Source organism: Triticum aestivum, chromosome 5B (assembly GCF_018294505.1).
Source record: "Triticum aestivum cultivar Chinese Spring chromosome 5B, IWGSC CS RefSeq v2.1, whole genome shotgun sequence".
Classification (NCBI taxonomy): Eukaryota; Viridiplantae; Streptophyta; class Magnoliopsida; order Poales; family Poaceae; genus Triticum; species Triticum aestivum.
Window position 1 is genome coordinate 453,708,545 of NC_057807.1, and position 66,206 is coordinate 453,774,750.

At 45.2% G+C, this 66,206-nt stretch overlaps 2 protein-coding genes and 1 pseudogene across 2 annotated transcripts; 1 reads left to right on the plus strand and 2 right to left on the minus strand.

Annotated features, from left to right (window-relative positions):
* Positions 1-47,415: 47,415 nt before the first annotated feature.
* Positions 47,416-57,705, plus strand: LOC123112418 (peroxisomal (S)-2-hydroxy-acid oxidase GLO4-like; annotated as a pseudogene).
* Positions 57,706-59,288: 1,583 nt separating this feature from the next.
* Positions 59,289-62,426, minus strand: LOC100873112 (uncharacterized; the record flags this gene model as incomplete). Its single annotated transcript, XM_044533400.1, is given in 3 exon segments — positions 59,289-60,468; positions 61,265-61,616; positions 61,779-62,426. Coding segments are annotated over 3 exon segments (1,725 nt in total). The 3' UTR covers positions 59,289-59,466.
* Positions 62,427-63,499: 1,073 nt separating this feature from the next.
* LOC123112419 (uncharacterized) lies at positions 63,500-65,197 on the minus strand. Its single transcript, XM_044533401.1, has one exon. It carries the CDS (start codon positions 64,921-64,923, stop codon positions 63,847-63,849), a length of 1,077 nt encoding a protein of 358 aa, XP_044389336.1. The 5' UTR covers positions 64,924-65,197; the 3' UTR covers positions 63,500-63,846.
* Between the last annotated feature and the right edge of the window lie 1,009 nt (positions 65,198-66,206).

Consider the following 66,206-nt stretch of genomic DNA (forward strand, 5'->3'; position numbering starts at 1 on the left):
CGGCGCGGGGAGCGCGGGCAGGGCCGGACCCGGGGCGCCGCTGGGCGGTCCGCCAGAGGTGGGGGCAGGGACGAACCGCGCCGCAGAAGACTCCGAAGGTGATGGTACCTGCTGAAACGGGAACACGAGCTCATCAAAGTACACATGCCGCAAAGTGAAGACGCGGTGGGTGACTGGATCATAGCACCGGTAACCTTTGGTGTTGGGAGGATAGCCAAGAAAGATGCAAGGGAGGGACCGGGGCGTGAGTTTATGGGCAGCAGTGGACGCGGTGCTAGGGTAATAGAGACACCCAAAAATGTGAAGACCATCATAAGACGGAACCGCACCAAAGAGGAGCTGGTGAGGGGTGTAGTTCCAGCGGGAACGACAGGGGCGAATGTTAATCAGTAGGCTAGCGGTCGCGAGTGCATCCGGCCAGAACCGAGGAGGCACGTAGGAGTGGAAGAGCAACGTGCGGACACAGTCATTCAGCGTGCGAAGAACGCGCTCGGCGTGACCATTCTGCTGAGACGTGTAGGGGCAGGTGAGGCGAAAGATGGTGCCATGGGACGCAAGTAAATTGCGGACGGTGACGTTGTCAAACTCCTTGCCACTGTCAGTTTGCAAGGCGAGAATGGGACGACCGAACTGTGTGGTGACATATGAATAAAAAGTGGTGAGTGTGGCAAGAGCGTCGGACTTGCGACGGAGAGGGAAGGTCCACACATAATGAGTAAAGTCATCCAATATCACCAGATAGTATAAATGGCCCGTGTTGCTAGCAACCGGGGACATCCAAACGTCACTATGCAATAACTGAAACGGAAAGGTGGAAACGTTTATAGACTCGCTAAAGGGAAGACGAACGTGCTTGCCAAGACGGCAAGCCTCACAAGTGTGGTCATCGACCTTATTACATGAGAAGGAAAAACTTTGAAGAATCTGACGCATAACGATGGAGTTGGGATGACCAAGACGGGCATGCCAAAGATCGACACTGGCGGCAAAGGCGGTGGGGCGACGGGTGGTGGTGGCGCCGGAGGGATGCACTGGGTAAAGCTCGTCCGGGCTATCACATCGGTGGAGCACCATCCGTGTACGGGCGTCCTTCATAGAAAAACCGATATCGTCAAATTCAACAGTTATAGGATTCTCACGAGCAAGGCGACGAACGGAAACGAGATTAGTGACTAAGTTAGGAGACGCAAGAACATTAGACATATGCACAGGAGTGGAATTAGAAGGAAACGACATATGACCAACGTGAGTAATGGGTAGAGAGGAACCGTTACCAACGGTGATACGGGTGGGAGTATGAACGGGAGTGGCAGACGTAAGGTTACCGGGATGAGCAGTCATGTGAGTAGTGGCGCCCGAGTCCATGTACCAGTCACCACCGCCACCATAGGAGCTCGGTGACGGGGCAGAGTGCAGGGCGGCGAGCAAGGCCGGGTCCCACGGCGGTGGCACCTGAGAAGGGTAGGACCCTCTGTAGGCCAGCGCGGGAGCAACCCCGAAGGCCGGAGCGGTGGCGGCGCCGTAGGTGGGCGCGGCCCCATAAGCTGGTGCGGACCCGTAGGCGGGTGCTGGTGGGAGGGCGGCACCATAGCCGCTGTAAGGAGCGGCGTTGGGCGCGGCGAAGAGGGCCTGGTGACCCGCCGGACGGGGCCCAAGGATGCCCGGAGCCAGAGCCCAAGGGATCGGCATGGAGTACGTGTGGACGACGCCTGTCCATGGGTTGGTGTTGTACGTCCATGGAGGAGTCACCTGCTGCTACTGCTGACGCCCGCCCCCCCCCGGTGCCTGTTGCTGCTTGCGGCCGCCCCCGCGGTGGTTGCCGCGGCGCCCGCCACCCTGCTGCTGGGGGGCAGCGGGAGGGGAGGGAGGCGCGGGCGGGATGGGGAAGTACCCCGGAGGCACGGGGGGCGGCTGCTGCTGGCATGGCGCGGGTGGGGCGGCCGGTGGAGGGGCGCCGCGTGAGGTGCCAGCGGCGAGGGCGTGGTGCTGCACGCGCTTCTTGACTCCCTTCATCCGACGCTCCTCCAACCTCAAGTATACCACAAACTTGGGGAAGGAGGGCTCCGGCATCAAGGTGAGGTTGGAGGCGGCGTTGCCGAAGTCCTTGTTGAGGCCGGCGGTGAGCATGCTAAGGAGGAGGTCGTCGTCCACCTTGGCTCCAATGTCACGGAGCTCGTCCGCCAACGTCTTCAGGCGGCGGCAGTAGTCATCAATGGACTGTTCATCCTGGTGACATTCAAAAAATTCCTGCTGCAAAAAAACGCGGCGCTGAAGCTTGTTGTCGGTGAAGAGGCCGTTCAGCTTGACCCACAGGGCGCGGGCGTCGTCGCCGGCGCTCACGACCGTGTGGAACAAGTCATTGGAGATGGTGGTGAAGAACCACCGGATGATCGTGGCGTCGATCGCGGTCCACTCGGCATCATTCACCATGGCGCGGGAGTCCACTGTGCCATCCATGTGGTCCACGAGATTGTTCTCGCGGAAGAGCAGCGTGAAGTACGTCTTCCACGCAAAGTACGTGGAGCTGGAGGCGTCGAGGATGACGGGTACGCGTGCATGGACGTTGATGTCGCAGATCTCGGCGGGGTCGACGACGAAGGGGTTGGAGTAGGTGGAGGCGTTGGACGACATGGCGGCGAGGTGGTGGGGAGGCGGCGGCGGCATGGCTGCAGAGGAGCAGTGCGGCGGCGGGAGGCAGGCGACGCGGCATGGGGGAGGCACGCGGAGGAGGAAGGGCGCGCGAGGAGGAGAGGCGGGGGCGGCGGCTTGGGGCGGCGGCGGTGGGAGATCGCGGCGGCGGCGGCCCGAGGCGGCGGCTAGGGTTAGCGGAAGCGGGGAGATCGACTTGCGATAGATACCATATAGAAGTGCATGCTCTAGCCAATGCAACCAAAAGACCGATCTGATGGAAGAGACTATGCAGCACATTATAGGTCAACACCTTGGTTCTCAAAAACTGAGGGAAATACTTATGCTACTTTCCTGCATCACCCTTTCCTCTTCAAGGGAAAACCAACGCAGTGCTCAAGAGGTAGGAAGAAGGATTTCTGGCGCCGTTGCCGGGGAGGTCTTCGCACAAGTCAAGATATACCAAGTACCCATCACACACTCTTCTCCCTCGCATTACATTATTTGTCATTTTCCTCTCATTTTCCTCTCCCCCACTTCACCCTTGTCGTTTTATTTGCCCTCTCTTTCCTGTTCGCCTCTTTTTCACTTGCTTCTTGTTTGCCTGTTTGCCCTGATGGCCTTGCCTAAAAATGTTGATCCTCACCTTAGAAGGTTGGAAGAAATCGAAAATAACGTTAGAAGCTTTATGACTTTACAATTTGAGCATAATAATTTCTTTAGAAACGAGCTTAAAGAACAAAAAAGCTTTTTGGAATACATGAATAAAGAACTTGATGATATGTCTAAGGAATTTTATGCTTTGAACTCTCAGTTTGCTCGTCTTAAAAAATCAATAGCCCAAATTTCTGATAAGCAGGCCACCTTAGTTAATAAGATGGCCGCCAAACCAGAAGGGTTAGAGGGAAATGAAGATCTAAAAGTGATTGATGTGTCTCCTATTAAACCTTTTTTTGCAATATGAATATTGGTAATGATGGGAGTGGAGATGAGTCAACTTTAGTTAAAAGGCATCCCAATGATTCGGAGTTTTTAGATCTTGATACAAAATTTGGTAAACGTGGGATTGGAGAGGTCAAAAGTTTACATAGCAATGAACCCACTATTTGGGATCTCAAGGAATTTAATTATGATAATTGTTCTTTAATTGATTGTATTTCCTTGTTGCAATCCATGCTAAATTCTCCTCATGCTTATAGTCAAAATAAAGCTTTTACCAAACATATCGTTGATGCTTTAATGCAATCTTATGAAGAATAACTTGAATTGGAAGTTTCTATCCCTAGAAAAGTTTTTGATGAGTGGGAACCTACTACTAAAATTAGAATTAAATATCATGAATGCCATGCTTTGTGTGATTTGGGTGCTAGTGTTTCCACGATTCCAAAAACTTTGTGTGATGTGTTAGGTTCCCGTGAATTTGATGATTGTTTTTTAAATTGGCATCTTGCGGATTCCACTATTAAGAAACCTATGGGAAGGATTAGTTATGTTCTTATTTTTGCAAATGGGAATTATGTGCCCGTAGATTTCATTGTTCTTGATATAGATTGCAATCCTACATGTCCTATTATTTTTGGTAGACCTTTCCTTAGAACAATTGGTGCAATTATTGATATGAAAGAAGGAAACATTAGATTCCAATTTCCATTAAGGAGGGTATGGAACACTTTCATAGGAAGAAAATTAAATTGCCATATGAATCTATTATGAGAGCCAATTATGGATTGCATACCAAAGATGGCAATACTAATATCTATTCACGTTTTTATGCCTAGCTAAGGGCGTTAAACAATAGCGCTTGTTGGAGGCAACCCAATTTTATTTTTGTTCTTTACTTTTTGCTCCTGTTTAGTATTAAATAATTCATCTAGCCTCTGTTTAGATGTGGTTTTATGTTTTAATTAGTGTTTGTGCCAAGTAGAACCTATAGGATCATCTCTGGTGATACTTAATTTGATCTTGCTGAAAAACAGAAACTTTTGCGTGCACGAGAATAATTTTAATAAATCACAGAAACGTTCTTTTTAGTGGATTATTTTTGCAGAATATTAACAGACAAATGTCCTAGGACTTCCTATTTTGGTAGGATTTTTAGAGTTCCAGAAGTATTTGAAAGTTACAGATTTCTATAGACTGTTCTGTTTTTGACAGATTCTGTTTTTTGTGTGTTGTTTGCTTATTTTGATGAATCTATGGCTAGTATCGGGGGGTATGAACCATAGAGAAGTTGGAATACAGTAGGTTTAACACCAATATAAACAAATAATGAGTTCATTACAGTACCTTAAAGTGGTGGTTTGCTTTCTTGTACTAACAGAGCTCGTGAGATTTTTCTGTTGAGTTTTGTGTTGTGAAGTTTTCAAGTTTTAAAGATTTGATGGATTATGGAATAAGGAGTGGAAAGAGCCTGAGCTTGGGGATGACGAAGGAACCCCAAGGTAAAATTCAAGGACAACCAAAATCCTAAGCTTTGGGATGCCTCGGAAGGCATCCCCTCTTTCGTCTTCGTCTATCGGTAACTTTACTTGGAGCTATATTTTTATTCACCACATGATATGTGTTTTGCTTGGAGCGTCTTGTATGATATGAGTATTTGCTTTTTAGTTTAACACAATCATCCTTGATGTACACACCTTTTGGGAGAGACACACACAAATCGGAATTTATTAGAATACTCTATGTGCTTCACTTATATCTTTTGAGTTAGACAATTTCGCTCTAGTGCTTCACTTATATCTTTTTAGAGCACGGCGGTGGTTTTATTTTGTAGAAATTATTGATCTCTCATGCTTCACTTATATTATTTTGAGAGTCTTTTAGAATAGCATGGTATTTCCCTTGGTTATAAAATTGGTCCTAATATGATGGGCATCCAAGTTGGGTATAATAAAAACTATCATAGAAAGTGCATGAAACACTATGATCAATTTGATACTTGATAATTGTTTTGAGATATAAATGTGGTAATGTTAGAGTCTTGCTTGTTGGGTAATTATGAAATTAAGAAATACTTGTTTTAAAGTTAGCAAGTCCTATAGCATGCACGTATGGTAAACGTTGTGTGACAAATTTGTTGCATGTGGTGTTCTTTTGATTGCCTTCCTTATGTGTGGAGGTCGGGATCGCACGATGGTTAACTCCTACCAACCCTTTTCCTAGGAGCATGCGTAGTAGTACTTTGCTTCGAGGGCTAATAAACTTTTGCAATAAGTATATGAGTTCTTTATGACTAATGTGAGTCCATGGATCATACACACTCTCACCCTTCCACCATTTCTGGCCTCTCTAGTACCGCGCAACTTACGCCGGTACCATACACCCACCATTTACCTTCCTCAAAACAGCCACCATACCTACCTATTATGGCATTTCCATAGCCATTCCGAGATATATTGCCATGCAACTTCCCACTGTTCCATTTATTATGACACGCTCCATCATTGTCATATTGCTTTTGTATGATCATGTAGTTGACATCGTATTTTTTTTGACCTGAAACTGTAGGGTATAGACCCCACAGTAATTTTATTGCTCTACAAGAAAAGGTTACAAATGTACACAATTTACAATTGACATCGTATTTGTGGCAAAGCCACTATTATAATTCTTTCATACATGTCACTCTTGATTCATTGCATATCCCAGTACACCGCCAGAGGCATTCACATAGAGTCATATTTTGTTCTAAGTATTGAGTTGTAATTCTTGAGTTCTAAATCAATAAAAGTGTGATGATCTTCATTATTAGAGCATTGTCCCAAGTGAGGAAAGGATGATGGAGACTATGATTCCCCCACAAGTCGGGATGAGACTCCGGACTTTATGAAAAATAAAAGAGGCAAAAGAAGCCCAAATAAAAAAAAGAGGCCAAAAGAAGCCCACCAAAATAAAAAATGAGACATAAAGAGAGAAGGGACAATGTTACTATCCTTTTTCCACACTTGTGTTTCAAAGTAGCACCATGATCTTCATGATAGAGAGCCTCTTATGTTGTCACTTTCATAGACTAGTGGGAATTTTTCATTATAGAACTTGGCTTGTGTATTCCAATGATGGGATTCCTCAAAATTCCCTAGGTCTTGGTGAGCAAGCGAGTTGGATGCACACCCACTTAGTTTCTTTTGTTGAGCTTTCATACATTTATAGCTCTAGTGCATCTATTCCATGGAAATCCCTACTCACTCACATTGATATCTATTAATGGCCATCTCCATAGCCCGTTGATACGCCTAGTCAATGTGAGACTTTCTCCTTTTTTTGTCTTCTCCACAACCACCATCCTATTCCACCCATAGTGCTATATCCATGGCTTACGCTCATGTATTGCGTGAGAGTTGAAAAAGCTGAAGCGCGTTAAAAAGTATGAATCAATTGCTTGGTTGAAACTGGGGTTATGCATGATGGGAGTATTTTGTGTGACGAAAATGAAGCATAGCCTAACTATATGATTTTGTAGGGATAAGCTTTCTTTGGCTATGTTATTTTGATAAGACATGATTACTTGTTAGTATGCTTGAAGTATTACTATTTTTATATTAATATGAACTTTTATTATGAATCATTTGGATCTGAACATTCATGCCACAATAAAGAAAATTACATTGAGAATTATGTTAGGTAGCATTCCACATCAAAAATTATGTTTTTATCATTTACCTACTCGAGGACGAGCAGGAATTAAGCTTGGGGATGCTTGATACGTCTCCAATGTATCTATAATTTTTGATTGTTCCATGCTATTATATTACCCATTTTGGATGTTTATGGGCTCATTTATACACTTTTATATTATTTTTGGGACTAACCTATTAACCGGAGGCCGAGCCCAAATTGCTATTTTTTTTCCTATTTCAGTGTTTCGCAGAAAAGGAATATCAAACAGAGTCCAAACGGAAGAAACCTTCGGGAGAGTTATTTTTTGGAACAAACGCAATCCAGGAGACTTGGAGTGGACGTCAAGAAGCAAACAAGGCGGCCACAAGGCAGGGAGGCGCGCCCTAGGGGGGTGGGCGCCCCCACCCTTGTGGGCCCCTCGTGGCTCCCCTGACCGACTTCCTTCGCCTATATATACTTGCATACCCTGAAAACATCTAGGAGCACCACAAAACCCTATTTCCACCGCCGCAACCTTCTCTACCCGTGAGATCCCATCTTGGAGCCTTTTCTGGCACTCCGTCGGAGGGGGAATTGATAACAGAGGGATTCTACATCAACACCATAGCCTCTCAGATGAGTTGTGAGTAGTTTACCATAGACCTTCAGGTCCATAGTTATTAGCTATATGACTTATTCTCTCTTTGAATCTCAATACAAAGTTCTCCTTGATCTTCTTGGAGATCTATTTGATGTAACTCTTTTTGCGGTGTGTTTGTCGAGATCCGATGAATTGTGGGTTTATGATCAAGTTTATCTATGAGAAATATCCGAATCTCCTCTGAATTCTTTTATGTATGATTGGTTATCTTTGCAAGTCTCTTCGAATTATCAGTTTGGTTTGGCCTACTAGATTGATCTTTCGTGCAATGGGAGAACTGCTTAGCTTTGGGTTCAATATTGCGGTGTCCTTTCCCAGTGACAACAGGGGCAGCAAGGCACATATTGTATTGTTTCCATCGAGGATAAAAAGATGGGGTTTATATCATATTGCTTGAGTTTATCCCTCTACATCATGTCATCTTGCCTAATGCGTTACTCTGTTCTTATGAACTTAATACTCTAGATGCATGCTGGATAGCAGTCGATGTGTGGAGAAATAGTAGTAGATGCAGGCAGGAGTCGGTCTACTTGTCGCGGACGTGATGCCTATATACATGAACATGCCTAGATATTCTCATAACTATGCACTTTTCTATCAATTGCTCGACAGTAATTTGTTCACCCACCGTAATACTTATGCTATCTTGAGAGAAGCCACTAGTGAAACCTATGCCCCCCGGGTCTATTTTCCATTATATAAGTTTATGATCTATTTTATTTTGCAATCTTTACTTTTCAATCTATATCATAAAAATACCAAAAATATTTATCTTATTATTATCTCTATCAGATCTCACTTTCGCAAGTGGTCGTGAAGGGATTGACAACCCCTTTATCGCGTTGGTTGCGAGGTTCTTGTTTGCTTGTGTAGGTACGAGGGACTTGCGTGTAGCCTCCTACTAGATTGATACCTTGGTTCTCAAAAACCGAGGGAAATACTTACGCTACTTTGCTGCATCACCCTTTCCTCTTCAAGGGAAAACCAGCGTAGTGCTCAAGAGGTAGAATCAACCTAATTGCGTGGATTCTTATAGGTTTTGACTCGGTGATCAATCTAATTGCTTGGAGTCTTTGAAAGCAGCACAATGCTAGGGTGTTCCATAATCTAGCGCAACACTCATTCATTGCATTTGTGGCGCAAATATTAAAGGAATTGCGTAATTGGAAGGGTGCGGGTCAGGTGTCTTAGCTCTTTGGTGAGAGTAGTCTTATTATTTTCGGTGTGGTGTGCACCTATGACAATGTTCATAGTGCGGATAGGTTCTCTTGTAATTCATAACTTCTATATGGTATGTACTTTATATACTCTCGAAAATAATGATTTTGTGAGCACTTCACAACATGATCTACGTGCTCAAGCAACATAGTACAAATCTGGCGCAAGAACGTCAGAGTTCGAGTTAAACGATTGGATCCGTCGAGACACGCACTTACACAAAGCAAAGTAGGTGGGCCAATTCTTATGACTAGAAACCGCATGAAACTTATGCACGCAATTATGATGCCTACAACACACTTGTTCATTGGTTGGTTGTTGCAGAAACGAGAGGATGATGAGCACAAGTCAAAGAGTGTTGAGTATCATGGTTATTTAGGAAAGTAGGACATCGTAGGATTTATTCTACCTTGCCTTGTACTCCAAGATGGTCATGTACTCCTATATATATGGCCACGAGGCTCAAGCAATACAACAAAAATTCCACCATATCCCCTCTATTCCTTCTACATTGTATCAGCCTAACTTCGATCCAAACCCTAGCCCCCGCTTCCGCACTGCGCCGCCCCCGGGGCGGTCGATCTCCATGATCGCCACCTGGGACGCGCAACCTATACCTAGCATTCGTCCATGGATTGCGTTGATCATCTGCCTAGAGAGTCTTTTCCTGATCCTTTGATCAGGGTTTTATTTTCTCGCGTCGATCGTTTGAACATCGCCTCTTTTTTGGTTTTTGAAAGTGCAACTATCCCTAGGTGGTTTTGGTAATTCAAAACAACATATAGCTCATTGAGCTAATACTATTCCAAGATAAATATTTCAGGAAAGCTCAATGAATGGCATGGCATGGATGATGAAAGTGGATCCTCAAAATATTAAGGATAAAAGGATTGGCTCAAGCTCAAAAGCTCAAGACTCTACATTTTATATTTTAGTGATCCAAGATCACATTGAGTCTATAGGAAAAGCCAATACTATCAACGAGGGATGAGCTGTTGCTTGATGAGTTTCTTGCTTCAAGTGCTTAGTGATATGCTCCAAAAACCCTCAACTACTTTCTCATATCCACATATGACCTAAACCTAAAGTCAAACTCGGCCCCACCGATTCTTTCTATCCGGCGCCACCGAGTTCAAATGTCATAGATACTGCCACAAACCCTACGTAAATCAGTCTCACCGATAGGGATCTCGGTCTTACCGAGATGGGATTGTAATCTCTCTGTTTCCCTTTGTAACATTTCGGTCTAACCGAAGTAAGCGATCGGTCCCACCGAGATTGCAATGTAAACTCTCTATTTCCCTTTCGTAACATTTCGGTCTCACCGAGAAGAGCGAATTGGTCCCACCGAGTTTACCTGACCAACTCTCTGGTTAGCTAATTACCAAAATCGGTCTCACTGAGTTTTTGCAATCGGTCTCACCGAGATTACGTTATGCCCTAACCCTAACCATATCAGTCCTACCGAGTTGCATGTCGGTCCCACCAAAATCACTAACGGTCACTAGGTTTACTGAATCGGTCCGACCGAGTTTGTTGATTCGGTCCCACCAAGATTGGTAAATTGTGTGTAATGGTTAGATTTTGTGTGGAGGCTATATATACCCCTCCACCTCCTCTTCATTCGTAGAGAGAGCCATCAGAACAAACCTACACTTCCAACTTACCATTTCTGAGAGAGAACTACCTACTCATGGGTTGAGGCCAAGATATTCCATTCCTACCATATGAATCTTGATCTCTAGCCTTCCCCAAGTTGCTTTCCACTCAAATCTTCTTTCCACCAGATCCAAATCCTATGAGAGAGAGTTGAGTGTTGGGGAGACTATCATTTGAAGCACAAGAGCACGGAGTTCATCATCAACACACCATTTGTTACTTCTTGGAGAGTGGTGTCTCCTAGATTGGCTAGGTGTCACTTGGGAGCCTCCGACAAGATTGTGGAGTTGAACCAAGGAGTTTGTAAGGGCAAGGAGATCGCCTACTTCGTGAAGATCTACCGCTAGTGAGGCAAGTCCTTCGTGGGCGATGGCCATGGTGGGATAGACAAGGTTGCTTCTTCGTGGACCCTTCATGGGTGGAGCCCTCCGTGGACTCGCGCAACCGTTACCCTTCGTGGGTTGAAGTCTCCATCAACGTGGATGTACGATAGCACCACCTATCGGAACCACGGCTCAAAAATCACCGTGTCTCCAAATTGCGTTTGAAATCTCCAAACCCTTCCCTTTACATTCTTGCAAGTTGCATGCTTTAATTTCTGCTGCTCATATACTCTTTGCATGCTTGCTTGAATTGTGTGGAGATTGCTTGACTTGTGCTAAGATAGCTAAAATCTGCCAAAGACTAAAATTGGGAAAAGGTTAAGTTTTAATTGGTCAAGTAGTCTAATCACCCCCCTCTAGACATACTTCAAGGTCCTACAAGTGGTATCAGAGCTTTAGTCTCCATTTGCTTTGATTTCCATAACTTTTGGTGGTCATAGCCTTGGTTTCACAACCTAGGAGAGTATGGTGTCTAGCGAGGGAAATTGTCACCGTAGAGGTCCTTACTTTGATGGTACCAATTTTGCTAGTTGGAAGCATAAGATGAAAATGCATATTCTCGGACATAACCCCGCCGTTTGGGCTATTGTGTGTATTGGCTTGCAAGGTAAATTCTTTGATGGGAGGGAACCAAACCGTGAAGCTAGTGCGGATGAATTGAAGATGCTGCAATACCACGCTCAAGCTTGTGATATCCTCTTCAACGGATTGTGCCCCGAAGAATTCAACAAAATCAGCCGTCTTGAGAATGCAAAGGAAATTTGGGACACTTTGATTGATATGCACGAAGGTACCGACTCCGTCAAGGAATCCAAATTGGATGTGCTCCAAAGTCAACTTGACAAGTTCAAAATGAAGGATGGTGAAGGTGTCGCTGAAATGTACTCTAGGTTGGCTCTTATTACAAATGAGATTGCGGGCTTAGGAAGTGAAGAGATGACCGACAAGTTTATCATCAAGAAAATCCTAAGAGCATTGGATGGAAAATATGATACCGTGTGCACATTGATCCAAATGATGCCCAACTACAAGAATCTCAAGCCAACAGAAGTCATTGGAAGAATTGTTGCTCATGAGATGTCACTCAAGGATAAGGAGGAACTTCACAGCAAGTCAAGTGGTGCTTACAAAGCCTCATGTGAAGCCCCTACATCATCAAGTGAGAAACAAACCTTCAATGAAGAATTGAGCTTAATGGTGAAGAACTTCAACAAATTCTACAAGAGTAAAAGCAAAGAAAGAAGCTCCAAGTCAAGGTCCTACAATGACAAAAGATCTTCCAGTCGAGAGCGCAATTGCTACAATTGTGGGAGACCCGGACACTATTCCAATGAGTGTACGTGCACCCTACAAAAGAAGAGAAGATTCTCCTAAGAGAATAAGTAGAAGAGAAGAATCACCGCCAAGAGAGAGAAGGAGTAGAGATGATCATTATGAACGAAGAACATCCCGGAGAAGCAAGGATTCAGAACGGAAGGACAAATCATCAAAGAGCTACACAAAACAAAGACATCAAGCTCATGTTGGTGAATGGGTATCTGGTTCCGACTCTGAACATCACTCCGAGAGAAGTTATCACTCCGACTCCGAACATACTCAAGATGAAGGTGTTGCCGGTCTAGCACTTGTGACAACCAACTCCTATGACATATTTGATTCACCAAATGAAGGAATTGGAAGTTGCTTCATGGCTAAAGGCCCTAAGGTAACTCACCCCGAGTATGTTGATTTCAATAGTGATGAAGATGACTTGTTAGATGATGATGATTTACTTATTGAGAACTCTAGTGATGAATACTATGATGAAACATCAACTAATCATGCTAAACGAGATAAAACGAATGACAATGATAAGGAGAAGATTGATCTTCTAACTAAAGAACTAAACACTCTTAAGTTAGCTCATGAAACTATCTTAGGGGATCATCGAGAACTTTTGAGGACTCATGAGAAGTTACGCTTTGAAAAGCTCAATCTTGAGCAAGAGCATGAGTTCTTAAAAGCAATCAATGATGATCTTCGCAAGAAAAGTTCTTCTTACATTGCCAAGCGTTTACTCTTATCTACTTACATGCCTCAAGTCAAGTCTAGTAACAAGATCAAGAAGGATTCTTCCTCTAGTAGTAACAATAATCATGCTAAATCCAATATTGTTGCTTCTAGTAGTTCTCTTGATTCCACTAATGATTCTCTTAGCCAAGTTACACTTGAGCAAGAAAATAGCTTATTGAAGGGATTATAGAGAAAGGTGTTTACAAGAGCCTTGCCGGGAGTAAGCAATTCGAGGAAATTGTACGCAAGCAAGGAAGGCACCAGAAGAATCAAGGTGTTGGTTTTGAACGAAAGTTCAATGCCAATGGAGTTGAGTGGGAAGAAGATCAATACCCCAAGACGAAGTTTGTTCCTCAACAAGAGAAGTATGATCCTACTTCTTTCAAGGGGACACAAGCTCAAGATGATCTTCCACCACAAGACCACAAGCACAAAGGCAAGGACAAGCTTCAAGAGGAGATTGATGCATTTGAAGAAGCTCCTAAGGCCTTGGTCAAGTGGGTTCCCAAGACTACGTCAAGTTCTACTTCATCAAGCACGACTACAACTCCAAGGATTCCCATCAAGATGATGTGGATTCCTAAGAAGAAGAACTGGAGAGTTCTTGAGGGTGACTCCGCCAACATTCTTCACTCATATCATTATGGCAAGGACAAGTGCAATCAACTTCCACATCTTGCACTAGTTCAAGGAGTCACAAACCCTCATGTTGGTAAGGCAAGGGACAAGGTAACCTAATGCTTTCATGGACATCATCTTGTGTGTGCGTCACTCTATGTGAAAGAACATGCGGTGCCCCCATGTTTGGTTTTGGCAATTAATGACAATCTCTATGGACTAATGGTTGCCTTGAGTTATATTTGAAGGGTTTGTCCATAGGCTTTTCTTGGAGTCCATTTGTTGGTTTCAAGGAGAGAGTGTGATGACCACGGTGCTATTAAGGAATTATCCAAAGACCGGTCATGTGAGTGTTGAGCTTATTGCAAGCATGTCTTGAAGAATAAGATTGTGTGATCATTCATGTCCACCTTCAAGACATCATCCAAATGAAGAGAGTTGGAAAGATTCAACACACAAAGCGCACAAGATGTACCGAGGGATCAAGTGATCCCATGGTATGGTAAGCATTGTCCATTGCACTTTGTGTACTAACCCATGGTCTATGTGAGAGTTCTATGTGGGGTTAGGTATGTATCCATGGGCTTGCATCAAGAGGAAGATATCATACAACCCATGGAAAGGCTGACATCGAGTGGTGATCGTCATCAAGATTGCCGTGTGCAAGTTCAAGTGGAGCATCACGAAGAGATCAAGTGCTTGAATCTTTCCATCCATTGTGGTGTCAATGGACTTGTGAAGATGAGCCGAAGAGTGGCTCACCCATAGTGGACTATGGGGGAGCAATCATCTACTCTTCATCGAGCCAACGCAATCAAGAAAGGTGGTCCATCTTGAGGGAGTCAAGATCGTCATCATCTAGCTCAAGTGGACCATGTGCAAGGCAAAGGTTTGCCCTTGATAGGTTTTCTATTTTACCGGTCTCATGGTGGTAGTAGGGAGAACGGGTTATATGATCGTTTGTCGTACTATCAAGGGGGGCTCTCAAGTTGGTAGCTTGATTGTATCATTAGTAGAGAGCTCAAACCCTTGCATCCTTGCATCATGTTTCTTGGTTCTTGTTTGGTTCTCTTTGTGAGTCTTAGAGCTTATGGTCATCTTGATGACAAGCTTGAGTTCATCGAAAACGGAGTTCACACGCGTCTTCTATGATGTTTTCGGTGTTGGAGGTTTTACCGGTCTTTTCCGAGGATGGGTTCTCACCATTTTCCTTTGGGACTTTTCTCATTTGCTTCTTATTGGTATTTCTTTCAAGATTGTGTTAGCCCTTGTCGCTAGCTTTCCAACAAACTTGGTTTCGTTGAATTCGGAGTCCGTTTGCAAAAGTTGTGGTTGTTTTGGTAAAGACTGCAGCGGTACTACCGCGACTGGAGCGGATGTAATTTTTTACTACCGCTCCAGAGCAGTACTACCGCGGCTCCTGAGCGGTAGTACCACTCCAGAGCATTACTACCGTGGCTCCTAAGCGGTAGTACCGCTCCGGACCAAAATCTCGTGTTTTGCTCAGCGGAAGTAGGCACATAAGTTCTTTTTAGTACCGCTCGCAAGCAGTAGTACCGCTACCATTTGCGGTAGTACCGTGAGGTCGAGCGGTACTACCGCGCCGAAGGTTCTTTTCGCCTTTTTGCCTCCTCGCTGTTGTGTTTCGAAGGGGTACTACCGCCCTAGCGGTAGTACCGCTCCTTGGAGCGGTAGTACCGCTCTGTGCGGGCTGTGAGCATAACGGTTGGATTCGGGAGCTCCTATAAAAGGGGGTCTTCTTCCCCATTCAACCTTATCCTTTGAGCTCGTGTTCTTCCCCCATTGTTGACCTTCTTCGAGCTTGCTAACTCTCAATCCCTCCATGGATTCTTGCTAGCTTTTGAGGGAAAAGAGAGAGGAGATCTAGATCCACGTTTCCACCAATCACTTTCTCCTCTAAGTGAGGGGAACCCCTTGGATCTAGGTTTTGGAGTTCTTCGTGTTCTTCTTTCGTTCTTCCTCTCATTTTCCTTGCTTTGGTGGGATTTGGGAGAGAAGGACTTGGGCACTCCGTGTGCCCTTGCCATTGCATTTGGTGCATCGGTTTGAGTTCTCCACGGTGATACGTGGAAGTGAAGTTTGAGAAGCTTATTACTCTTGGTTGTTTGGGCACCCTAGAGCTTGTTCCTCTTGGGTGCCTTGGTGCCCTAGACGGTTGGTGGTGTTCGGAGCTCAATCATTGTGGTGTAAAGCTCCGGGCAAGCGTCGGGGTCTCCAATTAGGTTGTGGAGATCGCCCCGAGCAATTTGACGGGTACCGGTGACCACCCCCAAGGGTTGCCAAAGTGTACAGGTTCGGTGACCGCCCCCAAGGGTCGCCATTTGTACGGGTTCGGTGACCGCCCTCAAGGGTCCCTTAGTGGAATCACGACATCTTGCATTGTGCGAGGGCGTGAGGAGATTACGGTGGCCCTAGTGGCTTCTTGGGGAGCATTGTGCCTCCACACTGCTCCAAACGGAGATTAGCATCCGCAAGGGTGTGAACTTCGGGATACATCGTCGTCTCCGCGTGCCTCGGTTATCTCTTACCCCGAGCCCCTTTACTTATGCACTTTACTTTGTGATAGCCATATTGTTCTTTGTCATATATCTTGCTATCACATAGTTGCTTATCTTGCTTAGCATAAGTTGTTGGTGCACATAGGTGAGCCTAGTTGTTGTAGGTTTTGTGCTTGACAAATTAACCGCTAGGTTTATTCCGCATTTGTTCAAGCCTAAACCGTAATTATTTTAAAGCGCCTATTCACCCCCCCCCTCTAGGCGACATCCTCGATCTTTCAATTGGTATCAGAGCCTCGTCTCTCTTTATTAGGCTTTATCGCCTAGAGAGTAAAGATGTCGACTAGGGGATTAGGATTCTCTAACACCCTTAGTTTCGATTGCACAAATTTTGATGTTTGGGTAATTCGCATGCTTAATCTCTTTAGGGTCATGGACCCAAATTTAGAGCGAATTGTAGATATGGGTTTTTCTCCTCCAAAGGATCCCCAAAGATTATATTTAGAGGATGAGAAAAACTCTTATCTCAATGCTCAAGCTTCTAATGTGCTTTTCGATGCTTTGAGCAATGTAGTTATATTTCAACTCATGTCGTTCCGAGATGCTCATGAGTTGTGGACGAAGCTTCAAGATAAATATGGTGTGTCCAAGATTTGTGGGGATGATTGTTCTCCCTCCACCTCCGGTCGTATAGTCTTCTCAACTTCTTCTACTTCGCCTACATGTGGTTTGCCACAAGGTAATGACATGGTGAGTAGTGTTGGTCATTGCAATGATGATAGTATGCTTATTGTGGATGACCCTTCATCACTATATTATTGCAATGCTCCTTCTTTGGGCTTTAACACTTCGAGCACTCCAAATGTTTCACATGCTTGTGTTGATAGTCCTTGCATATCATGTAGAAATTTCTTGACTAAATCTCATGATGATATGCTTGCTATGTCTTGTTGCCATGATAAAAATGCATCTATTTCCTCGAATTGTTGTGCTAACAATGTAGTGGAAACCGAACACTCCATGGAACAAGATGTGGTGTTTAATGGTGCCTCAAGGGATCCTACATCATCATCTATTGCTTTTTGCCTTATGGCTAAGGCGTCAAAGGTATCTCCTACTTTGTACCCCAATATGTCTCTTGATGATGATGTTGATGCTAATGATGATGAGGATAATGATGAAGAGAATGATAATGTTGCCTCCTTAAAAACTAAGGGGGAAATTATTTTTAAAGCTCTTCATAAAAATAAAATTGCTCATTCCAACTTCATGGAAATAATGTCCATTGCCATTGATGGCAAGAAATACATTGAGTTGGAATCTCATCTAGAGGAGCATGAGGTCACCATTGATAAAATGGAAGGTCATGGGCATGATTACGCTAATGAGATTGCGGACCTCTCTCAAGCTCTTGAACTTGAACAAACCACCAAGGAATCTCTTGAGGAGACTTTTGCTCTAGAATTGTCTAAAGTGAAGGAATCTACTGATAGAGCTCCTAAGGTGGCCAATGTTTTTGAAACTAAAAATGTTGAGCTTGAAGTTGCTCATGCTAGACTCCTTGAGGATTTTGAGCACCTCGAAAATGGCTCAAGGGTCATCAAGGGTGAGCTCATCAAACTCACCGAGTCTCATGCTCAACTTGAAGCTTCTTATTTAAAATAGCTTGCCAGGTTGCCTTCTCCTCTTGTTGTTCATGATGATGCTTGTGCTACTAATTCTATTACTTGTGAAGCATCCATTTTGAAGGAGAATGTTGAGCTACGGGCTCAACTTGAGGTGCCATCTTGCAATTATGGGAAATTGGAAGAAAGTCATGAAAAGCTCTCAAGCTCTCATGATGATCTTCTAGTATCCCATAGTGTGCTAAAGATAGCTCATGAGGCCATGATTGCTAAGGTAACATCTAGTGAGCCTCATGTGGATACTAGCACTACTTCTAGTCAAAATAGTATATTGCCATGTGCTAGTCCTTGTAATTCATCTACTCACAATGTTGGTACATCTTGTGATGAATTGCTTTCCTTGCCTTGTTGCTCTAACGATGAAGCTTATACTTCCTCTAGTACTTGTGTTGAGACTAACCATGTAGAGGAAATCAAAGAGCTCAAGGCCCAAGTCACTTCTTTGAAGAAAGACTTGGAAAAGTGTCATGAAGGGAAGGCCACACTCAAAAATATCTTGAGTGTGCAAAAATCCCCCAATGACAAAGGTGGACTTGGATTCAACTCCAACAAGAAGAAGAAGTCCAAGTTGAACAAGAAGAAGGGCCAAGAACATGTCAAGAATTTGACCAAGATTGTTTGCTTCAAGTGCAAAGTTGAAGGGCATCATGTTAGATCTTGCCCATTGAAGAAGAAGGCCATTAGTGTCAAGCAACAAGGGAAGAGGGCACAAGTTCAATCTCATTCTCAACATCAAGTTGAAGAAAGGCCTCTTCCCAAGAAGACTCAAGTTAATGCTTCTCAAATTGAGAAATCAAGTGAGAAGAAAGTGAAGAGTAGACGTTGCTACTTATGTCGTGAGAAAGGTCACGTCGCTTCTTCATGCACTAGTGGTATCTTATCCAACCCAATTATTATTGATGATATCTATTCTCTTGGTAAGGATAAGGTTGGCAATGTGTTTTCCAAGTTTGTTGGTACTCAAAGTGGTGTCAAGCAAAGAACCATTTGGGTAGCCAAACCTATTGTGACTAACCTCTTAGGACCCAACTTGGTTGGGGACCAACAAGCTCAAACTTGATCAATAGGTGTTGTTGGAGGGCGAGACTTGGCTACATTATGAAGAATTAAGGGGACTTCATCATTCTCTTTGTCTCAAGCCAAGTCAATTGGATTATCAAGTTTCTATCTTATATCCAATGTGCCTCCTTGCGGTAACTTGTACCTAAAATTGCTCACATTGTAAGTTACTTGCCCCCTTGCATGTTTTGGTTTTGTTCCTTGCTTGTGTTTGTATATGTTGTGATTCCAACTTGCTTGCGCAATCAAGTATGTGTGTGTTGGTTTGCACATCATGTACGTGTGTGTCGTGCGTTGAGCCTCTATGCTTCTTGTTTGTATCCTAGTTGGCTCGTGTGAGAGATTAATGGAACATCCCATTTTGGGGGAGTGATGTGCTTTGTGCACCTCACAATCCTATAAATGTGTGTACATGAGGAATACCATCTAGTATTGATATTACAAGATTATCTAGTCGCTAGGTGGTATATCTCTCATGAGAAATTCAAATTCTAAATAGTCCATTAATTATCTCTTGTTTGTTCGTCTTATTGCCTCTTGTTAAGTTCTTATTGGTATCACATTATGGGGGAGTAATATGCTAAGTGCATATTACAAGCCTAGAAAATGTGTACATTTGAGATATTGTCACCTAGAATTGATATTGTAGATTATCTTGTTCCTAGGTGGCATGTTAGCTCTCCAAGTTGCAATGTGCTTGTGTTTGTTGTGAAGATGATGTTGGATGTCCTTGTTATCTACCACCGGGATTTATTTCCAAATACTTCTTGTCTTTTGACAATTGGTAGTCACTTATGTGTGGTAGAATTTGTTGATCATCTTTACTTTGGCTTTCGTTTTTATTTGTCTTTTCTCTTGCCAAGGTTTGTGTCAACTCCCGGTGTCTTCCCTACCACTTGTGGATCTTGTTTATTTCTTGTTCTTGTCTAGTGTTTTCTAGATATAGTGAAAGTAGTGATCCCACCCTGTGCATTTTGTATTCAAATGCAAATCCTATATAATGCACAACTCATGGGGGAGCTATCCTATTTTCTTTAGAACACTCTTATTGTGATCCTTATCAAGTGTGTTTTTGTGGAAGGCAAGCCATTTCTTTTTGGTACTTTGTGCCATCATGAAACTTTGCTGAGAGCTTGGTTTGTTTGGAACCATCCTCTCTTTGGGAGTTTGACATCTTTAGTTTTGTTTGTATCAATGGATATCTCATTCCTTGATGTATCGTTAATGATATCTTCCAAGTTATGATTTATCCATTTGGTATCCTTTTCACTTGGCATTTCTTTGTCTTTTGGTTTCGGGTTTTGTAAGTCTTGAGCATGCATGTTTACTTCATGTATTTCATTTGGCATGCTTTCTTTCTTTGACTCAATATATAGGGGAAACTCCACCTATTCTCAATTTGGATGAGATGTGCATGAAATTCATTTTCATATCTATATGCACATACTTATGTGGAGTTTGTCCTATGTATTGGTGTTTCTAACTATTTGGTCCCGATGAGTTTGGGTACCGCTTAGTTTGTGTTGTTCTTCTAGGAACATTTGGAGATGCATTGGATGCTTGGCTCACTCACAAGGAAGGTGTTGTCACCATGTGCATATTGGAGTCAAGCTAGGATGATCAATGAACTACTATATACCTTCAATTGGTATCTACTACATCCTTCCAATGATATCTCAGGTAACAAGTATCTATTCATGCTTTCCCTTCTTGTATTCAACCTTGTGTAGGTTGTATCTTGGCATGATATTCATTCCATATCTTGTGATACTTGTTTCCCGTCTCAAAGCATCCCAACAATGATCTCATGTTGCTAGTTGTGATGTCTTTGATGGTTGTGTGGTAGGAATTCGTTTATATACAATAAGACCATATCTAGCCAAGTGCTATGCTTTCAAGCAAATATCTTATTGGTATATTTATGACTTCCTTGTGGATATCTTGTTCCTTCGTGTTGTAACTATTTCGAGTGTACATCCTTCTTTGTAGATATATATCGCCATGATTTCGTCTACCTAGAACCTTATACACTTGAGAGAAATTACATCTCTAGTTGATATCCTCTCTTTCACGTCCACCCTGTCTTTCTTATGTTATTTCTTTGGTGGCTCCGTGAAAGCTTTTGCCTTGAGTGCATGTTCTCTATCGTTGCATCTTGTTGCAGTCGTGTGTGGTGAAGATTCTGTTTTCTTCTTGCTTATCTCTACGAGGCTTTTGCCATCTTAATTGGTATCCCTCGTCTTGATGAGGCTTTCATCTTCTATCTTCACCATGGGTTGTCACAAGCATAGGTTCTTTATATGCTTATTAGTGACCTTGTGAACCTATTTGCTAGTTGTGTGTGGGAATGACATGCCTTGCACCGTGTATCTCATTCTTTCAAGACTATATTGATGCGTAATGCTCATCCGTACATTAGTCTTCTCTAGTGCATTGCCTTGACTCACACACATCATTTTGGTTGAGCCTATTCTTAAGTTGCCTCTTTTACATGTTGCTCAACCATGTGCTTGTTGCAAGCGCTAGGCTTTGTTTCCTATATGCTCACTTGCACTGGATGTAAGTTTTTTATTGATTTTGGGGGAGCTATGATCCTTTTTTGTGCACTTTGTTTTCAAACACAAAAATTCTTATGGGTGCACAAATCATGGGGAGCTCCTATAGTTTCTTTAGAACACTCCTTTGCACTTATCATAATATCTTTATTCTTGTGGCATGAAGGATCGTTGGTCTAGTTGGTTCATTTGATATCCGTTGATTGCTTGCTTCAACTGGTATCTTCTGATTGCTTGTGTCTCTCTTTGTTATGTCCTTGTGGCATATCTATCTGTTGCAATCTTTGGGCCTCAATATAGTTTGTCTTCCTCCAAGTATTGACAGTTGGATATGTGTATTGCTTTCCACTCTCTTGTTGAGAAATACACACTTTATGGAGGACCACAGTTTATTTTGGCCTTCTAAGCTTTTCGCCCATTTTGGCAATCGATGCCAATGGGGGAGAAGTTTCAGAGAGTTTAGTGGAGAAGTCTTCTGAGTTTTCTCCTTGCTTTGGTTTTGGTTCCTAAGCTTTTGCATCTCATTCTCATGCATCATTGGTTGTTGCATTGCATGGTGATGCATAATTCCTTGTATTGCACCATTGGTTGTTGCATTGCATGGTGATGCATAATTCCTTGTATAAACTCTCTTGAAAGTGATTGTCATCAATTACCAAAATGGAGGAGATTGAAAGAACATGCGGTGCCCCCATGTTTGGTTTTGGCAATTGATGACAATCTCTATGGACTAATGGTTGCCTTGAGTTATATTTGAAGGGTTTGTCCATAGCTTTTCTGGGAGTCCATTTGTTGGTTTCAAGGAGAGAGTGTGATGACCACGGTGATATTAAGGAATTATCCAAAGACCGGTCATGTGAGTGTTGAGCTTATTGCAAGCATGTCTTGAAGAATAAGATTGTGTGATCATTCATGTCCACCTTCAAGACATCATCCAAATGAAGAGAGTTGGAAAGATTCAACACACAAAGTGCACAAGATGTACCAAGGGATCAAGTGATCCCATGGTATGGTAAGCATTGTCCATTGCACTTTGTGTACTAACCCATGGTCTATGTGAGAGTTCTATGTGGGGTTAGGTACGTATCCATGGGCTTGCATCAAGAGGAAGATATCATACAACCCATGGAAAGGATGACATCAAGTGGTGATCGTCATCAAGATTGCCGTGTGCAAGTTCAAGTGGAGCATCACGAAGAGATCAAGTGCTTGAATCTTTCCATCCATTGTGGTGTCAATGGACTTGTGAAGATGAGCCGAAGAGTGGCTCACCCATAGTGGACTATGGGGGAGCAATCATCTAGTCTTCATCGAGCCAACGCAATCAAGAAAGGTGGTCCATCTTGAGGGAGTCAAGATCATCATCATCTAGCTCAAGTGGACCATGTGCAAGGCAAAGGTTTGCCCTTGATAGGTTTTCTATTTTACCGGTCTCATGGTGGTAGTAGGGAGACCGGGTTATATGATCGTTTGTCGTACTATCAAGGGGGGCTCTCAAGTTGGTAGCTTGATCGTATCGTTAGTAGAGAGCTCAAACCCTTGCATCCTTGCATCATGTTTCTTGGTTCTTGTTTGGTTCTATTTGTGAGTCTTAGAGCTTATGGTCATCTTGATGACAAGCTTGAGTTCATCGAAAACGGAGTTCACATGCGTCTTCTATGATGTTTTCGGTGTTGGAGGTTTTACCGGTCTTTTCCAAGGAAGGGTTCTCACCATTTTCCTTTGTGCCTTTTCTCATTTGCTTCTTATTGGTATTTCTTTCAAGATTCTGTTAGCCCTTGTCGCTAGCTTTCCAACAAACTTGGTTTCGTTGAATTTGGAGTCCGTTTGCAAAAGTTGTGGTTGTTTTGGTAAAGGCTGCAGCGGTACTACCGCGACTGGAGCGGATGTAATTTTTTACTACCGCTCCAGAGCAGTACTACCGCGGCTCCTGAGCGGTAGTACCACTCCAGAGCAGTACTACCGTGGCTCCTAAGCGGTAGTACCGCTCCGGACCAAAATCTCGTGTTTTGCTCAGCGGAAGTAGGCACAGAAGTTTTTTTTAGTACCGCTCGCAAGCAGTAGTACCGCTACCATTTGCGGTAGTACCGTGAGGTCGAGCGGTAGTACCGTGAGGACGAGCGGTACTACCGCTCCGAAGGTTCTTTTCGCCTTTTTGCCTCCTCGCTGTTGTGTTTCGAAGGGGTACTACCGCCCTAGCGGTAGTACCGCTCCTTGGAGCGGTAGTACCGCTCTGTGCGGGCTGTGAGCATAACGGTTGGATTCAGGAGCTCCTATAAAAGGGGGTCTTCTTCCCCATTCAACCTTATCCTTTGAGCTCATGTTCTTCCCCCATTGTTGACCTTCTTCGAGCTTGCTAACTCTCAATCCCTCCATGGATTCTTGCTAGTTTTGAGGGAAAAGAGAGAGGAGATCTAGATCCATCTTTCCACCAATCACTTTCTCCTCTAAGTGAGGGGAACCCCTTGGATCTAGGTTTTGGAGTTCTTCGTGTTCTTCTTTCGTTCTTCCTCTCATTTTCCTTGCTTTGGTGGGATTTGGGAGAGAAGGACTTGGGCACTCCGTGTGCCCTTGCCATTGCATTTGGTGCATCAGTTTGAGTTCTCCACGGTGATACGTGGAAGTGAAGTTTGAGAAGCTTATTACTCTTGGTTGTTTGAGCACCCTAGAGCTTGTTCCTCTTGGGTGCCTTGGTGCCCTAGACGGTTGGTGGTGTTCGGAGCTCATTCATTGTGTTGTAAAGCTCCAGGCAAGCGTCGGGGTCTCCAATTAGGTTGTGGAGATCGCCCCGAGCAATTTGACAGGTACCGGTGACCGCCCCCAAGGGTTGCCAAAGTGTACGGGTTCGGTGACCGCCCCCAAGGGTCGCCATTTGTACGGGTTCGGTGACTGCCCTCAAGGGTCCCTTAGTGGAATCACGGCATCTTGCATTGTGCGAGGGCGTGAGGAGATTACGGTGGCCCTAGTGGCTTCTTGGGGAGCATTGTGCCTCCACACCGCTCCAAACGGAGATTAGCATCCGCAAGGGTGTGAACTTCGGGATACATCATCGTCTCCGCGTGCCTCGGTTACCTCTTACCCGAGCCCCTTTACTTATGCACTTTACTTTGTGATAGCCATATTGTTCTTTGTCATATATCTTGCTATCACATAGTTGCTTATCTTGCTTAGCATAAGTTGTTGGTGCACATAGGTGAGCCTAGTTGTTGTAGGTTTTGTGCTTGACAAATTAACCGCTAGGTTTATTCCGCATTTGTTCAAGCCTAAACCATAATTATTTTAAAGCGCCTATTCACCCCCCCCCTCTAGGCGACATCCTCGATCTTTCACTATGTCTATGGATATACTTGTTTGTTCCTTGTGGGACTAACCCATGTAGGTATTGAAAGTGCAACTCACTCCAAAGGATTGCTCCAAATGATCTACATCAATATTGAGCATCCACATCTTCAACACCTACATGAAGTCATCATCGACAAAACTCAAGGTTAGTTCATCCCTCTAAGGGGGGATCTCACATCTAGGGGGAGCTTAACTCTAAGAATTGAGTCAAAGCAACTCTAATGATGTGAACATATCAATGCATTATGTAAAAGTGGTAACCCCACTTGAGCTTAAACGATGAGTATGACCTATGATCAAATGTTCTCATTTGACTCCTAAGTCAATATACTCATATATAGATGACCTAGTCTTCGCCAATTGTTTGATAGATGCTAGAATTGATTGTGCATGCTTTGCCACATATTTCATTTGCCATTTTATTGTGTGAGCATGTTGGTTGCATATTTAACTCATTCGAGGACATCCACTTGTTGCTTTGATTGGTTGGCTTCTATCCTTTTGCTAAGTGGATGAACAAGAATGCCTAAGAACCTTCTCTAGCTATCTATGCTTTTCTTGTCTCAAACTCTATTCATGCTACATCACAAAATTTGATCAAGTCAGATTCGAACCACTCTGTGTGAGGAGCACTCGGAGTCCCCGATTCGTCATGGACTTAAACTTCCAAAACTTCTTTGTGTATTTCAGTCTGACCGATTCTTCCATTTCGGTCATACCGAGATCACTAAGTTGATCTAGGTTTTCAATCTCGGTGCAACCGATTCGAACTTTTCGGTCTTACCGAGTTGCTGTAACTGTCAACAGTTATGCATCTCGATGCCACCGAGTTGTTCCACTCGGTCACACCGACAGGGTCAGGCTATATATATACACACGTGCAAAATTTGGAAAACTTTCTCCAAACCACTTCGCCCGCGCATAGCTCGCTCTGCCTCCTAGGTCTCCGGATCGTCGACTTCGTCGCCAGCCGCCTCCAGTTGCTGGTCTCCGCCGCCGTCAACGGAATTCATCCCCACTGTTGCCGCTGTAGCGAGTTCATCGCCAAACTAGGGTATGGACTCGATCACAGTGCTATCCTCGCCCAATTCCTAGCACATTGTGTTCATTATGATTCTTGCCACAATTGAAACACCTCTATCCAGTCAAAACAATCCTTAGAATAGATGCGATTTGAAAATTTAGGGTTAGGTTTCCGCCGAAACCGTCTCGGACCCACCGAGTTGAAAAACTTGGTCCCACCGATTCGGCTAACGCCATTGCACAAGTAACTCTCGGTCTGACCGAGAATTGCGAATCGGTGTGACCGATTTTAGAACTCAGTGAAACCCTAGCAGTCTCGGTGCCACCGAACTGTGACTCGGTCTGACTGAGATCACTAGTTTAGGTTCCAAAAGCTGCTTCGGTATCACCGAGTTTGAAAATAGGTTGATCCAAAATGCTTTCTATGGAAAACTAAAACTAAGTTTTTGAATCATTCTTTTGCAAAAATCTCTGCATTTTGTGATGCTCATCCATTCTATCTCATCTATAACTATTCACAGGGTCAGCAGTCAGTGTTTTCAACATGTCAGACCAAAGTGACAGCTAGAACAGGGAAGAAGAGGAGATTCACATGAGTGATGGCACTAGTCCCTCCAGTTCCTTAGATGAAGGCAGCAGAAGCACTCCTAGCAATTTGCCCAAAGCAGCCACAAGAGCCAGAAGGAAGAGAACCTTAGACTCTGAGGATGAGGACTATGTGGCAGCTGAAAATGAGGCTACTTCCAAGAAGGTACTGCTAAAAAGGAGTATGGCTCAGCAAAGACCACAAAGCCTGGACAAAATAGGAAGGTCCCTGCCAAGAGGACACCTATGCTGAAGGTCAGAGGATCAACACAAGAACCTGAGAAACATGATCCCAAAGAGCCAGCTGCAGAAGGAAAGAAGGGAAAGGAAAGGGTCAGAAAGACCATGGCCAGAGTTGTTGGACAACCTTCCATGATGGAAGAGGAGGAGGAAGAAGAGGTTGCTGCACCAGCTCCCAAGGCACAAAAGCTGATGGGTGATGCTATAAGGTCAGGGGTTGCATCATCAAAGCCCAAAGAAGCACCCAAAGCTGCCTCCAAGTCCAAGTCTGCACCTAAGAGGAATACCAGGAGCATACCGGCTGCTGAGAAGAACAAGGCCCCAGTGCCTGAAGTTGCAGCTGAGGAAGAAGATGAAGGACAAGTCCTGAGGAAGCTCAAACCCAAGATTCCAGACCACAACGATGCTCATACAGTGGCTGAGAATATGAAGCTGAGAAAAGATGTAGGGCTCAAGCAGTGGAGATTGTCTGATCCATATGCAATCAGAAGAAGAACTGCTGTTGATTACAGGTTCCACACTAAGGAATAGCAGGACTTCTATGAGACTGTGTTGTTGGATAAGAAGCCCATAGTCTGTGATATGAGGTGGGTAGACTGGAAATACATGAAGGAAAATGAGGATCACTACCCAGGAGTATTTGACAGCTTTAAGGCTTGTGGAGTTGATGAGTTTGTTGGACAGAAGTTCACAAACTGGAATGATGAGCTAGTTATGCAATTCTACTCCACAGCTCACTTTTATCCTGATGGCAGAATTGTCTGGATGTTTGAAGGTACAAGGTACCAATCAACTATTGAGGAATGGGCCAATCTGATCAATGCCCCAGAGGAGAAAGAAGATGACTTGGATGTCTACTCCAAGAAGAAAAAGGATCACAATTCTATGTCACATATGTACAAGGAGATCCCATACAAGGCACTTGAGACTTTCAAGTTTGGGTCCGTTCATTTTCTTCTGTCAGGGCTGCCAACGATCAACTGGATCCTTAGGCACACTCTTTTGCCCAAGTCAGGTGACCACAACATGATCAGAGGGCATGCAATTAATTTGCTACACATATTTGATGTGCCACAGAAATTCAAGGTCATGAGCCTCATAGTTGAGACTATCAAGAGGACAGCAGCAGACCAAAAGAGAAGTTGTGGGTATGCCCCACAAATCCAGGAGCTGATCAACTCAAAGATGGGCACATGCAAATATATGTTGGATAAGGAACACTTTGTTCTCTATCTAGACTTTGAGGACAATAAAGTTGTCATGAATGAGAATGAACCATCCTCAGTGCAAGCTCAAGAGAAGAAGGAGGAGGCAAAGAAGGAGAAGGCTGCCAAGATGCCAACTCTAGAGGAGGTATCTGAGTACTTCTTGAAGAGCAAGCAGGACCAGCTTGGTTACTTGATAGCATCAACTCTGAGGATTGAGAAGGGGTTGGCCACACTAACTCAAAACCAGGAGAGCCTGGAAAGAATCATGGAACAAAAATTCTATGATTTAGATGTCAAAGTAACTGAGATTCAGTCAGTTGTGGAGCAGCTACATGATGACATGCAGGAGAGGAAGGGCAGGACAACTACTGATGCATTTGCCAGAGTGCCTCGAGCTCAGAGATCAGCTACAGAGCCAGTAATAGACACCAGAGCCACTTCATCTGCACCAGCTACAGCTCCAGTGCAACCAGCTCCAGCACCAACTCCTTCAGCTCCATCCACATCTACTGAAGTCTTCGTCCAAGGAGCCATCTCTACACCACCAACTGAAGACCAAGCCTGAGAGATGAAATAGTACTATGCATTTTCTAGGAACTTTTTGGTAACTTGTTGCCAAAGGGGGAGAAAAATGTATAGATCATAGGCTTCGAGAGAGAGAGAGAGTTTGCTTTTGTTCTCTCTTGTCTTCGTGGTTGAACTTTATTTGCTTTTTCTTGCTTGAGATACTATGCTATTATCTGTGAGATATTGATGATCATATGTTTGATCATAAGCTACACTTATGCTTGTTAGGTGATATTATCTTATTTATCTTTATATGATCATTCACTTTGCTTGGTGATGAGTGCATGTATTCAATCTTTATTATTTTGAGCGCTCCACCAAGATGTATGTGACATGGAAGAGTAACCCATGAGCCTAATTCCTTGTGCATTTGCAGTCCAAAGAAAATCTTAAACTATGCATAAATTTAGGGGGAGCTCTTGCTTATCACATACTTCTCAAAGCGATGATGTTTTTTCAATCTTATTATCATTTGTCGAAGCTTTGATCTATATGTTGTCATCAATTACCAAAAAGGGGGAGATTGAAAGTGCAACTATCCCTAGGTGGTTTTGGTAATTCATAACATATAGCTCATTGAGCTAATACTATTCTAAGATAAATATTTCAGGAAAGCTCAATGAATGGCATGGCATGGATGATGAAAGTGGATCCCTCAAAATATTAAGGATAAAAGGATTGGCTCAAGCTCAAAAGCTCAAGACTCTACATTTTATATTTTAGTGATCCAAGATCACATTGAGTCTATAGGAAAAGCCAATACTATCAAAGAGGGATGAGGTGTTGCCTGATGAGTTTCTTGCTACAAGTGCTTAGTGATATGCTCCAAAAACCCTCAACTACTTTATCATATCCACATATGACCTAAACCTAAAGTCAAACTCAGCCCAACCGATTCTTTCTATACGGCGCCACCGAGTTCAAATGTCACAGCCACTGCCACAAACCCTAGGCAAATCGGTCTCATTGATAGGGATCTCGGTCTCACCGAGATGGGATTGTAATCTCTCTGTTTCCCTTTGCAACGCTTTGGTCTAACCGAAGTGCGCGATCAGTCCCACCGAGATTGCAATGTAAACTCTCTGTTTCCCTTTCGTAACATTTCGGTCTCAACGAAAAGAGCAAATCGGTCCCACCGAGTTTACCTGACCAACTCTCTGGTTAGCTAATTACCAAAATCAGTCTCACCGAATTTGTGTAATCGGTCTCACCGAGATTACGTTATGCCCTAACCCTAACCATATCGGTCCTACCGAGTTGCATGTCGGTCCCACCGAAATCACTAACGGTCACTAGGTTTACTGAATCGGTCCGACCGAGTTTGTTGATTCGGTCCCACCGAGATTGGTAAATTGTGTGTAATGGTTAGATTTTGTGTGGAGGCTATATATACCCCTCCACCTCCTCTTCATTCGTGGAGAGAGCCATCAGAACAAACCTACACTTCCAACTTACCATTTCTGAGAGAGAACTACCTACTCATGTGTTGAGGCCAAGATATTCCATTCCTACCATATGAATCTTGATCTCTAGCCTTCCCCAAGTTGCTTCCCACTCAAATCTTCTTTCCACCAGATCCAAATCCTATGAGAGAGAGTTGAGTGTTGGGGAGACTATCATTTGAAGCACAAGAGCAAGGAGTTCACCATCAACACACCATTTGTTACTTCTTGGAGAGTGGTGTCTCCTAGATTGGCTAGGTGTCACTTGGGAGCCTCCAACAAGATTGTGGAGTTGAACCAAGGAGTTTGTAAGGGCAAGGAGATCGCCTACTTTGTGAAGATCTACCGCTAGTGAGCCAAGTCCTTCGTGGGCGATGGCCATGGTGGGATAGACAAGGTTGCTTCTTCGTGGGCCCTTCATGGGTGGAGCCCTCCGTGGACTCGCGCAACCGTTACCCTTCGTGGGTTGAAGTCTCCATCAACGTGGATGTATGATAGCACCACCTATCGGAACCACGGCTCAAAAATCATCATGTCTCCAAATTGCGTTTGAAATCTCCAAACCCTTCCCTTTACATTCTTGCAAGTTGCTTGCTTTAATTTCCGCTGCTCATATACTCTTTGCATGCTTGCTTGAATTGTGTGAAGATTGCTTGACTTGTGCTAAGATAGCTAAAATCCACCAAAGACTAAAATTGGGGAAAGGTTAAGTTTTTAATTGGTCAAGTAGTCTAATCACCCCCCTCTAGACATACTTCAAGGTCCTACAGTTTTCTGATCGCATATTGGTTTGTGTCACTCGTCGACGTTCTTCGTCTACAACACGCGTCTACTCCGTTGGCATCTTCATGGTCTTCGAATCGTTTGCCACCAGAAGGTGGAGGAGCACCAGAAGTGGAGGCAATAAATTCCCTTGGGGCAAAGAATGCCCTTGAACTCCTTCCAGCACCTCTCCCAGCAGCACCTCCTCCACCAGCACCTCTTCCAGATGGATTCCTTGCAACACTAGTTCTTCCAGCACCTCTTCCAGATATTGCAGAAGTAGTAGGAGCTCTTGGTGGTGGAGGAGGAGCAGATGCAGCAGCAGGAGCTCTTGGTGGTGTAGGACAAGCAACAGTAGTTCTTCGTTGCGAATTCCTTGCATAAGGCTTGCATACACACATAAAATAGTGAACATACAAGTAAGTTATGTAGAAGAAGTAATATACAAACATGTGAAATTTTGAAGAGGATAAAGGGGATTACCACATTTTTGTTTTCCCTCAAAGCCAGCTCAAGCTGCAACTGTTTCAGACAGCTTGTGTACCTATGTCCTTGGAGTCCACAATTGCCACATGTTATAATCCCCATTATTGAAGTGTCCATTGGCTTTGGGACTTCAAATTTCCCCTTTATCCTCTTCTCTTTCTTTCTTCCCTTCTTCAATTTAAATGCAGGTGGTTCTTGAAGGAAATATGCCCTAGAGGCAATAATAAAGTTGTTATTTTATATTTCCTTATTCATGATAAATGTTTATTATTCATTCTATAATTGTATTCACCGGAAACTTGATACATGTGTGAGTACACAGACAAAAACTACGTGTCCCTAATATGCTTCTACTAGACTAGCTCGTTGATCAAAGATGGTTAAGTTTCCTAGCCATGGACATGAGTTGTCATTTTATAAACGGGATCACATCATTAGTGGAATGATGTGATGGACAAGACTAATCCATTAGCTTAGCATAATGATCATTCAGTTTTATTGCTACTGCTTTCTTCGTGTCAAATATATATTCCTCCGACTATGAGATTATGCAACTCCCGGACACCGGAGGAAAGCCTTGTGTGCTATCAAACATCACAACGTAACTAGTTGATTATAAAGATGCTCTACAGGTATCTCCGAAGGTGTTTGTTGGGTTGGCATACATCGAGATTAGGATTTGTCACTCCGAGTATCGGAGAGGCATCTCCGGGCCCTCTCGGTAATGCACATCATATGAAGCCTTGCAAGCAATGTGACTAATGAGTTAGTTGCAGGATGATGCACTACAGAACGAGTAAAGAGACTTGCCAGTAACGAGATTGAACTAGGTATGAAGATACCGACGATCGAATCTCGGGCAAGTAACATACCGATGACAAAGGGAATAACTATGTTGACATTGCAGTTCGACCGATAAAGATCTTCATAGAATATGTGGGAAAAATATGAGCATCTAGGTTCCGCTATTGGTTATTGACCGGAGAGGTGTCTCGGTCATATCTACATAGTTCTCGAACCTGTAGGGTACGCACACTTAATGTTCGATGACGATAGGTATTATAAACTTTATGTGTTTTGGTGATTGAAGGTTGTTCGGAGTCCCGGATGAGATCACGGACATGACGAGGAGTCTCGAAATGGTCGAGAGGTAAAGATTGATATATTGTAAGGTTATATTCGAACACCGGAATGGTTTCAGAAAGGTTCGGATATTTTTCGGAGTACCAGGAGGTTACCGGAACCCATCGGGGAATTGTTGGGCCTACATGGGCCACAGAGGGGATGCAACCCACAAGGGGTGGCCGTGCATCCCCCTCCCATAGGGAGTCCTAATTGGACTAGGGGAGGGGGCGTGCCCCCCTTTCCTTCTCCTATTCCCTCTCCCTTCCCCCTTTTCCCCCTCCGGAAGAAGGAAAAAGAGGGGGGCGAATCCTACTAGGAGTGGAGTCCTAGTAGGACTCCCCCCTCCCTTGGCGCGCCCCTTGTGGCTGGCCTCCTCCCCTCCTCCTTTATATATGGGGGTGGGGGGCACCCCAAAGCACATCAATTGTTTAGCCGTGTGCAGTGCCCCCCACCACCGTTTACTCCTCCGGTCATATTGTCATAGTGCTTACGCGAAGGCTGCGCGGATCACTTCACCAACACCGTCATCACGCCATTGTGCTGGGGGAACTCATCGGCTCCTTCGTGCCTCTACTGGATCAAGAGTATAAGGCATGTCATCGAGCTGAACGTGTGCAAAACTCAGAGGTGTCATACGTTCGGTACTTGATCGGTTGATTCGAGAAGACGTTCGACTACATCAACCGCGTTAAGTTAACGCTTCCGCTTTCGGTCTACAAGGCTACGTAGACACACTCTCTCCCTCTCGTTGTTATGCATCTCCTAGATAGATCTTGTGTGAGCGTAGGAATTTTTTTTGAAATTGCATGCTATGTTTCCCAACAGTTCTATGTCTGAACCAGGGGTCTTTGTCCATTCATGCTGACCAGGAACATGATAGATCATTGGTTCATAAGCTGTCAGGTAAAATGGTTTCTTGAATAATTTGTTCACACAATCCTCTAGAAACCTTTTAGCCTTGTTTATTGCTCAGATGACATGGTTGTGTGGGATGCCACTGAAGTCCCACTTTCTGCAACCACATGTCTCAAGTTCCAAATTCACAACATGTGTTTTGCTTCCCACTTGTAACTTGCCATAAGTTGACACCAGCTAGTATTAGTTTGCAGTATTTATCCCTCTCCTTCTCAACCTCTAGCTTCACTATAATATGATGTAATCTCCCTTCCGGATGCCTTTGCAATCTCTCTATTCTTGTGCCACCTCACCATCTACTTATTTTTTCCTAACATCTAGGATGTACTTGTTAAAAACCTCAGACAAGTTGTTAACTACCAAGTCAGTCTTGCAATTTGTCTCAAATGCATGCCCTGCCCAAGTTATTTTTGGTATTACACTAAGCCACTCCCAAGCTTCCTCACATTCAGCTCTCAGATCATTCATTGTGATATGAAATTTGTGTTCATTATAGGCATAACTGGCATTGTCCACGCACTTCTTAAGACCCCTCCCCCCTAAACCCAACATCTTGGAAGTTTCCATAAAAGTGTTTAAGGTAGAATCTTTGGTGGCAATTAGGAAACACTTGACTCACTGCATTTAGTAGCCCCTTGTAATATCCAACATGCGGCTCTAGCCCGATCAAGATATGAAATCTTGATAAGGATAGAAGCATATGTCGAGTCGCATAGCAAGGTGGACATCATTACAAGATACCATCAACTGAATAGAAGAGAATACAAGATATAGTTGTCTTACACTTGCCACAAGATACAACATGAATATATCAATACATCAATACATAGCAATCATCATACAAAAGAGGAGGATCTGACTACATATGAAGCCAAACAAAAGAAGAACGACGACAGTGGACTACCGATGCAATGCGAATGATGCGATAATGAATGCAACTAATAAATAATTGACACGCCTAGCTCAAGAAATAATGGAAGGCATCTAGAGCGTCGGTCTCGGGCTGTCACACCCCTGGTGCACAGAATATAAGATGTTAAGCTTAGCTACTTACTAGGAAAGAGCAAACATGTAATAACATATGTAACATGGTTGTAAAGATGCATACACATAACTTCTATCTACCAGACAAGATAGTATATGGACCAAACTATCTAGCTTCTCCTCCTTGGCAAATCTTAAGTTGGTGAAGAAACCAATACCGACTCTATGTCCTCTTGTCCAACAATAGCAAATGCTAGTGGGTATATATTGTTGTTGCCATCTCTTCCAGTGGCGGCGAGGAGTTGAGCACCAGCAGTTAGCTTAATAAAGCATACATCAACACCTAAATGAGCAAGCAGAACTGACATTTAAAATAGTTAAACGCATTTAAATCTGAAACAATATGTAAGTAGTGCACAAGGTAAAGAAACTGGCCAATGAATGGTCTACACCCCTTTAGAAACCCCTCTGATACGTCTCCATCGCATCTACTTTTCTAAACACTTTTGCTCTTGTTTTGGATTCTAATTTGCATGATTTGAATGAAACTAACCCGGACTGATGATGTTTTCAGCAGAACTACCATGGTGTTGTTTTTGTGTAGAAATAAAAATTCTCGGAATTGGATGAAACTTTTTGGAGAATTATTTTGAAATAGAAGAAAAATATTGGAGCAAAGACCCACTGGAGCGGGGCCTGCTGCCCACTAGGCACCACGGCACGCCACCACCCTCTGGCGCACCCTGGTGGGTAGTGGGCCCCTCGAGGCTCCGCTGAACCTAACTCCAACTCTATAAATTCCTATTTCCCAAGAAAAAAATCATGAAGGAAGTTTCATCGTGTTTTACGATACGGAGCTGTCGCCACCTCCTGTTCTTCATTGGGAGGCCATATCTGGAGTCCGTTCGAGGCTGAGGAGAGGGGGATCTTCCGTCTTCGTGATCATCAACCATCCTCCATCACCAATTTCATGATGCTCACTGTCGGGAGTGAGTAATTCCTTCGTAGGCTCACTGGACGGTGATGGGTTGGACGAGATTCATCATGTAACCGAGATAGTTTTGTTAGGGCTTGATCCTTAATATCCACTATGTTCTGAGATTGATGTTGCTATGACTTTGCTATGCATAATTCTTGTCACTAGGGCACGAGTTCCATGATTTGAGATCTGAACCGTTTATGTTTTCACCAATATATTTGTGTTCTTGATCCGATCTTGCAAGTTATATGCACCTACTACATGTTATGATCTGCATACCCCAAGGTGACATTAATTGAGATTCTTTCAGGTGATTACCGTAGTTTGAGGAGTTCATGTATTCACTATGTGTTAATGCTTTGTTCCGGTTCTCTATTAAAAGGAGGCCTTAATATCCCTTAGTTTCCTTACGGACCCCGCTGCCACGGGAGGGCAGGACAGAAGATGTCATGCAAGTTCTTTTCCATAAGCATGTATGACTATTTACGGAATACATGCCTACATTATATTGATGAATTAGAGCTAGTTTTGTGTCGCCCTAGGTTATGACTGGATGATGAATATTATCCAACGTTATCACTGATCCAATGCCTACAAGTCTTTCACATATAGTTCTTGCTAAGTTACTATTGTTACAACTGCTACAAACTATTGTGACTGTTGTTACTATTACCATTGCTATCGTTACTACTACTACTACTACTACTACTACTACTACTACTACTACTACTACTACTACTACTACTACTACTGAATTACCATACTACTGTGCTACTGATCACGCTATTGCAGATATTTAGTCTCTAGGTGTGGTTGAATTGAAAACTCAACTGCTAATACTTACAAGTATTCTTTGGCTCCCTTTGTGTCCAATCAATAAATTTGGGTTGAATACTCTACCCTTGTAAACTGTTGCAATCCCCTATACTTTTGGGGTTATCGCCCTCCCTTTCTCAGTTGATGCAGTAGGTGTTGGGGAACGTAGTAATTTCAAAAAAATTCTGCGCACACGCAAGATCATGGTGATGCATGGCAACGAGAGGGGAGAGTGTTGTCTACATACCCTTGTAGACCATAAGCGGAAGCGTTAGCACAACGGGTTGATGTATTCGTACGTCTTCACGATCCGACCAATTAAGTACCGAACGTACGGCACCTCCGAGTTCAGCACACGTTCAGCCCGATGACGTCCCTCGAACTCCGATCCAGCCGAGTGTTGAGGGAGAGTTTCGTCAGCACAACGGTGTGGTGACGACGATGATGTTCTACCGACGCAAGGCTTCGCCTAAGCACCGCTACAGTATTATCGAGGTGGACTATGGTGGAGGGGGGCACCGCACACGGCTAAAAGATCAAACGATCAATTGTTGTTGTATCTAGAGGTGCCCCCTGCCCCTGTATATAAAGGAGCAAGGGGGGAGGGGCGGCCGGCCTAGGAGGGGCACGCCAAGGGGAGTCCTACTCCCACCGAGAGTAGGACTCCCTCCTTCCTTGTTGGAGTAGGAGAAGGGGGGAAAGAGGGGGAGAGGAGGATGGAAAAGGGGGCTGCAGCCCTTGTCCAATTCGGACCAGAGGGGGGCTGCGTGCCTCCTTCCTTTTGGCCTCTCTCCTCTATTCCCGTATGGCCCAATAAGACCCATATACTCCCCGGCGAATTCCCGTAACTCTCCGGTACTCCGAAAAATACCCGAATCACTCGGAACCTTTCCGAAGTCCGAATATAGTCGTCCAATATATCGATCTTTACGTCTTGGCCATTTCGAGACTCCTCGTCATGTCCCCGATCTCATCCGGGACTCTGAACTCCTTCGGTACATCAAAACACATAAACTCATAATATAATTGTCATCGAAACCTTAAGCGTGCGGACCCTACGGGTTCGAGAACTATGTAGACATGACCGAGACACATCTCCGGTCAATAACCAATAGCGGAACCTGGATGCTCATATTGGCTCCCACATATTCTACGAAGATCTTTATCGGTCAGACCACATAACAATATATGTTGTTCCCTTTGTCATAGCTATGTTACTTGCCCGAGATTCAATCGTCGGTATCTCAATACCTAGTTCAATCTCATTACTGGCAAGTCTGTTTACTCGTTCTGTAATACATCATCCTGCAACTAACTCATTAGCTGCAATGCTTGCAAGGCTTATAGTGATGTGCATTACTGAGTGGGCCCAGAGATACCTCTCCGACAATCGGAGTGACAAATCCTAATCTCGAAATACGCCAACCCAACAAGTACCTTCGGAGACACCTGTAGAGCACCTTTATAATCACCCAGTTATATTGTGACGTTTGGTAGCACACAAAGTGTTCCTCCGGTAAATGGGAGTTGCATAATCTCATAGTCATAGGAACATGTATAAGTCATGAAGAAAGCAATAGCAACATACTAAACGATCAAGTGCTAAGCTAACGGAATGGGTCAAGTCAATCACATCATTCTCCTAATGATGTGATCCCGTTAATCAAATGACAACTCTTTGTCTATGGCTAGGAAACATAACCATCTTTGATTAACGAGCTAGTCAAGTAGAGGCATACTAGTGACACTCTGTTTGTCTATGTATTCACACATGTATCATGTTTCCGGTTAATACAATTCTAGCATGAATAATAAACATTTATCATGAAATAAGGAAATAAATAATAACTTTATTATTGCCTCTAGGGCATATTTCCTTCAGTCTCCCACTTGCACTAGAGTCAATAATCTAGATCACATCGCCATGTGATTTAACACCAATATTCATATCTGTATATGATTAGCACCCATAGTTCACATCGTCATGTGACCAACACCGAAAGGGTTTACTAGAGTCAATAATCTAGTTCACATCGCTATCTGATTAACACCCAAAGAGTACTAAGGTGTGATCATGTTTTGCTCGTGAGAGAAGTTTAGTCAATGGGTCTGTCACATTCAGAGCCGTATGTATTTTGCAAAATATTCTATGTCTACAATGTTTTGTACGGAGCTACTCTAGCTAATTGCTCCCACTTTCAATATGTATCCAGATTGAGACTTAGAGTCATCTGGATCGGTGTAAAAGCTTGCACCGATGTAACTCTTCACGACGGGCTCTTTTTATCACCTCCATAATCGAGAAACATCTCCTTAGTCCTCACTAAGGATATTCTTGACCGCTGTCCGGTGATCTACTCTTAGATCAAAATTGTATTCCTTCGCCAAACTCAGAGCAAGGTATACAATATGTCTGGTATACAACATAGCATACTTTATAGAACCTATGACTGAGGCATAGGGAATGCTTTTTCATTCTCTTTCTATTTTCTACCATGGTCGGGTTTTGAGTCTTACTCAACTTCACACCTTTCAACACAGGCAAGAACACCTTCTTTGACTATTCCATTTTGAACTACTTCAAAATCTTATCAAGGTATGTACTCATTGAAAAATCTTATCAAGCGACTTGATCTATCTATATAGATCTTGATGCTCAATGTGTAAGCAGCTTTACTGAGGTCTTTCTTTGAAAAACTCCTTTCAAACACTTCTTTATGCTTTCCAGAAAATTCTACATCATTTTCGATCAACAATATGTCATTCACATATACTTATTAGAAAGGCTGTAGTGCTCCCACTCACTTTCTTGTAAATACAGGCCTTTCCAAAAGTCTGTATAAAACCATATGCTTTGATCAACTCATCAAAGCGTATATTCCAACTCCGAGATGCTTGCACCAGTCCATCGATGGATCGCTGGAGCTTGCACATTTTGTTAGCACCTTTCGGATCGACAAAACCTTTTGGTTGCATCATATACAACTCTTCTTCCAGAAATCCATTCAGGAACACAGTTTTGATATTCATTTGCCAGATTTCATAAAATGTGGCAATTGCTAACATGATTAAGACAGACTTAAGCATCGTTACAGTGAGAAAATCTCATCATATTCAACACCTTGAACTTGTCGAAAACCTTTCGCAACAAGTCGAGCTTTGTAGATAGTAACACTACTATCAGTGTCCGTCTTCCTCTTGAAGATCCATTTATTTAACATGGCTTGCTGATCATCGAGCAAGTCAACCAAACTCCATACCATGTTCTCATACATGGATCCTATCTCAGATATTATGGCCTCGATCCATTTCACGGAATCTGAGCTCATCATCGCTTCCTCATAGTTCGTAGGTTCATCATGGTCTAGTAACATGACTTCCAGAACAGGATTACTGTACCACTCTAGTGCGGACGGTACTCTGGAAGACCTACGAGGTTCTGTAGTAACTTGTTCTGAAGTTTTATGATCATTATCATTAGCTTCCTCACTAATTGGTGTAGGAATCATTGGAACTGATTTCAGTGATGAACTATTTTCCAATTCAGGATAAGGTACTATTACCTTATCAAGTTCTAATTTTCTCCCACTCACTTCTTTTGAGAGAAACTCCTTCTCTAGAAAGGATCCATTTTAGCAACGAATATTTTGCCTTTGGATCTGTGATAGAAGTTGTACCCAACAGTTTCCTTTGGGTATTCTATGAAGACACACTTCTCCGATTTAGGTTCGAGCTTATCAGGTTGAAACTTTTTCACATAAGCATCGCAGCCCCAAACTTTAACAAACGACAACTTTGGTTTCTTGCCAAACCACAGTTCATAAGATTTCGTCTCAACGGATTTCGATGGTGCCCTATTTAAAGTGAATGCAGCTGTCTGTAATGCATAACCCCAAAATGATAGTGGTAAATCGGTAAGAGACATCATAGATTGCACTATATCCAATAAAGTACGATTATGACATTCGGACACACCATTAAGCTGTGGTGTTCCAGGTGGCATGAGTTTGTGGAACTATTCCACATTGTTTTAATTGAAGACCAAACTCGTAACTCAAATATTTGTCTCCGCGATCAAATCACAGAAACTTTATTTTCTTGTTACGATGATCCTCCACTTCACTCTGAAATTCTTTGAACTTTTCAAATGTTTCAGACTTGTGCTTCATTAAGTAGATATATCCATATCTGCTCAAATCATCTGTGAAGGTTAGAAAATAACGATCCTTGCCGCGAGCCTTAATACTCATCGGACTGCATACATCAGTATGTATTATTTCCAATAAGTCAGTTGCTCGCTCCATTGTTTCGGAGAACAGTGTTTTAGTCATCTTGCCCATTAGGCATGGTTCGCAAGCATCAAGTGATTCATAATCAAGTGATTCCAAAAGCCCATCAGCATGGAGTTTCTTCATGCGCTTTACACCAATATGACCTAAACGGCAGTGCCACAAATAAGTTGCACTATCATTATTAACTTTGCATCTTTTGGTTTCAATATTATGAAAATGTGTATCACCACGATCGAGATCCAACAAACCATTTTCATTCGGTGTATGACCATAGAAGGTTTTTATTCATGTAAGCAGAACAACAATTATTCTCTAGCTTACATGAATAACCGTATTGCAATAAACATGATCCAATCATATTCATGCTCAACGCAAACACTAAATAACACTTATTTAGGTTCAACACTAATCCCGAAAGTATAGGGAGTGTGCGATGATGATCCTATCAATCTTGGAACTACTTCCAACACACATCGTCACTTCACCCTTAACTAGTTTCTGTTCATTCTGCAACTCCCGTTTCGAGTTACTGCTCTTAGCAACTGAACCAGTATCAAATACCGAGGGGTTGCTATAAACACTAGTAAAGTACACATCAATAACATGTATATCCAATATACCTTTGTTCACTTTGCCATCCTTCTTATCCGCCAAATTCTTGGGGTAGTTCCACTTCCAGTGACCAGTCCCTTTGTAGTAGAAGCACTTAGTCTCAGGCTTAGGACCATACTTGGGCTTCTTCACTTGAGCAGCAACTTGCTTGCCGTTCTTCTTGAAGTTCCCCTTCTTCCCTTTGCTTTTTCTTGAAACTAGTGGTTTTGTCAACCATCAACACTTGATGTTTTTCTTGATTTCTACCTTCGTCGATTTCAGCATCACGAAGAGCTTGGGAATTGTTTCCGTTCTCCCTTGCATATTATAGTTCATCACGAAGTTCTACTAACTTGGTGATGGTGACTAGAGAATTCTGTCAATCACTATTTTATCTGGAAGATTAACTCCCACTTGATTCAAGAGATTGTAGTACCCAGACAATCTGAGCACATGCTCACTGCTTGAGCTATTCTCCTCCATATTTTAGCTATAGAACTTGTTGGAGACTTCATATCTCTCAACTCAGGTATTTGCTTGAAATATTAACTTCAACTCCTGGAACATCTCATATGGTCCATGACGTTCAAAACGTCTTTGAAATCCCGATTCTAAGCCTTTAAGCATGGTGCACTAAACTATCAAGTAGTCATCATATTGAGCTAGCCAAACATTCATAACGTCTGCATTTGCTCCTGCAATAGGTCTGTCACTTAGTGGTGCATCAAGGACATAATTCTTCTGTGCAGCAATGAGGATAATCCTCAGATCACGGATCCAATCCGCATCATTGCTACTAACATTTTTCAACATAGTTTTTCTCTAGGAACATATTAAAATAAAACGGGGAGCAACATCGCGAGCTATTGATCTACAACATAGATATGCTAATACTACCAGGACTAAGTTCATGATAAATTAAAGTTCAATTGATCATATTACTTAAGAACTCCCACTTAGATAGACATCCCTCTAATCATCTAAGTGATCACGTGATCCAAATCAACTAAACCATAACCGATCATCACGTGAAATGGAGTAGTTTTCAATGGTGAACATCACTATGTTGATCATATCTACTATATGATTCACGCTCGACCTTTCGATCTCAGTGTTCCGAGGCTATATCTGCATATGCTAGGCTCGTCAAGTTTAACCCAAGTATTCTGCGTGTGCAAAACTGGCTTGCACCCGTTGTAGATGGATGTAGAGCTTATCACACCCGATCATCACGTGGTGTCTGGGCACGATGAACTTTGGCAACGATGCATACTTAGGAAGAACACTTTTATCTTGAAATTTAGTGAGAGATCATCTTATAATGCTACCGTCAATCAAAGCAAGATAAGATGCATAAAAGATAAACATCACATGCAATCAATATAAGTGATATGATATGGCCATCATCATCTTGTGCTTGTGATCTCCATCTCCGAAGCACCGTCATGATCACCATCGTCACCGGCACGACACCTTGATCTCCATCGTAGCATCGTTGTCGTCTCGCTTCTACGACTATCGCTACCGCTTAGTGATAAAGTAAAGCATTACAGGGCGATTGCATTGCATACAATAAAGCGACAACCATATGGCTCCTGCCAGTTGCCGATAACTCGGTTACAAAACATGATCATCTCATACAATAAAATTTAGCATCATGTCTTGACCATATCACATCACAACATGCCCTGCAAAAACAAGTTAGACATCCTCTAATTTGTTGTTGCAAGTTTTACGTGGCTGCTATGGGCTTTAGCAAGAACCGTTCTTACCTACGCATCAAAACCACAACGATAGTTTGTCAAGTTGGTGTTGTTTTAACCTTCGCAAGGACCGGGCGTAGCCACACTCGGTTCAACTAAAGTTGGAGAAACTGACACCCGCCAGCCACCTGTGTGCAAAGCACGTCAGTAGAACCAGTCTCGCGTAAGCGTACGCGCAATGTCGGTCCGGGCCGCTTCATCCAACAATACCGCCGAACCAAAGTATGACATGCTGGTAAGCAGTATGACTTATATCGCCCACAACTCACTTGTGTTCTACTCGTGTATATAACATCAACGCATAAAACCAGGCTCGGATGCCACTGTTGGGGAACGTAGTAATTTCAAAAATTTCCTACGCACACGCAAGATCATGGTGATGCATAGCAACGAGAGGGGAGAGTGTTGTCTACATACCCTTGTAGACCGTAAGCGGAAGCGTTAGCACAACGCGGTTGATGTAGTCGTACGTCTTCATGATCCGACCGATCAAGTACCGAATGTATGGCACCTCCGAGTTCAGCACATGTTCAGCCCGATGACGCCCCTCGAACTCCGATCCAGCCGAGTGTTGAGGGAGAGTTTCGTCAGCACGACGGCATGGTGACGATGATGATGTTCTACCGACGCAGGGCTTCGCCTAAGCACCGCTACAGTATTATCGAGGTGGACTATGGTGGAGGGGGGCACCGCACACGGCTAAAAGATCAAACGATCAATTGTTGTTGTGTCTAGAGGTGCCCCCCTGCCCCCGTATATAAAGGAGCAAGGGGAGAGGGGGCGGCCGGCCTAGGAGGGGGCATGCCAAGGGGAGTCCTACTCCCACCGGGAGTAGGACTCCCTCCTTCCTTGTTGGAGTAGGAGAAAGGGGGAAAGAGGGGGAGAGGAGGAAGGAAAAGGGGGTTGCACCCCTTGTCCAATTCGGACCAGAGGGGGGCTGCGCGCCTCCTTCCTTTCGGCCTCTCTCCTCTATTCCCGTATGGCCCAATAAGGCCCATATACTCCCCGGCGAATTCCCGTAACTCTCCGGTACTCCGAAAAATACCCGAATCACTCGGAACCTTTCCGAAGTCCGAATATAGTCGTCCAATATATCTATCCTTACGTATCAACCATTTCGAGACTCCTCGTCATGTCCCCGATCTCATCTGGGACTCCGAACTCCTTCGGTACATCAAAACACATAAACTCATAATATAACTGCCATCGAAACCTTAAGCATGCGGACCCTACGGGTTCGAGAACTATGTAGACATGACCGAGACACGTCTTCGGTCAATAACCAATAGCGAAACCTGGATGCTCATATTGGCTCCCACATATTCTCCGAAGATCTTTATCGGTCAGATCGCATAACAACATACGTTGTTCCCTTTGTCATCGGTATGTTACTTGCCCGAGATTCGATCGTTGGTATCTCAATACCTAGTTCAATCTCGTTACCGGCAAGTCTCTTTACTCGTTCCGTAATACATCATCCCGCAACTAACTCATTAGCTGCAATGCTTGCAAGGCTTATAGTGATGTGCATTACTGAGTGGGCCGAGAGATACCTCTCCGATAATCAGAGTGACAAATCCTAATCTCGAAATACGCCAACCCAACAAGTACCTTCAGAGACACCTGTAGAGCACCTTTAGAATCAACCAGTTATGTTGTGACATTTGGTAGCACACAAAGTGTTCCTCCGGTAAACAGGAGTTGCATAATCTCATAGTCATAGGAACATGTATAAGTCATGAAGAAAGCAATAGCAACATACTAAATGATCAAGTGCTAAGCTAACGGAATGGGTCAAGTCAATCACATCATTCTCCTAATGATGTGATCCCGTTAATCAAATGACAACTCTTTGTCCATGGCTAGGAAACATAACCATCTTTGATTAACGAGCTAGTCAAGTAGAGGCATACTAGTGACACTCTGTTTGTCTATGTATTCACACATGTATCATGTTTCCGGTTAATACAATTCTAGCATGAATAATAAACATTTATCATGAAATAAGGAAATAAATAATAACTTTATTATTTCCTCTAGGGCATATTTCCTTCAGTAGGACATGGCATGGAATCGTAGTCCTAGATGGGGAATTTTTCCGTGGGTGTTGGAGTTACAGTAGTCAATTTTACTCTACTCCCAGGATTTGTATCCATCACAGTTTGAGCATAGTCTCTAACCCTCGCGCATTGCTTCTTGTGTTTTCCTAACACTACATCAATAGCTGGTTTCCCCCCTATATGCCATGGCCTTGGGCACATCTACACCACACTTTTCCAAGCATGCATCAATCAAAGTCCGAATGCTAGTATTGGATAAGATCTGAACGGTGACTCATAGTTTTTTGCGAGCCACTTGGCACTGACCCTGGTTGTCTTTGTACTACTAAGGCAAGTGTGGTTTATTCTCAACTTCTTAATTACAAAAGTTTCCCCCCTTTTATAAATCTTCCACAATAAAGAACTTGCAATGTTCTGCTCTACATTAAAAAATTATCCTTTGACCTGAGTGATGTGTAAGTTCAACAAAGCATCTCTGAATTGATGTTGATCCCTGAAACACATGTGCAGTCATAGTTGCTGATGTGGTTGCTCCATTTTCTCATCGTACCATTTTCTAGTTGGCCACTTTTTTCCCGGCTTTCCTTTTCTTTGGTAGGACAAATGACGGTGGCTCAAACCCATCACCATCACTCTCCTTCACCAAACCCTTCTCTTATTCATCTAGTGAAGGTTTAATATCAGGTTCCTCTTCTTCTAATACACAAGAATGTGACCTTGTTGTTGGTCCTGTCCTAACTGGCAACTTTTGCTTCTTCTATGCAGGTACAACTATAGTTCCTTCTTCTACTGAACGAAATTTTTCATCTTCCTCCAGCTCAAACAGTTTTTCAACCTCCATGTCACTCTCATAATGTAGCACTTCCTCTTCTGATTCTTCATCATATGTTTATTCCTCTCCTAGTTCTTGCTCTCTCTGTCTCTTTCCCTCTTCTATCCCCATGTCTTCAGAAGCAACCATATAATAAGGGTTATTGTCACTGCCATATTGACCTTGAAAATCAGAGTCAGAAGCATCACTGCCAGCATATCCCTTTTCTTCTTCTTCTTGCACAACAACTTTCAACTTGGCATTTACATTCCCGCTTTCTTGTGTGCAAATAGCAGGACCATGAGCTGCATTGGAGCCGCCACACTGGCTTTCAAAGACAACACCTTGCCGATCAACAACTAAAATAGTAGGCCCATTGAGATCATGAACAACAGGCTCTTGATACACAATTGGGGATAATTCTTGCCTTCAAAATTCACTCACGAGTGGTGGAATTGAGCATTACTCTCTACCAATGCTAGCCCTTGCTCTCCTAATCCTGGAGTCTCGATGTAATACAATGAATCATATACACCAAATCCTTGGGTTTCCATCGGTGCAACTAAATTCAGAAATGTTACATCTGAACTGCATAGCTTCTTCTCCAACTTTTCCTGAGCATCAAAATGTATCCTAACATCCCAAATGTCATCATACAAACTACAGATCAAAGACAATTTCAAGTAATTAGTAGGCCTAATCCACAATTTGTCTTAACAGAACACAAGAGAATGAAAAGTTAACCCTAATCCACAATTTGAATGAACAGTTAGGCCTAATCCACAATTTGAGTTGACATGCAAGGAAGAACAGTGATGCAAACCCTAATCCCCATTTGGAGTTAACAGAAAAAAGAAGAAAGTAAACCTAACCCCAATCCCCATTTTTAGTTAGAAGAGTAGGAGGAAAGGATAACTTACAACACACTACCGATTCCATGCGTCAAGTAATGGCTAGTGCTAGGGTTCGCCACCCAAATATGCGCCATCCGCACCCGCTACTCCCATGGACAACGCCGGATCCAAAGAAATGTCGTCGGCGTTGTAGTACGCAGAGTTGGAGTAGCCGCCACCGCCTTCGATTCCTCCTGCCGCGGCGCTACCTAAGCCGGGAAGGTCTCCACCGCCATCACCGCCTACCGGAGTCACCAACGCCATCGCTGCAAAGCAGCCGCACGAGAGAGGTAGGGTTTGAGGGGAGAGGTAGGGACGACTGGCCGAACTGGTTCGAACGAGCTAGGTTAAGAACGACCGAGTTGTACTCGTCCTAGTCAGCATGCGGGCACGCGCCGATTGGCCATCGTGGCACCTGACTAGAATTTGGAGGGGCCCACCGATCAGTTTCAGCGTCAATACCTGTTTATACGGCGTTTAGATCGTCCTGTTGTCGTGCGCCCCAGTATTTGTACTGACATGTAAAGATTATGTAAAGTGGTTTCAATCCGCACCCAATGCCCCAATTGTGGTACCTCCATGTAATTAACTCGGTTATATGATTTCCCCCCATGATTTAAGCAAAGAGCAAAATGGGCTTAGCTCCGTTTTATTTTATTTTCATAGTTATTGACGGAGCCGCCGCTAAATAGCATAACCCATTATTAAATTTTTGTTTTGCAATAGAAGGCAGCTATTCCCTGGTGCTAGATTTTTAGTCATACGCGCAGAAACGCCTCGCTGAAATCCGCCATCGACGTGTTCAATACTGTTTGAAATTGGCATGTCCCGCTTTGTCTTGATTCTTGGTTACCTTATCCGCTCCCAGCCAGCAGCTAGCAATCATTGGTCATTTCATCCTCCAGGCATCTCCATTGCTGCCCATTCCCCCCTAAACCAATCTCTAGAGGTATGTTGCTTGCTTGCTTGCTGCTCCACGCCCTCCTTCAGTTGGCTGTCTCATACGGCCGTTCCGCTCTCGGTTTGCTGTATTTCTCCAGCTCTCTTTGCGTCTTGATTTCTGTTAGTGCAAATTTGTTGTAGCCACTGCTACCAGCGCTACAGGTAATACACCAGAGAGCACCGGTCTCGCTGATCTGAACGTAGCTGCGTATTTTTGTATTTCTGCCAGTGAACTTTCAGATGTGTTTTGCGGTTTCTGAGCGTCGAATTTCTCTATGAATTAGTGCTAAGCCGTACCTCAGTTTATCCATTTTGGGGATAGTACCTTGGAACAATAGGCCGACTCGCATCATTGTGTGCAGTCACCGGGCTTTGTACTTGAGTAGTTTTAGATCCTGGAGTCATCCCAATTTGCATTGGTACAGGCTACAGCTACAACTACATCATCTAAAACCATGCTGGAAAAGAATCCACGACCACAGTACAGCAAAAGAAAAACATAAACATATAAACAAAAACAGCCACACAGGTCCCAAAACGACCAGAATTACGACACAAGCTATGAACTCCCTAATGCATGCACCAAGAAGCGATCTCAAAAAAAAAAAACTCACTCTCCTGGATTCCATTTTTCAAATGCAATAGGCTGGTTTTCTTCTATGCTTCATGGCATAATCTGCACGCGCGGCCTCCGGTCCTACAATAGACAGTGGTAGCAATGCAGTTTTGGCTTTCTTCTTTCTTAGCTTTTAGGCTTTTGTTGGTATTTTCTGTTCTTTCTGGCTTTGCCGGTTTACCCTCTGTAAATTTTTTCTCCATCTTTGTGTGTGTACTTCTAATGGGAAACGACACGCATTCGCCTCATGTTCGAAAGAAAAACAAATTGGCTCAAAAACCAGGGAACATAAGCAGTAGGTTATCTACTAAAAAGGAAAAGGGCAGCTCCAAAAGGCGGTTACTACTGCATTTTATAGCTCTTTCTGAAGTATAAAGAGAGACTTTCTTTGCAAGGGGGAATATAGGGACATCAATTGAAGCTCTGTATACTCCCTCCGTCCGTGAATAAGTGTACATATAGTTTTTGTCCCAAGTCAAAGTTTTAAAACTTTGGCCAACTTTATAGGAAAAAGTAGCAGCATTTATGGCACTAAATTAGTACCACTAGATTCGTTTTGAAATGTAGATTCATAATGTACCAATTTGACATCATATATGCTGCTACACTTTTTTATAAAGTTGGTCAAAATTTTAAAATTTTGACTTGGTACAAAAGGTAGATGTACACTTATTCGCGGACGGAGGGAGTATGTTTAAAAGATGTAATGATGGGGTTCTAGCACTGAAAAGTATGCAGCTTAGTTGGTCATGTGTTAAAACTATATTCCGGACCGATATATGGTTAAGTAGATATTTGCATCAGCTGGATGACCTATAACCATTATATGTACCAGCAGAAATGGAGAATAATCTACCAGTCAACATTCGTGAGTATCAAGAACTCGCCAAGAAAGCACTGTCAAAGATGCACTATGATTACATCAACGGAGGAGCGGAGGATGAACACACATTGAGGGACAATATCGCAGCATATGGAAGAATTTTGTACTTTCCTATAGACATGAATCTTGTAGGTAAAATCTTCATTGACCTGAAGAGTTTAGACTTGAAGATTTTCTTGGTGTGTATTCTGCAGGTTACGACCTCGGGTTCTTGTAGATGTCAGCAACATAGACATGTCGACAAGCTTGTTGGGATATAACATGCCCTCTCCCATAATTGTTGCACCAACGGGGTCACACAATAGCAAACCCAGAAGGTCCCAAAATTAAAATTTTATTTTTGAACGTTAAAATTTGGAATCTAATATCCCCATATCACAATGCTTATTTCAGGGGAGGTGGCTACAGCAAAAGCTGCAGCGTCATGCAATAGCCTAATGGTTGGTGACATCTGATAATTCAGGATCTTTCGGCCAACTTTTATTTCCGGCGTGGATTATACATTTTTTTTCTTTGTCAAATACAGGTGCTATCCTTCTCATCCAATTGCAGAATAGAGGAGGTTGCCGCCAGTTGTGATGCGATTCGTTTTTATCAGTTATATGTATGGCATCTAGACTTCAAGCTCCAGATATATAATTCCTTTCAAGATGATGTGATTTCTGATTTTATTTTCTACAAACATCATAGGTGTTTAAGAAGAGAGCTGTTTCAGCAACATTGGTACGGCGGGCCGAGAGTAATGGATTCAAGGCAATTGTTTTGACAGTTGATAATCCTATGCTCGGCCGTCGTGAACGTGATATTAGAAATAAGTAAAGTTATATTTTAAAATTTCTTTGCACAACATTATGTTATTTTTAGTCTACAGATACTAACCCACTAAAATAACCATATGGGAATTTCTACCTTAATCTGGTGGTTCTTTTAGTATCATCTTAGGTTATTAATAGCATGAGATACAATTATACATAAAAGATATTTATGTGGCATTTCAAGATCTTAAACAATCACCATGATGCGGGCTTCTTATGTTCAGTTTGCTGATGTGCTTGGTCATGCAGGATGGTTGCTCCTGCCAAGCCAAACCTCGAAGGTTTAATTTCATTAGAGAATCTTGATACTGTGAGTCAATGTCTGCTGGATAGAATTATCTAGAGTATATTTACTTGAAAATAATTTGTTCGTTCTGGAAAAAATAGTTTATGATACTCAGATACTGCATGAACTCATTTTCCTTTCTGAAAGACTCAAGCACAAACTCATATATTTCGCATTTGCAGACAGACGGCTCGCAGCTTGTGAAATACGTGCGGGATACGATGGATCCATCCTTATCGTGGAAGGTATTGAAAATTGGTACCCATATGCAAATTGCAAACTAAAGTTTTAGATACTACAATATGTGCTTCAGTACTTGATAAGTATATTCAACTGTAGTTTCAAGCACAATTAGGCACACTCAGTAGTAGGACATGCTGATATAACATGTAGTCTTACCCTGTATGCATATATAGGGAGACAGTAACCTTGAACTGCTCCAGTACTAGGCTGCTGCACTGATGTCTTAAAACAAGGAGCCAATCCTCCGGGAGTATATTGGAAATTGGCAGATGAATTCTGACATTCTGTCTCCTGTAACCCTCTGTGCAGGATGTGGAGTGGCTGAAATCCATAACCAGCCTACCGATTCTACTGAAGGGCATCCTCACGGCTGAGGATGGTAAGTCCGTGGCCACTGTAAAACATCCTCACTGTAATTGAGGATTGAGAGAATAAATTTGTGTTAATCTTGCAACTTGTTAATCATCATTTATTTCTGCGTGACACTGAACGCCGTGGGGAACAAACAGCTAGGAAAGCAGTGGAGGCTGGGGTGGCCGGTGTGATCGTGTCCAACCACGGCGGTCGGCAGCTTGACTATGCGCCTGCCACCATATCCGTGCTCGAAGAGGTATACTGAAGCGTGCTCATCGGTCTTCTCTTCTTCCATTTTGATCAGCAGGGACAATAGAGTAGATTTTATGTCATATATTCTTAAAAAGGGTGTGCATAGTCGATGCAAAGAGTCAGAGAGGCAATAAAGCTTTCCTATACATAAAAGGCATTCTTAAGGTGGCACATCTGCCAGTGCGGCGTCCCTCATGCTGACAAGGATTGCGCCTCACAAGAGGACGACGCAACCTAAAGTTACGCTTTCGATCTAGGATGGTGTCGTTATTTATATGTGCCATGTTGGGATGGAAGTGGGTGAGTTGTTGAGGCCCATGGTACAACCATCCAAATCCGGTAGTGAATGAATGAACATTGAATCGTCTCCCTCCTCTATTGTTCTTCCTCCTTTCCTGCTCTGTCATGATCCTCGGTTCTCTCCAAGACCCCATTGTATCGTGATCGCTTGGAGTCCAGAACATCACAAGTTGGTATCAGAGCAATTGTTGATGTGGCGCGCTTCATATCCTTGCGATCATACTAGTAAATTCTTAGGAATGTTGTTGGAGGCCTTAGGGCCTGATATGGCGTAAATCCTGAATCGGGTTGGCTGATTTAGAGCTGAAAATGCGACGGGGTCGTCCAAGGCTACCGTGCAGTGTGCTGAGTTTTCTCGACAATAGAAGCGTTCAATACCAGGGTGATGCGTGAACCGGAGAAACTAGATGGGAAACGAGAGAAATATGGCAAAATAGATTTGATTTTTGCTCATCTAGTTTGGGGAGCAAGTTGAATGGATCGATCTGATTTACATCGAAGCCAATTTATCCATTATGTCACTAGGAAGGTGCTAGGAGGCGACAATCGCCATGCCATGAAGGGCATGCAGTCTCCCTCTTGCCGCCATCTAAGGAGGGTGGCATCATGTGACCACCACTGCAGCCAAATTTCCTAACTCCACACTAGTGTCTGGTGTTCATGGATGCCCAAGATGGACTCCTCACGTTCGACGTCACCGATGTACGAACCTAGTTGGATGGGTAAACATCTTACTTCGCTTTGTATTTCCATGACGGGTTCGAGGTCACATCGTCGGACACATGATTGGCAATGTGGCTCACTAGTACCAATGTGGGATCAATTTTAGGAGGCGGTGCTACAGAAATTCGACCATGATGTACACCAAGACAAGATGTGCGCAATAATAGTGCTCATGTGGACCAGGTCCATGGAGGGATACAAAATGGAGCTCTAACATTTTGTGTAGTAGTTGCATTTGTATTAATGCGATAAGTGACACATTCTTGTGTCACGTTTTGTGTTAGAGTTGAAGGACGAACAAAAGGGCGTTTTCAAAATTTTGTTATGTGCAATGGCGAGCAACATAGACGCTTGTAACAGTGCAGGAGGACATCCTGAGCAAAGTGAAACCATCATGTGATCCATTGCACAAGCTTGTCTGTCAGAAGTTTGACGACGTTGAATCAACAACAACACATCATAACAATCTGTGGAAAGCCAGGCAACTAAAAGATTGCATGGGTGTGCATGGTGTAAGATCGCTTAAGTATGTCTAGAGGGGGAGTGAATAGACTATTAAGACAAAAGGGGGTTCTTTTTCCCAAATTTTAGTCTCCTTGGCAATTTTAGGATTTTCTAGGAATTTATCAAGGACCGTAGACGTGCAAGTTTACGAGAGTATGAGATGTAGAAAGTAAAGAGATGCAAGTGAAAGTAAGAGGTAGAGTTAGAGATATGCAAACATAGATTGGCTCAGTGAAGATTTTTCCTGTGATTCGGACAGTTGCGCTATCTTACATCCACGTTGATGGAGTCTTCAATCCATAGAGGACCTAAGATCACAAGGATCACGGTTGCGAGATCCCACTAAGGTACGTCCTACGAAGGGTCCGTGAAGGAGCAACCAACTTATCCACCATGTCGTACGTCCACGAAGGACTAGCCTCACTAAGGGTGGATCTTCACCAAGTAGGCGATCTCTAAGCCCTTACAAACTTCCTGTTGGTTTCTTCACAACTTAAAACTTCCAAGCACCTAGTTGATCTAGGAGTTGTGCACACCCTCCAAAACCTCCAAAAGTACTTGGTAGTGAATATCTTGCTCTTGTGCTTCAAAAATAATCTCATCCACACTCAAACTCTCTCAAGATTTGGATTTTGGATTACAGAAGTAGGAGTGGAAAGCAAGAGGGGGTTAGGTCTCAAAGGATTAGCTTGGATTGTTGGGGTAGAAATCCCTTTAGAATCATCACAAGGACGTTGAGTTCTCTCTTAGAACATATTACGATATTGGAGTTTGTTTCAAGTGAACAGGTGAGATAGGTGAGAGTTATATAGGAGGTACTAGAAAGCTTACTGTTACCAACTTTATTGCATAACTAGGATTCTAGGAAGTTCCGGAGTGATCAGCTCGGAGGCTCCACGTGAATAAAAGAGGTGGCTTTCAAATGACTCAAACGGTTCGACTAGTGATCATTCGGAGGCTCCCAAGGGAACACTTCATCAGTTGCACACTCTCTGTTGTTGCTTCGAAAATTCCAAAAAGGCAATAAAAGGTCTGCCAAGAGCTTCGGTTATCCGAATGGAATAATTGGCAGCTCCGAATTAGAAGGGGTTTTACAGCGGCATATATGTGGTGTATTGCTCGGCTGTTCCAACCGGAAGAGCTCGACAACTCCGAATTATGAAAGTTGGTTGGATATAGTGGAGGAATTTTGAAGGACTCTGAGGGATTTGGAGTTTCATCATTAAGCGCATGGACAAAGAAACTCATCACAAGATCCTCATCCCCTTTTGATATTATCGACATGCTTATGGACACAATGTGATCTAGCATCACTAAAATATAAAATAAAAATCCTTTGGCTTGATCAACACTTGTCTTCATGTAAATTTGTGGTGCTCACTTTCCATTCCTTTGTTGCACCCAAAGGAACTTTCCTGAAATAATCTTGTAGTAGGCATTAGTTCCTTGAGATATGATTATCTTAATTACCAAAATACACAAAGGGAATTAGATTGGTTTCACATGGCCTTTGTTCTAGTTGTGGGGAGAAAGTAGGTCCAAGGTGTGTTTCTGGAAAACTATAACCTGCTTAGCCATAAGTCATGGAGACAGGTGGGCTTCTTTCTGATGAAATGCTAGATGATATGGTTGCTCAAGAAGCATCAATGGATGAGCTTCAACTTCAGTTAATCCACAGTTAGGAGGTGATCATTCAAAGACCATCGGGCTTAAAGCTCTCATTAGTAGTCAGAGTACTCACTCTTCTTGACTGGGGTAGTTCACATGGTTTATTTGATTCAGCTTTGTTGCCCCGATTTGTAGTTGAACCACAGTCTCTATTGAGTTTTGACTAGACAATGGTGAAGTACTTTCTTGTAGACCGAAGTTCAGAACCTTAGCTAGTGAGTCCAAGATCACACACTCACTTTCTCGATGAAGGTGGTGGGCTTAGGAGGCTACTACATGACGTTAGGAATAGATTGTCTGGAGCAGTGGGTGGCTCGGACCTTCCACTAAAAAGGAAAAATGGGCGCAATTCCTCATACTGGTGTTTTGATCACTCTACATGGAGTGAACAACGAATCTCCTTCTAAAATTCATATGTCATTCCTGGAACAAGTATTTTGGTGGAGCATACAACAAAAGATTCACATATGTTGATTCAACCTCTTCTATAGCATTGTGTTGACATTTTTAGGAACCAACTACATTGCCTCCATTGAATGTTCCTGATGATGATATACATCTACTTCCTGGTGTCTTTCCTATCAGTTCAAGACCATAATGCATTCTCCTTTATAAAAAGAATGAAACAGAATGACATGTAGCTTAGATCATTATTGCAAGCATCATTACACCCAATCTTAGTCCATTTGCTTCACCCGTATGCTAGTTAACAAGATGGCTCCTGAAGGTTTTGTGTAAATTATAGGAACTTAAACAACATAACGGTTAAAAATAAGTTTTCTACTGTAATATTAGATGAATTGGTTGGCACTAGTTGGTTTTGTAAAGTGGACCTAAGAGCTCGGTATCATCAAATAAGAATGGCTCCCCTGGATGAATATATAATAACTTTTAAGACACACCTAGGCGGTTCTAGTTCAGGGTGATGCCCTTTTGGGCTTGCCAATGCTCCTTTTTAATATTAAAGTGCCCAATGAATTTCTATTTGATCATATTAGTTTGTCTTAATTTTTATGGATGACATATTATTAGTATACAACAAAGACATGGAGCCACACTTAGAACATCTGCAAACAAGGTTCATGATTTTGGGGAAACACCAATTGTTTGCTAATAGAAGTAAGTACACATTTGCTCATCCTAAACTTGAACACTTGAGCCACATTATCTCTGATCACGGTGTGGCAACTGACCCTGAGAAGACCATAGCAATGCTTCAATGGCCTGTTCCAAATAACATCACTAAATTGAGAGGATTGGGCCTCATCTCTATTATAGGGAATTATTTAGAAGTGACCTAAAGTTATGCCTTCGGCGTAGTGTGCGTTATTTATATGAGCCATGCTGGAGAAGGAGTGGACGAGCCGTTTTGGCCGGTGGTGCGGTGTTATAACAATATGTCAGTTTGAATCCCCCAAAAAAACATGTCAGTTCAAATGTGGTAAGCTTATGGCTAATGAAAGAATTCTAGGCCTCCTCTGCTGTCATGAGAACTGGGTTGTAGCCTAGTGGCAAGGACACAGTGGTGTTTACTTGCAGAACGGGATTCGATTCTTGTCGGAAGTGAATTTTTGTGATCTCATCTGGATGGGTTTCTTCTATAAAAATATGTCTTGGATGATAGTGCCCATGGATCGCTGTTTCCCCCCCTTTGCTGTCATACCCCTTCCTCCTCTGCCACTCTTCCCAGTACCCAAATCCCTCCAACGGTCCAACTCCCCGTTGTATATTGTGATCTCTCGGAGTCCAGGACATCACGGTGCCGTCGTGTGCACAGGTAGTGAAGGCGGTGGCGGGGATGCATTCTCCTTTATAAAAAGAATGAAACAGAATGACATGTAGCTTAGATCATTATTGCAAGCATCATTACACCCAATCTTAGTCCATTTGCTTCACCCGTATGCTAGTTAACAAGATGGCTCCTGAAGGTTTTGTGTAAATTATAGGAACTTAAACAACATAACGGTTAAAAATAAGTTTTCTACTGTAATATTAGATGAATTGGTTGGCACTAGTTGGTTTTGTAAAGTGGACCTAAGAGCTCGGTATCATCAAATAAGAATGGCTCCCCTGGATGAATATATAACAACTTTTAAGACACACCTAGGCGGTTCTAGTTCAGGGTGATGCCCTTTTGGGCTTGCCAATGCTCCTTTTTAATATTAAAGTGCCCAATGAATTTCTATTTGATCATATTAGTTTGTCTTAATTTTTATGGATGACATATTATTAGTATACAACAAAGACATGGAGCCACACTTAGAACATCTGCAAACAAGGTTCATGATTTTGGGGAAACACCAATTGTTTGCTAATAGAAGTAAGTACACATTTGCTCATCCTAAACTTGAACACTTGAGCCACATTATCTCTGATCACGGTGTGGCAACTGACCCTGAGAAGACCATAGCAATGCTTCAATGGCCTGTTCCAAATAACATCACTAAATTGAGAGGATTGGGCCTCATCTCTATTATAGGGAATTATTTAGAAGTGACCTAAAGTTATGCCTTCGGCGTAGTGTGCGTTATTTATATGAGCCATGCTGGAGCAGGAGTGGACGAGCCGTTTTGGCCGGTGGTGCGGTGTTATAACAATATGTCAGTTTGAATCCCCCAAAAAAACATGTCAGTTCAAATGTGGTAAGCTTATGGCTAATGAAAGAATTCTAGGCCTCCTCTGCTGTCATGAGAACTGGGTTGTAGCCTAGTGGCAAGGACACAGTGGTGTTTACTTGCAGAACGGGATTCGATTCTTGTCGGAAGTGAATTTTTGTGATCTCATCTGGATGGGTTTCTTCTATAAAAATATGTCTTGGATGATAGTGCCCATGGATCGCTGTTTCCCCCCCCTTTGCTGTCATACCCCTTCCTCCTCTGCCACTCTTCCCAGTACCCAAATCCCTCCAACGGTCCAACTCCCCGTTGTATATTGTGATCTCTCGGAGTCCAGGACATCACGGTGCCGTCGTGTGCACAGGTAGTGAAGGCGGTGGCGGGGGCGGTGCCGGTGCTGGTGGACGGTGGAATCCGGCGGGGGACCGACGTGCTCAAGGCGCTGGCGCTCGGTGCCCGGGGAGTCATGGTACGTACCTACGTACGCACGCATTGTGCGTACAGAACCGAGAAGGGTTTGAATTATTCAAGTGTGCCGTGCGTGTGGTTTCAGGTGGGGAGGCCGGTGATGTACGGGCTGGCGGCGCGGGGCGAGGCCGGGGCGAAGCACGTGATCGAGATGCTGAACAGGGAGCTGGAGCTGGCCATGGCGCTCTGCGGCTGCCGGAGCCTCGCCGAGATCACCCGGGACCGTGTACAGACCGAGGGCGACCGGATCAGGTCGCTGCTGTGAGCCATTCGTGCGTGCCGGTGGCAAAGCCGAATTGTTACCTACCAGACGTGCCCTTTGTATTCGTGCTTGAAAAATCAGGAGAGCTTGATGAATCCCGGCTATGCCATTTCTCATTGAGCAATGCTAGGCATACGTAAAGCTTTCTACCTAATTCGTGTTACGGGCTGATGTGGAGAAACTTAATTTTGTGGAGCCACCTCATATCAGAGGGGACGAAGTATAATACTCTTTGCTTTTTTAGATGATTTATTTGTGTTTGATCCACCTGGTTGATCGACCTTGCTCTTTGGCTCTTTGCGTGTCGCAGCTGTCGTAGAGCAGCGTCCTTGACGATGTATCAAAATCTAGGATGTGAGGTACTGAACGCCCATTTCGACGGTACATAACATGTCGACAATGCGCACACACTGAGACAGTTTTAGGGGGCCCTTTGCATCAAGCGATTCACATAGCCATCTTTATTACAAAATTTAAGGACGCCTTGCAAAATAAATACATAAATTAACCCAAAGACACCGTCCTGACGAAAATTGTCACCCTACATACAAGATGATGATATGCCCTGACCTAGCGTCATGCACACTAAAAAAATCCGATGGCCTCACAAAACCGTCCGCCGGCTAGCCGAGCCACCAACCGGTCTAGTAGACCCTTACCGTGCACCGCACGCGCATGCTATAGAATTTGCCACCTTCTTTTGTGGTCCCATATTCAGGAGCAGTCAATGCACTTATCTTGCCAGACCCTTTTGTTGTCGACGCCACCACGACGCCGGGCAGCGCCAGCCTCCTGCGCGCGCCCATCAAATGGTATCCGGCGCCAAGACCCCACTGCACCTTGCCGCCAAGACACGTCGTCATCGATATTGTAGATGGCACGCCACTCCACCTTGGTCACCGCACGAGAAAGCATACAGTGACTTGTGCCCAGCCACCAAGCCAAACACTTGTCCTTCAGCCGATGTACAACCCCAAAGATGATGCCCCCATGGGGTGAAGACGCAGGAACCTCGTTATCATCCGGTCCGGAAAGCCCGGATTTGGGGTTTCCTCCGGGGCATACAATGAACGTGAATCACCCCACAACGCCTCCAACGAGGTAACGACACCCGCGGTGCCACCGTCGACGGTTCTGGCCAAGGCCGAACCAAGCTTTCGCTGGCAAATTCGCGTCCATCGCCGGCTAGACCACCAGATCAACATCCTCCATCATCCAACACGCCCATGGGTGACGTCTACTGCACCACTTCTCGTAACCGCCGCTCCACCTGGGTGAGCCATTGACGGTGGAGGAGTCCTCACTGTTGCGCCAGCGACATCGGACGCCACACACGTCCAGGACACCCTCGCGGGTCTCCACCGCAATCGCATCCCAAAGCCGCGGCGGAGGAAGGCCACGCCGCCGCCATCATTCCCCGCCTGGGCTTTGCCCCGCGAAGCTCCCGCGGCGGCAAGGAGAGGGGTGGCGGCGATGGCTTGAAGCCCTAGATCAGATCGGGTGGAAGGACATCGGAAGGGAGGGGGTCAAAAGAAAAAGGGAACAAAAGCTCTCACATCGACAAAGCTCAAAGCAGGCGGGTGTGGAGTTTTACTCTACGGAGACTAATTGCGAGCACACACACTCGCCGTCGCCAAACTATGTTTCTTCACTAGACTAGAAAAACAAAAGTTGCACTTGCTTATTTGAGAGGTCATCGCGTGAACCCTCCACTCTATCCTTTGCTGCTAACCCGGCGCCGTCACCTCCGCGTCGTCTCTGGATCTGGATGCAGCTCGCCGCTCACCGTCACTTCGCCCGCATCTTCCGCGCTACGCACGCGAGAGAGAGAAGGGGGAGGGACGGCATTCAATCTGTTAGTCCGATTACAACATGTCAGTTCAGTAGTGAGTGTCTACGACGCCCTAACAGTGCAAGCACACTAGTACATGATTTACACACAGCTGAAGCTATCACACACTTCCCAATACTAGTACGTAATCTCTACCGGCTACATCTGCTAAGCTACTCCAATGCGACTACTTCCTCCCTCCTCGCCTCGACGACGAGGAGGACCTCTCCGACCTGTTCACCTTGGCCCTCTTTGCCGGCGGCGGGGTCGCCGGAGCAGCGCCCCGTTTCTGTGGCCGCCCGACGCTTTTCTTCGTCGCGGCAGCCTTGCCTCCTGCCTTGGAGCCACCGCGGCCGGTGTTCTTCCTGCCTGGCCCCTTCCTGGCCTTGGGCTGCTCCTCCTCCTCCTCCTCCGGCGCCGGCGCCGACCGCTTCCGTTTCGTGAGCGGCGACCCTCTCTTCTTCGGGGGCGACGACTTGCCCTGGTTCAGCCGCTTCAGGAAGTCCACGGCGATCCGCTTCTTGGGCAGCCCACCGGCGGCCGCCCCGTCGGAGTCCCCGTTCTCCTTCTTCTCAGCCGCCGCCGCAGCCGCTTCCTCCGCAGCTGCCGCCGCCTTCTTGCGGCTCAGAGCGGAGTTCTTGCCGGGGCCGCGGGTCTTCTTCGTCCCCGTCCCCCACGCCTTGCCCTTGGCCGCCGCGGCCAGGGCAGCCTTCTTCTCGCCGTCGCTCTCCGCCTCCTCCTCAACGTCCCGCTTCTCCACGGCCTCCTCCTTCCTCGCGACGGCCGCCGCGGCGGCAGCCTTGGCGATGGAGCTCCTCTTGCGGCAGAAGATGAGCGGCTTGGCAGCCTTCTGGATCAGCGGCCCGACGATGTCGGGCTCGGCCTTCCGCGAGTCGAGCCCCGCCGCCGGCGCCGGCGGAGGATTAGCGCCGCTCGGCGGCTCCCGCTTGGCCGGGGGCTCGCGGAGCGAGGCGGAGACCTGCGCGGAGACGAGGTGGAGGGCGTTGAGCGCGGCGGCGGCGTGGTCGGGCGCGTGGCGCGGGAGGTAGACGGCGGCGTTGGCGCAGAGCAGCAGCAGGTCGCGGTAGAGCTCGGCGCTGCTGGCGTAGCCCGCCGCGCCGTCCAGCTTCCGGCGCATGGCCTCCAGGTCCACGTGCCGCCTGATCGTGCCCCGGTACGACTCGCTCTCCTGCACAGCAGACCAAACCAAAGCGGACCCACCAGCACGTGAACAAACAGCGGGAAAAAATTAAAAAAAACATCATAAACGAAAACGTAGAAAAGGAAAAAAATATCTCCGCAGCATCTCGAGTCCTCGATCGAGTGCTGTTGAGGCGGCATGCACCCAGGGACGGCGGCCGCCCATGTGGTGGTGACCGCAACGCGGCACCCGACTGGCCCGTGCGACAAGGAATCGAATCGCCGGATGGGATCATCATCCGTCCATCCAGCCCGCAGAAAGCAGCGGCTGCTTTTCTCTCCTCTCTTCCGCGGGAGACACGAGCTCGAACGAAATGGCTTGAACGGCAAAGAATTTCTCCCGCATCATCACCCAACCCTTTCAGCCAGCAATGGTCCATACCACAGCAACAAACATGGGTGCCGAGGCGTGCGTGCGTGCACCGCGATGACGCGCTGGCTTTGCTCCGGTCACGTAGATCGGGCCGGCCGGCCGGTCAGTGCTCCTAATCGCAGGCCATCATGCCGCGTGCGTGCGTGCGCGCCAGCCTAACCATATCCGTATGGCCGTATCATGAGGCGGACACCTAGATTAAGCGCGCGAGGGTGGGACCCAGAATCTGACATGCTTCGTGCGCTTTGGTTTTCACCGTGTACGTCTACGTCCTCCCCTCGTTTTTACCCCTAGTGATAGTAAACCGAAAGTTTTGACATGGCAGGTAGTGGCCGACGGTGAAGAGAAGAGAAGGGAAGGGACAGGACGGGCAGGGCAGGGCCGGGGCGGTAACTCTGATGGAGATTTTTACCTGGCTCTCCTGTAGCTGCTCGAACACGGGGCCGAACCTGGCGGCGACCCTGTCGAGCAGGGCGGCCAGCGGCTCGTCGGCCTCCTCCTCGGCGCTCGCCTTCCGCCGCCGGCACTGCAGGCTCACCGCGCTCTCCTTGGACTCGCCCGACAGCTCCTCCTTGGCCGCCTCCTCCGCCTTGGCGGCGGCGCCGGGGCGCTTCAGATCTGTGGAGTTGGACTCCCTGCACGACCGCCCGGGCTCCTCGCTGGACACGTTCTCGTCGCCGGTCACGCCCTCCGGCTTCGCCTCGCCGCTCGACAGGCTCCGCTCCCGCTCCTCCTTCATCAGCTCCACCTTGCTCTGCAACGTCCTGTCACACAAGTAAAATATAACAAAAATAAACATCGTGCTCTGGAAAAATGGCGGCCGCAGGATTCGCCATCGGACGGGCCACGAGGCGCGCGGTGAATGGTTTTCCTTCAATTCAAACGGTGGTTTTATCGGTTCGGATATAGTACTATAATCGTTTTACCCGATGGAGAGATCGCATCGCTCGACCTCGCGCCGGAGCTCGGCGACGCGGAGGCGCCGGAGCTCGTCCAGCCACCCGTCGGCGGCGGAGGCCTCGGCCTCAGGGGCGACCTCCCCCTCCTCCTCTTCCTCCGCCTCCGCCCCGCCGGCGGCGGAGAAGCGTCGGTGGAGCTGGTGGAAGCGGAGGCGGCAGCTGCCGGGCGTGAGGCGGGGGCGGGCGGCCAGCGGGCTGCGCGCCTGCACCTCCGTGGCCACCGAGTCCCAGCTGGCCGTGCCGTGCCGGCACACGGCGAACGCCAGCAGCAGCTCCTCCAGCGTGCCCCAGATCTCGCCGCCGGCCGGCACGTCGGGGCCGTCTGATCCGCCCGCCATGCGCCGCCCCAGCCCTCCCCGTGCCGTGCCGTGCTCTCTCCGCCGGTAGTGGTGGTGCCGTCTCAGGCTGGTAGGTTCCCTCCCCCTCGCCCTCCTCCGTCAATTTTTTTCCCGTCGAACGTCAGCCTTTTCCTTTTCCTCCTCGTCCCTCCCTCGCCTCCGATTTGATTTTTATCGGAAGGACGGATACGGCCCAGAGTTCATAGCCGCGCGCGCAGGCAATTTCTCCGTTTCTCAGGGGCGTTTTCGCCATTTGGGCAAATAGAAAAGAGGTGGGTGGAGCACTGGAGCCGTAGAGGGAGGGCCATTTTCAAACCGGGGCCCACCGCGGGCCAATTCCTGCGTGATGCCCATACTGCCCCCCTGATCACTGATCGGCCACGCCACCACCGTTAGCCTGACGTGCGAAAGCGCGCAAGGTTACAAGACACAATTGAACTGTTGCGGCGCGTCACTGAGCTAAACTGCCTAAAAATTCAGCGTCATGGCTAGATCCAAAGCAGTGTCTGACCCATCGGAACGCCTGATGCTCAGAGTACACACTGCAAACTTCCAGAGTATGGAAATGATTTGAATCTGGCAAGCGGGCGGTGTCTATCTGGTTCGCTGACTGACAGGTGGGGCCTGACTGGGATGCAACCTCCTGTTTTTACTGCAAATGAATCTACGAGTGCGTATCTACCGTCAATCTTTGTTCTGGATGAAAGAGTGAAGAAGTTTTTTTTTCAAGTAGTGAGTTCAGGGTTCTGGTACACCCAAGTTTTAAACCAACTGTTCCTAAAATAAAAGGTTTTGAATTAGACGCCCATGCCAGACCAATATTTGCATCTATTTTGTACTCCCTCCGTCCCAAAATTCTTGTCTTAGATTTGTCCAAATACAGATGTATGAAGTCACGTTTTAGTATTAGGTACATCCGTATCTAGACAAATCCAAGACAAGAATTTCGGGACGGAGGAGGAACCTTCGTTACTGGAGGAACTCTTTGGATGCCAGATGCAAAGGTTAGCTTCAGATTTTTACCAGCAAGCAGACCAAGGCGACAGGAGCATCGACTCCTTAAATACTGCACGTATGTAATGAGTACTGTACTGAACATCACACAAAGAAGCATCTTACTGTGTTGATTGAAGACTGTTACATATTCTACCTTCTACTCCCTCCGAGGACCATTCCTTATGTAATTAAAAGGTTATTCACGGAATTTAATATGTGCGGAGTCAGATCATTCATTTTCCCTGTTCTCGCTTTCAGGGTCCATGATTCCTGCACTTTCTGGGGCAAATGCAAAAGTTGGCCCCAGATTTTAACTGCAACTAGGCACACTTGCACATAGATACCACACCAAGATTACCAAAATGCCTCCACTTGCACAAAGCAATCATAGCAACCAGGCTTACCAAAATGCCTCCAGAATAGCATCTGGCCAACAGAAGAATTTTGAACATAACAACAGAAGTTGAAACTTCTACTACTAACAGGAAATTGCAAAGACGAATACGCAGGTTTATACATAATGACATATCCTAACGCGACGACCGACATGGAAAACATGGAAAATTACTGAATCACCTTATGAGAATGTCGTTTGCTTCCACTCAATGATGCAAACTGCCTACCAACCTATATTATTAAGCACAAAATATATGTAAAATTGCAGAGCTTGCAATGTCAGCAAGCACTAACGCGGTAATGCCTCACTTCCTCCGGGCCTCGAGTGCCTTCTTCAGCTCCTCGCTGGCATCATTCGGTCCACTGGCCACCAGCTCCTTCCCATTTCCATGGAGATCAGGCTTCACAGGGAAAGGATTTTGCAGAGGTGGCGACGTTGCCGGCATCCTTCGAGCGTCGCCCTTGCTGGGAACTGAGATAGCTCGGCTGGCCCCGATCTCAGCGCGCAGGCCCTCCACAGTGTGCCGCAGCATGATGCTCTCATCGTTCAGGGCCTCCAGCTGCCTCTTCATCAATGAGAATTCCTCTCCCTGGGCTATAGGCGCGCTCTTCCCCTTCTTGTCCTCTTCAGACTTCGGATGCCGGCGTGGTGTGTGCTCAATTGTGATCTTGTTCATGACGAGCAGCGGCAGCTTGCTGACGGCCAAGCTCCCCGCCTTCCGCCCGTATCCATCGTCAGCGAGCGCGGCCTTCAGCTCTGGTGGCACACGCAGCCCCCACTGGAACCTCAGGCTCGCCCTGTTCCACAGCGGCAGCATGCTCCTGGTCGTGAGGCGCATCCCGGACAGCAGCATGCCCACCCCTCCGCCGGTGGTCCCGGCGGCCGTGACGTCCGCCGCGAACCCGTTCCCGTTGAGGGAGAACTCCTTGTGGCCCTCATGGTCGTGGGCGTCGCCGTTGGTGAGGTCGGCCAGCTTGTGGGGCGGCGGCAGCGCGGGGGTGTCGGGGACGGGCGGGGAGCGGACGGAGTTGGCGAGGGAGAAGTCGCCGAGCCGGGGCTTGAAGAGGAGCGAGAAGGCGGGCGGGTTGGAGGAGAGGAGGTTGAACTCCGCGGAGAGCGCGAGGGGGGCGCGGACGGGGGAGCCGAGCGCGCCGAGGCCCGTGCGGATGGAGAGCGCGAAGGGCTGGAGCGGGTCGTTGGGGCGGTAGGAGAGGCGGAGCCCCGGGCCGGTGGGGAAGGCGGTGGAGAGGTCGAAGCGGAGGTCCTCGGCATCGCCGCCGGCCGAGACGCCGGAGAGGAACGGCAGCCCGAGCACGCCGATGGGCACCTTGGCGCGCAGCAGCGGCCGGTCGTCGTCGCGGAACTTGATGGAGGCCTTCATAGTGAGGGAGGGGGTGGCTAGGGTTAGGGTTCGGGGGGGCCGGGATGCGGGGATCTCCGCGATTCGGGGATGGGGAGGGAAAGGTCGCGGTGGACGGGGAGGTATTTGAACGGCGGGGGCCCGAGGGGAATCGGGGGCGGGGATCACGCCATTTCGGGTGCCGGAAGGGGAGTCGTCGGCGGCGGCGGTCGCGGCTGGTCTTAATTGGGGAGAGGACCGGAGGAGGATGAATGGAATTGAAACAAAATGGGTGGAGGCGGAACAGGATTGGGTTGGAGCTGGGACGGGCCGTTATTTTCTCTCCGTTTTACTCACCCACACGTTTTTACCGCTGATTTCGTCGAATTTTCCCTTTCCTTTCTCACTCATGTAAATCGGTGGAGCGAGTACTTTTTTTTGATTTTGCGATAAATGTACCAGATCAGTACCGCTCAGCATGGTTTGAATGTGTAACTGATCGTCCTCCTCGATGTCCTTGGATCCAACCTTCTGGGATGCGATTTACCTCACATTAACTAGCTCTGACTGACCCGGACGGTTCTTGTTGATACATTATGGTCATGATGAATTATTTGAATATAAAAAAACTTGCAGGGGAAAGATTATGCTTTAGGCCTGTTTGGGACTGCTTGCCTCCTTAAAATTCAGCTCCGCTTTAGAAAATGCAAGTCAAACGAGGTAGCTTCAAAATATGTCATGAAGATCTTGGTACATATGGAATGAGATTGTTCATGATAAGGTACCTCCACCCATTGATGTATCTCAACGGTTCTTTTGCACTTACTTCAGCATGCTCATGATGATTGATCGACATCCAGAAGAAGATGTGTTAAAAAAAAGAAGGATGTTTTATCATATGTGCATGGTTGTCCGCCACAAAGAATCTCCACAAGAGAGTTATTGTCGATGCACAAGTCCGATGAAAGCCTCCTTTGGATGGTTGGCCAAAGTTTAATGTAGACGTCTCATTTGTTCTCGCTGATGGACTTGAAGGAGCGCGTATGGTTTTGAGGGTCGCCATGTTGGGGGAGTGGGGGGTACCTTTAGCTCGTGTTAGTACTTATGCATTTGCTCAACCGCACTTGAGTCATAAATTGCAACGTGTCTTGAAAGTTTATCCTTGGCCGTACAATGGTGCACCACTTTGATTTTGATTAAAGCAGATTGTCTGAAATTAGTTAACACTAGTACAAAACAGGGCTTTCGTTCGGGTCTGGCCAGCCCATTAGTCCCGGTTCTTCACGAACCGGGACCCATGGGGGCGATTAGACCCGGTTCATGAG

What these genes read in the sequence shown, in the direction of transcription:
- LOC123112419 (XM_044533401.1), bottom strand. Translation starts at nt 64,923, where the DNA reads ATGAAGGCCTCCATCAAGTTCCGCGACGACGACCGGCCGCTGCTGCGC.